This window comes from Triticum urartu, chromosome 7A, assembly GCF_056163025.1.
Source record: "Triticum urartu cultivar PI428250 chromosome 7A, HENAU_Tu73, whole genome shotgun sequence".
In the NCBI taxonomy this organism is placed as follows: domain Eukaryota; kingdom Viridiplantae; phylum Streptophyta; class Magnoliopsida; order Poales; family Poaceae; genus Triticum; species Triticum urartu.
In genome coordinates, this window is record NC_141879.1 from 153,080,568 (window position 1) to 153,152,656 (window position 72,089).

The following is a 72,089-nucleotide window of genomic DNA, read 5'->3' on the forward strand; positions in this document are numbered from 1 at the left end:
AAGTCTTGGAACTATGGCCCTTAGGGCCTGTGTAACCAAATGAATTTGATATATTTTTTTAGAATCCAAACGAGATTAAGCAAAATATTTATAGAAAAAGTTGTTCACCACTATAAATTTAGTACCGTGGTTGACGATAGTGCTAGGCTTCTCGTATTGCTTCACACTGGATGCCAATGAGAACCTCTACGGTTTGTAGGATTCTCAAAACAGGGAATGAGATTTTAATGCCATGAATTTTTAGAAACACAATACAAACACATACATTCATCCCTATGTACGCCTTCGAGAGACTGAGCTGGCGGTTCTTGAGATTGACGAAGTCACCACAGGTGCATCACTCTCGACAGAAAATGTCGCCTCCATTTAAAGTATATGAAGGAAATATGCCCTAGAGGCAATAATAATGTTATTATTTTATTTCCTTATATCATGATAAATGTTTATTATTCATGCTAGAATTGTATTATCCAGAAACATAATACTTGTGTGAATACATAGACAAACTAAACGTCACTAGTATGCCTCTACTTGACTAGCTCGTTAATCAAAGATGGTTATGTTTCCTAACCATAGACATGTGTTGTCATTTGATTAACGGGATCACATTACTAGGAGAATGATGTGATTGACATGACCCATTCCATTAGCTTAGCACCCGATCGTTTAGTATGTTGCTATTGCTTTCTTCATGACTTATACATGTTCCTATGACTATGAGATTATGCAACTCCCGTTTGCCGGAGGAACACTTTGTGTGCTACCAAACGTCACAACGTAACTGGGTGATTATAAAGGAGCTCTACAGGTGTCTCCAAAGGTAAATGTTGGGTTGGCTTATTTCGAGATTAGGATTTGTCACTCCGATTGTCGGAGAGGTATCTCTGGGCCCTCTCGGTAATGCACATCACATAAGCCTTGCAAGCATTGCAACTAATGAGTTAGTTGCGAGATGATGTATTACGAAACGAGTAAACAGACTTGCTGGTAACGAGATTGAACTAGGTATTGAGATACCAACGATCGAATCTCGGGCAAGTAACATACCGATGACAAAGGGAACAACGTATGTTGTTATGCGGTCTGACCGATAAAGATCTTCGTAGAATATGTGGGAGCCAATATGAGCATCCAGGTTCCGCTATTGGTTATTGACCGGAGACATGTCTCGATCATGTCTACATTGTTCTCGAACCCGTAGGGTCCGCACGCTTAAGGTTTCGATGACAGTTATATTATGAGTTTTGATGTACCGAAGTTAGTTCAGAGTCCCGGATGTGATCACGGAGATGACGAGGAATCTCAAAATGGTCGAGACATAAAGATTGATATATTGGACGGCTATATTCAGACACCGGAAGTGTTCCGGATGATTTCGGAGAAAACCGGAGTGCCGGAGGGTTACCGAAACCCCCCCGGGAAAAGTAATGGGCCTTATGGGCCCTAGTGGAGAGAGAGGGGGGGCGGCGCCCCCCTTTCCTTCTCCCTCTCCCCCTTCCTTTCCCCCTCCTAGTAGGAGTAGGAAAGAGGGGAGTCCTACTCCTACTAGGAGGAGGACTCCTCCTCCTTGGCACGCCCTAGGGCCGGCCGGCCTCCTCCCCTTGCTCCTTTATATACGGGGGCAGGTGGCACCCCTAGACACACAAGTTGATCCACGTGATCGTTTTCTTAGCCGTGTGCGGTGCCCCCTTCCACCATACTCCTCGATAATATTGTAGCGGTGCTTAGGCGAAGCCCTGCGACAGTAGAACATCAAGATCGTCACCACGCCGTCGTGCTGAAGGAACTCTTCCCCGACACTTTGCTGGATCGGAGTCCGGGGATCATCATCGAGCTCAACGTGTGCTAAAACTCGGAGGTGCCGTAGTTTTGGTGCTTGATCGGTCGGGCTGTGAAGACGTACGACTACATCAACCACGTTGTCATAACTCTTCCGCTGTCGGTCTACGAGGGTACGTAGATCACACTCTCCCCTCTCGTTGCTATGCATCACCATGATCTTGCGTGTGCGTAGGAATTTTTTTGAAATTACTACGCTCCCCAGCAGTGGCATCCGAGCCTAGGTTTTATGTGTTGATGTTATATGCACGAGTAGAACACAAGTGAGTTGTGGGCGATATAAGTCATACTGCTTACCAGCATGTCATACTTTGGTTCGGCGGTATTGTTGGATGAAGCGGCCCGGACCGACATTACGTGTACGCTTACGCGAGACTGGTTCTACCGACGTGCTTTGCACACAGGTGGCTGGCGGGTGCCAGTTTCTCCATCTTTAGTTGAACCAAGTGTGGCTACACCCGGTCCTTGCGAAGGTTAAAACAACACCAACTTGACAAACTATCGTTGTGGTTTTGATGCGTAGGTAAGATTGGTTCTTGCTAAAGCCCGTAGAAGCCACGTAAAACTTGTAACAACAAAGTAGAAGACGTCTAACTTGTTTTTGCAGGGCATGTTGTGATGTGATATGGTCAAGACATGATGCTAAATTTTATTGTATGAGATGATCATGTTTTGTAACCGAGTTATCGGCAACTGGCAGGAGCCATATGGTTGTCGCTTTATTGTATGCAATGCAATTGCGCTGTAATGCTTTACTTTATCACTAAGCGGCAGCGATAGTCGTGGAAGCATAAGATTGGCAAGATGACAACGATGCTACGATGATGATCAAGGTGTCGCGCCGGTGACAATGGTGATCATGACGGTGCTTCGAAGATGGAGATCACAAGCACAAGATGATGATGGCCATATCATATCACTTATATTGATTGCATGTGATGTTTATCTTTTATGCATCTTATCTTGCTTTGTTTGACGGTAGCATTTTAAGATGATCTCTCACTAATTATCAAGAAGTGTTCTCCCTGAGTATGCACCGTTGCGAAAGTTCTTCGTGCTGAGACACCACGTGATGATCGGGTGTGATAGGCTCTACGTTCAAATACAACGGGTGCAAAATAGTTGCACACGCAGAATACTCAGGTTATACTTGACGAGCCAAGCATATACAGATATGGCCTCGGAACACGGAGACCGAAAGGTCGAGCGTGAATCATATAGTAGATATGATCAACATAGTGATGTTCACCAATGAAACTACTCCATCTCACGTGATGATCGGACATGGTTTAGTTGATTTGGATCACGTAATCACTTAGAGGATTAGATGGATGTCTATCTAAGTGGGAGTTCTTTAGTAATATAATTAATTGAACTTAAATTTATCATGAACTTAGTACCTGATAGTATCTTGCTTGTTTATGTTTGATTGTAGATAGATGGCCCGTGCTGTTGTTCCGTTGAATTTTAATGCGTTCCTTGAGAAAACAAAGATGAAAGATGATGGTAGCAATTACACGGACTGGGTCTGTAACTTGAGGATTATCCTCATTGCTGCACAGAAGAATTATGTCCTGGAAGCACCGCTGGGTGCCAGGCCTGCTGCTGGAGCAACACCAGATGTTATGAACGTCTGGCAGAGTAAAGCTGATGACTACTCGATAGTTCAGTGTGCCATGCTTTACGGCTTAGAATCGGGATTTCAACGACGTTTTGAACGTCATGGAGCGTATGAGATGTTCCAGGAGTTGAAGTTAATATTTCAAGCAAATGCCCGGATTGAGAGATATGAGGTCTCCAATAAGTTCTATAGCTGCAAGATGGAGGAGAACAGTTCTGTCAGTGAGCATATACTCAAAATGTCTGGGTATAATAATCACTTGATTCAATTGGGAGTTAATCTTCCAGATGATTGCGTCATTGACAGAATTCTCCAATCACTGCCACCTAGCTACAAGAGCTTCGTGTTGAACTATAATATGCAAGGGATGAATAAGACTATTCCCGAGCTCTTCGCAATGCTGAAAGCTGCGGAGGTAGAAATCAAAAAGGAGCATCAAGTGTTGATGGTCAACAAGACCACTAGTTTCAAGAAAAAGGGCAAAGGGAAGAAGAAGGGGAACTTCAAAAAGAACAACAAGCAAGTTGCTACTCAAGAGAAGAAACCCAAATCTGGACCTAAGCCTGAAACTGAGTGCTTCTACTGCAAGCAGACTGGTCACTGGAAGCGGAACTGCCCCAAGTATTTGGCGGATAAGAAGGATGGCAAGATGAACAAAGGTATATGCGATATACATGTTATTGATGTGTACCTTACAAATGCTCGCAGTAGCACCTGGGTATTTGATACTGGTTCTGTTGCTAACATTTGCAACTCGAAACAGGGACTACGGATTAAGCGAAGATTGGCTAAGGACGAGGTGACGATGCGCGTGGGAAATGGTTCCAAAGTCGATGTGATCGCGGTCGGCACACTACCTCTACATCTACCTTTAGGATTAGTATTAGACCTAAATAATTGTTATTTGGTGCCAGCGTTGAGCATGAACATTATATCTGGATCTTGTTTGATGCGAGACGGTTATTCATTTAAATCAGAGAATAATGGTTGTTCTATTTATATGAGTAATATCTTTTATGGTCATGCACCCATGAAGAATGGTCTATTCTTATTAAATCTCGATAGTAGTGACACACATATTCATAATGTTGAAGCCAAAATATGCAGAGTTGATAATGATAGTGCAACTTATTTGTGGCACTGCCGTTTAGGTCATATCGGTATAAAGCGCATGAAGAAACTCCATACTGATGGACTTTTGGAACCACTTGATTATGAATCACTTGGTACTTGCGAACCGTGCCTTATGGGTAAGATGACAAAAACACCATTCTCCGGTACTATGGAGAGAGCAACAGATTTGTTGGAAATCATACATACAGATGTATGTGGTCCGATGAATGTTGAGGCTCGTGGGCGGATATCGTTATTTTCTCACTTTCACAGATGACTTAAGCAGATATGGGTATATCTACTTAATGAAACATAAGTCTGAAACATTTGAAAAGTGCAAAGAATTTCAGAGTGAAGTTGAAAATCATCGTAACAAGAAAATAAAATTCCTACGATCTGATCGTGGAGGAGAATATTTGAGTTACGAGTTTGGTGTACATTTGAAACAATGCGGAATAGTTTCGCAACTCACGCCACCCGGAACACCACAGCGTAATGGTGTGTCCGAACGTCGTAATCATACTTTACTTGATATGGTGCGATCTATGATGTCTCTTACTGATTTACCGCTGTCGTTTTGGGGTTATGCTCTAGAGACAGCCGCATTCACGTTAAATAGGGCACCATCAAAATCCGTTGAGACGACACCTTATGAATTGTGGTTTGGCAAGAAACCAAAGTTGTCGTTTCTGAAAGTTTGGGGCTGCGATGCTTATGTGAAAAAGCTTCAACCTGATAAGCTCGAACCCAAATCGGAGAAATGTGTCTTCATAGGATATCCAAAGGAAACTATTGGATACACCTTCTATCACAGATCTGAAGGCAAGACTTTTGTTGCTAAATTCTTAAACTTTCTAGAGAAGGAGTTTCTCTCGAAAGAAGTGAGTGGGAGGAAAGTAGAAATTGATGAGGTAACTGTACCTGCTCCCTTATTGGAAAGTATTACATTACAGAAACCGGTTTCTGTGACACCTACACCAATTAGTGAGGAAGCTAATGATGATGATCATGAAACTTTAGAACAAGATACTACTGAACCTTGTAGATCAACCAGAGTAAGATCCGCACCAGAGTGGTACGGTAATCCTATTCTGGAAGTCATGCTACTAGATCATGATGAACCTACGAACTATGGAGAAGCGATGGTGAGCCCAGATTCCGCAAAATGGCTTGAAGCCATGAAATCTGAGATGGGATCTATGTATGAGAACAAAGTGTGGACTTTGGTTGACTTGCCCAAAGATCGGCAAGCAATTGAGAATAAATGGATCTTCAAGAAGAAGACTGACGCTGACGGTAATGTTATTGTCTACAAAGCTCGACTTGTCGCAGAAGGTTTTCGACAAGTTCAAGGGATTGACTACGATGAGACCTTCTCACCCGTAGCGATGCTTAAGTCTGTCCGAATCATGTTAGCAATTGCCGCATTTTATGATTATGAAATATGGAAAATGGATGTCAAAACTGCATTCTTGAATGGATTTCTGGAAGAAGAGTTGTATATGATGCAGCCGGAAGGTTTTGTCGATCCAAAGGGAGCTAACAAAGTGTACAAGCTCCAGCGATCCATTTATGGACTGGTGCAAGCCTCTCGGAGTTGGAATAAACGCTTTGATAGTGTGATCAAAGCATTTGGTTTTGTACAGACTTTTGGAGAAGCCTATATTTACAAGAAAGTGAGTGGGAGCTCTGTAGCATTTCTGATATTATATGTAGATGACATATTACTAATCGGAAATGATATAGAATTTCTGGATAGCCTAAAGGGATACTTGAATAAGATTTTTTCAATGAAAGACCTCGGTGAAGCTACTTACATATTGGGCATTAAGATCTATAGAGATAGATCAAGACGCTTAATTGGATTTTCACAAAGCACATACCTTGACAAAATTTTGAAGAAGTTCAAAATGGATCAAGCAAAGAAAGGATTCTTGCCCGTGTTACAAGGTGTGAAATTGAGTAAGACTCAATGCCCGACCAATGCAGAAGATAGAGACAAAATGAAAGATGTTCCCTATGCTTCAACCATAGGCTCTATCATGTATGCAATGCTGTGTACCAGACCTGATGTGTGTCTTGCTATAAGTCTAGCAGGGAGGTACCAAAGTAATCCAGGAGTGGATCACTGGACAGCGGTTAAGAACATCCTGAAATACTTGAAAAGGACTAAGGATATGTTTCTCATATATGGAGGTGACAAAGAGCTCATCGTAAAATGTTACGTTGATGCAAGCTTTGACACTGATCCGGACGATTCTAAATCACAAACCGGATACGTGTTTACGTTAAACGGTGGAGCTGTCAGTTGGTGCAGTTCTAAACAGAGCACTGTGGCGGGATCTACATGTGAAGCGGAGTACATAGCTGCTTCGAAATCAGCAAACGAAGGAGTCTGGATGAAGGAGTTCATATCCGATCTAGGTGTCATACCTAGTGCATCGGGTCCAATGAAAATCTTTTGTGACAATACTGGTGCAATTGCCTTGGCAAAGGAATCCAGATTTCACAAGAGAACCAAGCACATCAAGTGACGCTTCAATTCCATCCGGGATCTAGTCCATGTGGGAGACATAGAGATTTGCAAGATACATATGGATCTGAATGTTGCAGACCCGTTGACTAAGCCTCTTCCACGAGCAAAACATGATCAACACCAAAGCTCCATGGGTGTTAGAATCATTACTGTGTAATCTAGATTATTGACTCTAGTGCAAGTGGGAGACTGAAGGAAATATGCCCTAGAGGCAATAATAATGTTATTATTTTATTTCCTTATATCATGATAAATGTTTATTATTCATGCTAGAATTGTATTATCCGGAAACATAAAACCTGTGTGAATACATAGACAAACTAAACGTCACTAGTATGCCTCTACTTGACTAGCTCGTTAATCAAAGATGGTTATGTTTCCTAACCATAGACATGTGTTGTCATTTGATTAACGGGATCACATTATTAGGACAATGATGTGATTGACATGACCCATTCCATTAGCTTAGCACCCGATCGTTTAGTATGTTGCTATTGCTTTCTTCATGACTTATACATGTTCCTATGACTATGAGATTATGCAACTCCCGTTTACCGGAGGAACACTTTGTGTGCTACCAAACGTCACAACGTAACTGGGTGATTATAAAGGAGCTCTACAGGTGTCTCCAAAGGTAAATGTTGGGTTGGCTTATTTCGAGATTAGGATTTGTCACTCCGATTGTCGGAGAGGTATCTCTGGGCCCTCTCGGTAATGCACATCACATAAGCCTTGCAAGCATTGCAACTTATGAGTTAGTTGCGAGATGATGTATTACGAAACGAGTAAAGAGACTTGCCGGTAACGAGATTGAACTAGGTATTGAGATACCGACGATCGAATCTCGGGCAAGTAACATACCGATGACAAAGGGAACAACGTATGTTGTTATGCGGTCTGACCGATAAAGATCTTCGTAGAATATGTGGGAGCCAATATGAGCATCCACGTTCCGCTATTGGTTATTGACCGGAGACATGTCTCGGTCATGTCTACATTGTTCTCGAACCCGCAGGGTCCGCACGCTTAAGGTTTCGATGACAGTTATATTATGAGTTTATGAGTTTTGATGTACCGAAGTTAGTTCGGAGTCCCGGATGTGATCACGGACATGACGAGGAATCTCGAAATGGTCGAGACATAAAGATTGATATATTGGACGGCTATATTCGGACACCGGAAGTGTTCCGGATGATTTCGGAGAAAACCGGAGTGCCGGAGGGTTACCGGAACCCCCCCGGGAAAAGTAATGGGCCTTATGGGCCCTAGTGGAGAGAGAGAGGGGCGGCCAGGGTGGGCCGCGCGCCCCCTCCCCCTCAGGTCCGAATTGGACTAGGAGAGGGGGGCGGCGCTCCCCTTTCCTTCTCCCTCTCCCCCTTCCTTTCCCCCTCCTAGTAGGAGTAGGAAAGAGGGGAGTCCTACTCCTACTAGGAGGAGGACTCCTCCTTGGCACGCCCTAGGGCCGGCCGGCCTCCTCCCCTTGCTCCTTTATATACGGGGGCAGGGGGCACTCCTAGACACACAAGTTGATCCACGTGATCGTTTTCTTAGCCGTGTGCGGTGCCCCCTTCCACCATACTCCTCGATAATATTGTAGCGGTGCTTAGGCGAAGCCCTGCGATGGTAGAACATCAAGATCGTCACCACGCTGTCGTGCTGACGGAACTCTTCCCCGACACTTTGCTGGATCGGAAACCGGGGATCGTCATCGAGCTGAACGTGTGCTAAAACTCAGAGGTGCCGTAGTTTCGGTGCTTGATCGGTCGGGCCGTGAAGACGTACGACTACATCAACCGCGTTGTCATAACGCTTCCGCTGTCGGTCTACGAGGGTACGTAGATCACACTCTCCCCTCTCGTTGCTATGCATCACCATGATCTTGCGTGTGCGTAGGAATTTTTTTGAAATTACTACGTTGCCCAACAGTATATTCCGCCTTTATAAGACACAGAGTGTCAAACCTAGAGTTTGATCCCTGGTGGCCCGGGGGTAACACTGCCCTCCTAAGCATTCAATCACAGGTTGGCTATCATGCCATGACATCTTTTGAATTGGTTAAATGGTGTTTGATTCCTGAAAACATAATATTTTTTTCCAAGAGGTTAGAATCAATGTAAATTTTACCGCGATGCATAGTGCAAGTAAATCATTGGAAAAGGTTCATATGGATTACAATTCTCCACATCAAAAAATCTAATTAGGAAGATATTAATCTCAAGGAGTACAATACTCCTATTCTCTTTGGAAAAACATTTCCTTGAAGACCGAGTGATCAACACATCTATATCTATACACATATAAAATTAACTAACTTATAGAATGTACAAACAAATGGGAGTAGGACATTTTGGAGACACAGCTCTATGGAGGCCTTAATTTTAAATATTTCAAATTCAAACTTTTTAGTTTCAAAAAATTCTGAAAAATACACATGTACTCCCTCCGTCCCATAATATAAGAGCGTTTTTGACAATAGTGTAGTGTTAAAAACACTTTTATATTATGGGACAGAGGGAGTACTATACAAGGAAGTAATGTGTATGTATGTAAAATTTCAGGAGGAAATACCTTGAATTGTGAGCTGCACACAAAAAGATCATGGACTTTGAGGATGAACACTACATATGCCAAAAAGCCCCCGATTTTGTGTGTGTAGATCTTATTTTAACTATTTCAACTTGAAAATTTACATACATGTACATTATGTCCCTAGGTATATGTGTACTTTTTTGGGAATTTTTAGAAACTGAAAAGTTTGAATTTCGAAGTTTTCAAATTAAGTCCCCCATCAGTCTCCATTCGGCATTTTCGAACAAATGGATGCTAATTGGTCAATGCTGTTAAGTAGCCATAAAATGATTATAGGCATGTCTAAGCATTACTTCAGCAGCAAGGCAGCAAGGCAGCGCATGCAAGACGGTGAAGATGCCATGGAAATATGCCAGCAGACCTGCTGCATAGCAGGTGCTCAGAAACGCCAAAGTCCAAACGTCAATTCCGGTAGACAAGACGCGCGGACTCACGTAGGATCCAGCACACTCCCTTGCGGTCCAAGTTATAATCGGCAGTAAACATTGGCCGGCGAGGGCCATCAAACAAGGAATAATCCTATTGTACGAATGAGTAAGAAGTATATTTGGTGAGAAGCTTCCGGGTTTGGATTTTTGCATGCGTACGCGCCACCGGGCTGCGGTGCAACTTCATGGACTGGACGTGCATGGATTAGTGTCGTTGCCATCCAGGCAGGTGACATGTATCCACCTCAGGAGGCAGTGCATATACAAACCCATCGTATGTTTCCAAGGCCAACGGCATTGAAATGTGGACACTCCATCTTGTTTCCCATCGACGTCGACACGTACCGTACGCGTACGCGTACGAGATTTTGGTCAGACTGTCGTGGCTTTGTACGCGTGTGGCTAGCGTGTGATCATTAGTTTTTGTTATCTTCCCCTGGGTGGCGTGCTGCCCTTTCCTTTGTTTCGCTTTGGTAAATCCTAAGTGTTGCACGCTCATGTATAGCTGGATAGTATTGTCTGATCGATCGAATTCATTTCAGGATGATTCGGACTGCCGTGGCTGCTTTTAAAAAAAATATAACTGTGCTGGTTTTGTCAACTAACCGGGTAGAAACAGGCTAGGACTTTTGGAACAGCTAGGCTTTGAATCTCCCGGGCATATACGTGGTAAATAATGCAGTAAGGCACTGTACATTACAACATGCTTACTGGAGTTGCTTTGACAAAATTAAATCAGTGAATCTTTTTAAGCATTGGTGCTTATTTGTGGAGGATAAACGCATCATTAGACACCTATATTGTAGGAATGGACATTGCTGCTTTCAAAAAACATGATTTACTCCCTCCGTCCCAAAATGTAGTGTCAAAAAGCGTCTTACATAATTGAACGGAGGGAGTATTTTTTCAGCATCTTCCTAAGTACCTAGCATTGTACAAGGTCTCAGGGCATCTCCAAGGCCGACCCTCAAACCGCTCGCATACGCCCGGACCGCACGGTCCGGACAAGTTGTGTCATCCAACGCTGGCATCTATCGATCCGCTCGATGGTCCGAATGCACTTTCTCTCGCAAACCGGAGACAAGCTAGAAGGGGGCTTTGCGGGCGTTCGAACAACATCCACGCCCGCGTTTGACCGCCCTGGCCCACCAAAAACCCCATCCCTCGCCCATGCAAGCTTCCCGCTTGGTGCTAACTGCCCGCATTCATGCCGCTGGAGAGCGGGCACTCCGCATTGACGCCGGCGCAGAACGGACGCGACCTCTCACTGGCGTCGACATTGAATGTTGGGAAATGTAGTAGAAAACAAAAAAAATCCCGCACCTACGCACACTCAAGATCAATATGAAGATGCATAACGGGTTGAGATCACGATCGTTACCGTGTTGCAGCAGAAGAAGAACATGTCGGTGTAGATCGTACTTGGAGTCCCTCGGACAGTCGATGAACGAGCCCGCGAACCGCCCACGAACAATCCCTCGATCAAAAGACCGAAAGCCGACCTCTCTACTTGGTTGCAAATGTGCAACCTTCACAATCTGACAACGCTTCACCGTCCAAAGCTAATCGTCACTGGAGAATTAGAGGAAGGAGATTAGAACCACACTAGGCTTCTAATTATGAGGATTAGAGAATTAGTCTAGCTCTAATTAGATCAACTAGAACTAGAGGGACTAGAGGAGGCTCCAAACTTGTGCGTCTCAGTAGAGCAAAAAACCCTAGTATTAAATTAAGGGGAGAGGGAGAGGGTAGCCACCAAGGAGGGAAGGAGCCTCATTGGGGCGCCGGCCAGAGGGAAGGACTCCAACTCCTTCCCCGGTCTAATTCGGCCTCCATAAGGGGGGTGGGGGCCCCTCAGTTGGCCCAAGTTTTCTTCTCCGGTTTGGCCCTTTAAGGCCCGTTTGTATATTTCCAGACCCTTTTATATATAATTTAACAGCCCTAAAGACATTTTCCACCTATATATATTAATTATTGGTAATACCCGGTATTATCTGATACTCTCTGAAACCCGAACGCTTCCAGATCCTCTCGAAACTATTCAAAATATTAATGAAGCAATTCACAAATATGTTCTCATCACTCCTGTTCTACTAACACTCAACAGGTCGTGATTGCCTTAAGCTTGTGACCCCATAGGTTTGGTAACTCATATACATGAACGAAACCCCTTTGTTCAATGACCCACAGCGGAACCGTGGACATCCATATCGATCCCTACGAGCACATGAATGATATTCGAGTGAACCTTTGGTTATCATGTGATATTCCCTTTTCTTCGCGATACTTCACAAAGCCCGGGATGCATCGGTATCCTCTTGAGTCATCACATGCTCACTATACTGTCATCCTCTTACCGGTTTTATTCTTCTTTCTCGTTATTGTGTTCCGGCATCCCCGTGACGAAGTCACCTGCGTCTGTCCAAGGGCGCCGCCCGCTGCACACCCTGCTAAACACACCTCCTCGCCGCATTGATACGACCAGAGGCTACCCGCCTTCCTGATGGAAATATGCCCTAGAGGCAATAATAAAGTTGTTATTATTATATTTTCTTATTCATGATAAAGGTTTATTATTCATGCTAGAATTGTATTGACTGAAAACTTAAAATACATGTGTGGATACATAAACAAATACCGTGTCCCTAGTGAGCCTCTACTAGACTAGCTCGTTGATCAAAGATGGTTAAGGTTTCCTAACCATGGACATGTGTTGTCAGTTGATAACGGGATAACATCATTAGGAGAATGATATGATGGACGAAGACCCATCCGTTAGCTTAGCATATGACGTTCCGTTTATTGCTACTGCTTTCTTGATGTCAAATACATATTCCTTCGACCATGAGATCATACAACTCCCGGATACCAGAGGAATACCTTGTGTGTTATCAAATCACAATGTAACTGGGTGATCATAAAGATGCTCTACAGGTATCTCCGAAGGTGTTTGTTGGGTTGGCGTGAATCGAGAGTGGGATTTGTCACTCCATATAACGGAGAGGTATCTCTGGGCCCTCTTGGTAATACACATCACAAGAAGCTTGCAAGCGAAGTGACTAAGGAGTTAGTTTCAAGATGATGTATTATGGAACAAGTAAAGATACTTGTCGGTGACGAGATTGAACTAGGTATGAAGATACCGACGATCGAATCTCGGGCAAGTAACATACTGACGGACAAAGAGAACTGAAGGAAATATGCCCTAGAGGCAATAATAAAGTTGTTATTTATATTTCCTTATATCATGATAAATGTTTATTATTCATGCTAGAATTGTATTAACCGGAAACTTAGTACATGTGTGAATACATAGACAAAATGAGTGTCACTAGTATGCCTCTACTTGACTAGCTCGTTAATCAAAGATGGTTAAGTTTCCTAGCCATGGACAAGAGTTGTCATTTGATGAATGTGATCACATCATTAGAGAATGATGTGATTGACTTGACCCATCTGTTAGCTTAGCACTATGACCGTTTAGTTTATTGCTATTGCTTTCTCCATGACTTATACATGTTCCTGTGACTATGAGATTATGCAACTCCCGAATACCGGAGGAACACTTATTGTGCTATCAAACGTCACAACGTAACTGGGTGACTATAAAGATGCTCTACAGGTGTCTCTGATGGTGTTTATTGAGTTGTCATAGATCGAGATTAGGATTTGTCACACGTGTATCGGAGAGGTATCTTTGGGACCTCTCGGTAATGCACATCACTATAAGCCTTGCAAGCAATGTGACTAATGAGTTAGTTGCGGGATGATGCATTACAGAACGAGTAAAGAGACTTGTCGGTAACGAGATTGAACTAGGTATTGAGATACCGACGATCGAATCTTGGGCAAGTAACATACCGACGACAAAGGGAACAACATATGTTGTTATTCGGTTTGACCGATAAAGATCTTCATAGAATATGTAGGAACCAATATGAGCATCTATGTTCCGCTATTGGTTATTGACCGTAAGTGAGTCTCGGTCATGTCTACATAGTTCTCAAACCCGTAGGGTCCGCACGCTTAACGTTCAATGACGATCGGTATTATGAGTTTATGTGTTTTGATGTATCGAAGGTAGTTCGGAGTCCCGGATGTGATCACGGACATGACGAGGAGTCTCGAAATGGTTGAGACAGAAAGATCGATATATTGGAAGGCTATGTTTGGACACCGGAACGGTTCCGGATAAGTTCAGGCATTTACCGGAGTACCGGGAGGTTACCGGAACCCCCCGGGGGCTTAATGAGCCTACATGAGCTTTAGTGGAAGAGAGAGGAGAAGGCCAAGAGGAGGGATGTGCCCCCAAGCCCAATCCGAATTGGGAGGGGGGCCGGCCCCCCTTTCCTTCCTCCCCTCTCTCCCTTCCTTCCCCCTCCTAGTAGGACTAGGAAAGGGGGGAACCTAACCAAGGTGGCCTGCCGGCCCCCTCCTCCACCCCTTTATATACGGGGGAGGGGGGCACCCCATAGACACACACGTTGATTGTTTAGCCGTGTGCGGTGCCCCCCTCCATAGATTTCCACCTCGGTTATATCATTGTAGTGCTTAGGCGAAGCCCTGCGTCGGTAACTTCATCATCACGCCGTCGTGCTGACGAAACTCTTCCTCGGCCTCAGCTGGATCAAGGGTATGAGGGACGTCACCAAGCTGAACGTGTGCAAATCGCGGAGGTGCCGCGCGTTCGGTACTTGATTGGTTGGATTGCGAAGATGTTCGACTAGATCAACCGCGTTTCATAACGCTTCCGCTTTCAGTCTACGAGGGTATGTAGACATACTCTCCCCCTCTCGTTGCTATGCATCTCTATCGGGGGGATGGACCCCGGGCAGGCAACGGAACCTGGATCCTCTTCAAAAACAATGGGGTTGGCACCGCCCCTCAATACCGGCACGTGCTTGGCCGGGTCGCTCGACCCGGCCAAGCCCCGCAAGCCGACCAGACTAGCTGACCCGGCAAGACACGTCACCTCGGCCCCAACAACTAGCGCAAGACAGCTGAACCCGGCACGACCAAAGCCTCCTCAACAAGCCAGTGCCACCCATGGCGTGCTACGCAATCCAACCGCGGGTCAACTCCCGTCCCATCTAGGCCGTATGATGGGGAAAAGACTTCAATCAATGATGACCGAGGGAACATTGCCCCGCCTATGCCTCTGGTCAGCGGGTACGTAGCAACAGTGCCCCTCACCTACCCGCTGACCAGGGACGGCGTGGCTACAGTGCCCCCGCCTTCATCGCTGACAACAGCATGCAGCAACCTGATGGAGAGCACTGTACGCGACTCGACTCGGCCACACCCTGACGATCGACAAGACGGTGCACAGTCCCCCTAGGCATGCGGGGCCCGCACCTAGGGGAACCCGGCGAACCACAAGCCCTCAGCGGGACCCATCTCGGGTCCCCAGATACCGACAATACGGACCCACCGACTTGTAACATTACCATTGTACCCCCGGGGGGTTGGACTATAAAACCCCCCGAGAGCCCATGATCATGGACAACAGATCATCATCTCCCCGAAAAGCAAGCATAGGACTAGCCTCAAAACAGCAACACCGGAGAGAAGGAGCATCCCAAGCCTTGGCCAGCTTCCTTCCTCCCACATACAGCCCAGGAGCAACATTGTACTATCAATCATACAACTACACTCGGCAGGACTAGGGGTATTATCTCTCCGGAGAGCCTCAAACCTGGGTATGTCCGGCGTCCCGCGCCCGCTCATGCCAACCTCGCCTCTAGAGTCCACCAGCGCCCTCGAGCCTCCTCCTCTCTTTAGCCATCCCTTGGCATCTGCCGTGCGCCCACCACGACAATTGGCGCCCACCGTGGGGCAGCTCGAGGAGCTGGCCGGGAGCATGCTTCAGACGGGGCCCTTCTCCTACATCGACGAGTCCGTCGCGCTGGTGGACGATGTCGTCGGCGCGCTTGCCGCCTCCTTCGCCGCGCTGCACATCTCCGATGCGATCGCGGCTGATGAGTACCCCAGCGAGGTGCTCAGCTACTCCGACTCTCCCCTCTCCCTCGGCGCTGGAGTTTTCGCCGAGGCAGCGGACGTTCATGTGGAGGTCTTCATCACCGGCGACGGCGCCTCTCCTTGTCGAGCAAGACGAGGAGGGCTGCCGAAGCCAGGGCCACAGCGGATCGGATCGAGCCATCTGATCCGTTGCACGCCGCGATGCAGAGCCTCCGCATCCCCATCGGCACCAACGTAAACACCACCAACATCGCTGAGGCCCGAACCCAGCTCGAGGAAAGGCGCCAACAGATGCTGGACCTGCCCGAGACGCTCGCCGCCACTCAGCGTCACTTGGACTCCGCTCAGCTGGAAGGCGATGCCGCCTACGGATTCACGCCCGCCGTGGCCGGGCCAAGCCGGGTCACCGATGTGCGTGCCCGGGGAGGAGCGATCAGCCGGGCCCTCGGTGCCGTCCCAATCATCTACGAGACCCCAGCGAAGAACATGCGCGCTGCCCAGGCAGCCGCAGCCGGCCTGGACCAGCTCGCGGGTGAAGAGCTGAAAGAGCGCATCGGGCGGATGCATGAAGTCCTCCACGCCACCAATACCCAGCAGGACCGCCTCAACCAGCTCACCAAGCCGGCGGGATCCGGCTTCGCCCGCCTTGGCGTGTCCGGCGAACTTCTGCACACCGCTTCCTCGCCCCCCCGGCGAGGCGCACTCCGGCCGAGCCCGGATTCGACGCGACCCGGCCGCTACAGCCGCCGATGGATTGGGCGACGAGCCCGTCCTAGGGATCCAGCGCGGAACCGACCAGCATGGCCGGCGTCCGGCTCCAACCGACCCGGCCCCCCGTGGCCTGGCCCCAAGTCGACTCGGCCCGCGCGCCATCGACGATGCCGACGCTTGCCACCGCCTCGATCGGCTCGCCCGCTCCTTGGAGATGGAGGAGACCGGCGCTATCGGGCCGGCGTGCTTCGGCATGCGCATCCGGGAGGAGCCTTTCCCCAAAGGTTTCATGTTCCCCCGTGACACCCCCAAGTACAACGAGATGGTGAAGCCAGAAGACTGGCTCACCGACTACACCACGACCATTGGCATCACTGGTGCCAATCGTTGTCTCGCCGTGCGCTACGCACCGCTCATGCTCCAAGCGTCGGCCCGCACATGGTTGAATAGCCTGCCGATGGGCAGCATCAACACGTGGGTGGACTTCGAGGAAGCCTTCATCCGCAACTTCACGAGGACCTACAAGCGACCCGGCCGCCCTAGCCAGCTCGCCATGTGCGTGCAGGGGCCTACGGAGACCGGTCGCGAGTACCTCGCACGCTAGACCGAGCTCCGGAATAGCTGCGAGGGCGTCCATGAAGTCCAGGCGATCCAGTACTTCGTCAATGGGTGCTGAGACAGCACCCTCCTCAAGCACAAGCTCTTACGCTCCGAGCCGGCCACCATGGTCGCGCTCATGGTGACGGCGTACAAGTACGCCAACACCGACTCCGCCATGAAGATCCAGGTGGCGCTGGATGAAGCCGGCAAGGCGAAGCCGGTTCCCCCTCCGAAGCCGGCCGGCGAAAGCAGCCGGTAGCAGCATCACCAGAACAACAAGCGCAAGGCCGACCAGCCAGCGCCGCGTCATGACAACCGGCTCGTCGCGGCCACCGAGCCCGCGGCGGACCCGACGGCTAAGCACCGACAAATCGGCAAGATGGCGTGGCAACCCTCCATGAGCTTCGAGCAGATGCTCGATGCCCCCTGCAAGCACCACAGCAGCGCAAGACCCTCCACGCACACGCTTCGGCAGTGCGCCATCACCAAACGCATCATGAGGGGCGATGCCCCGCCCCCTCTGGCTCCGGCTCTAGGCGCGGGACAGCCGCCTCTGCCTCCACAGCCGCCTCCCGCTGGCGGCGCGATGCGCGACGACGCCTACCCGGACCAGAACGCGGCCTATGTCGTCTTTACCAGCCTCGGCGATGACAAGCGCAGCGAGCGCCTCCTTCGGTAGGAGGTGAACACCATCGTCCCGGCCAAGCCGGAGTTCATGCATTGGTCGGATTGCCCGATCACCTGGACCCGGGAGGATCACCCGGTAGTCATGCCGAGTCCGGGTGGTTACGCCCTCGTCCTCAAGCCCACCATCATCGCGCGACGCACATGCAAGTTCTCCCAAGTCCTCATCGACGGCGGCAGCAGCATCAACATCCTCTACCGCGACACGATGACCAAGCTCGGCCTCAAGGCCGAGGACTTGGAGCCGACCCAAACGATCTTCCACGGCATCGTGCCCGACCTCTCCTGCTCCCCCATTAGCCGGGTCCGGCTAGACGTCCTGTTCGGTGACAGCAGCCACTTCCGGCATGAACCGATCTGGTTCGAGGTGGTGGACCTGTCCAGCGCGTATCACGCGTTGCTGGGCCGGCTCGCGCTCGCCAAGTTCATGGAGGTTCCCCACTACATGTACCTGAAGATGAAGATGCCGGGTCCCAAGGGCCTCATCACCATCACCGGCGATTACCGCAAGTCCCTGGAGTGCGCCCGAGACGGCGCCAAGTTGGCCGAGTCGCTGGTCATTGCCGAGGAGCGGCGCCAGCTCGAACGGATCGTCGCTCTGGCAGGCGAGGCCTCCGCCGGGTCGATCCCGACCCCGGACCCGGCCGACGAGGCCGCCTTCAAGCCCTCCAAGGAGACCAAGAAAGTGAAGCTCAACCCAGAAGACCCCAGCTGCAGCAAGTACGTTGTCGTAGGCGCCCGCCTCGACAGCAAATAGGAAGGCGAGCTCGTCGACTTCCTCCGTGAGAATCGGGATATCTTCGCATGGACCCCCAAGGACATGTCGGGTATCCCGAGGAAGTACGCCGAGCACAAACTTCACGTTTGCAAGGACGCCAAGCCTGTCCGTCAACCCCTACGACGATTTTCCGAAGAAAAGAGAAGAACCATTGGTGAAGAGGTCGCCAAGCTTTTGGCGGCCGACTTCATAATGGAAGTGTTTCACCCCGAGTGGCTGGCCAATCCAGTCCTTGTCCTGAAGAAGAACAAGACCTGGCGCATGTGTATCGACTACACCAGCCTCAACAAGGCCTGTCCCAAGGATCCGTTCGCCCTCCCGCGGATCGACCAAGTCATCGACTCGACCGCCGGGTGTGAGCTCCTATCCTTCCTGGACGCTTACTCCGGCTACCACCAGATCAAGCTGGACCCGGACGACGCCCTGAAGACGTCCTTCATCACGCCCTTTGGGGCGTATTGCTACATCACCATGTTGTTCAGCTTGAAGAACGCCGGCACCACCTTCCAGCGCTGCATGCAGAAATGCCTGCTGCCGCAACCCGGCCGCAATATCCACGCATACGTGGATGACATCGTGGTGAAGACCAAGCAGCACCTCACGCTCCTCGACGATTTTAAGGAAACATTCGCCAACCTCCGCGAATACAAGGTCAAGCTTAACCCGGAAAAATGCGTCTTCGGCGTCCCGGCTGGAAAGCTACTCGGTTTCCTCGTCTCAGAACGCGGCATTGAGGCGAACCCGGAGAAGATCAAGGCCATCGAGCGCATGCGCAAGCCGGCTCGGCTGCGCGATGTCCAGAAGTTCACCGGATGCTTGGCCTCGGTCAGCCGGTTTCTAAGCCGGCTGGGCGAGAGGGCGCTGGCCCTGTACCAGCTGATGAAGAAGATGAGCCCGTTCGAATGGAACGGCAAGGCAAACGAGGCTTTCCAAGACCTCAAGCGCATGCTCTCCACCGCACCAGTCCTGGTCGCGCCGACCGATAAGGAGCCACTGTTGCTCTACATAGCCGCGACCTCGCGGGCGGTCAGCACGGTGCTGGTGGTCGAGCGACTAGAGAAGGGCAAGATCCAAGCCATCCAGCGCCCAGTCTACTACCTGAGCGAGGTGCTCTCCATCTCCAAGCAGAATTACCCGCACTACCAGAAGATGTGTTACGGCATGTACTTCTCCGCCAAGAAGCTGAAGCAGTATTTCCAAGAGCACGTTATCACCGTGGTCAGCACGGTGCCTATCGGAGAAATCATCGGGTGCCGGGATGCCTCTGGCCGGGTTGCCAAGTGGGTGATCCAGCTAGCCGGCCACAGCATCCTCTACGAGCCCCGCACCACGATCAAGTCTCAAGCCCTGGCCGACTTCCTCATCGACTGGACCGAGACCCAGTACTTGCCGCCGCCTCCCGACTCGACGTATTGGCGCATGCACTTCAACGGGTCCAAGATGCGACTCGGCTTGTGGGTTGGCATCATACTGTCGTCCCCGAAGGGCGACTGGCTCCGCTACGCGCTCTAGATCCACTTCGCCGCCTCCAACAATGTCGCCGAGTACGAAGGCCTTGTGCACGGCCTCCGGCTTGCCAAGGAACTCGGCATCCGGCGCATCCTGTGCTATGGCGACTCGGACCTGGTAGTGCAGCAGTGCTCCGGCGAATGGGACGCTCACGACTCTAACATGGCAAGCTACCGCTTCCTCGTCCAGAAGCTGTCCGGATCCTTTGAGGGCTACGAGTTCCTCCACGTCCCGCGCGCGGAGAACGAAGCAGCCGACACGCTCGCCAAGATCGCCTCGTCTTGCCAAGCCATCCCGTCCGGCGTCTCCCTCGAGCACCTGCGCAAGCCGTCCGTCAAGCCATCGCCGGGCTCCGAGTCCATCCATGTTCCAGACGACCCGACCGCACCTCAACCCGGCCCGGGGACTGCTGAACCCGGCCCGGGGACTGCTGAACCCAGCCCAGAGGCTGCTCAGCGCGACTCAGCCACCATCGGCCTGGACCCGACCGTCGCCTTCCCCGACCCGGGGGCTGCCCAACCCGGCTCGGGGGCTGCCGACTCGGAACCCACCCTGGTGGCCGTCTTCGCCGTGGTTACGGCTCCATCTTGGGCCCTCCCAATATCGGAATTTTTGGAGAATGGGGTTCTCCCCATGGACGAGACCGAAGCTCGACAAGTGCAGCGCCGGGCGTCCGCCTACAGCATCATCAACAATGAGCTCGTCAAGCGCAGCTCCACCGGCGTGTTCCAGCGCTGCGTCGAGCAGGAACGGGGCATCGACATCCTCCGCGACATACATCAGGGCGAGTGCGGGCACCACGCTGCATCATGATCCCTGGTGGCCAAGGCGTTCCGCCACGGTTTCTACTGGCCCACGGCCCTCCAAGATGCCGAGTTGCTCGTCCTCAAGTGTGAGGGATGCCAGCGCTTCAGCAAACGCAGCCACCAGCCGGTGTCAGCACTCCGCACCATACCGATCGCCTGGCCCTTTGCGGTCTAGGGACTCGACATGGTGGGACCCTTCAAAACCGCTCGAGGCGGGATGACACACTTGCTGGTGGCAATGGACAAATTCATCAAGTGGATCGAGGCAAGACCAATCAAGAAACTCGACGGGCCAACAACCGTCTGGTTCATCAAGGACATAGCGGTGCGCTACGGCATGCCGAAAAGCATCATCGCCGACAACGACACCAACTTCGCCAAGGGCGCGCTCGAGCAATACTGCTCCGTCTCTGGCATCCGCCTCGACCTGGCCTCCGTTGCGCATCCGCAGTCCAACGGGCAGGTCGAGCGGGCCAATGGACTCATCCTGTCCGGCATCAAGCCGCGACTCGTCGAGCCACGCATCCGCTAACCCGGCAGCTGGCTTGACGAGTTGCCAGCCTTTCTCTAGAGTCTACGCACCACACCGAATCGGTCGACTGGGTTCACCCCGTTCTTCCTCGTCTATGGAGCCGAAGCCGTCACCCTGACCGACGTCGAGTTCAACTCGCCGCGCATCGCGATGTACACCGAAGCCGAAGCCAGAGAAGCCCGCGAAGATGGCGTTGACCTACTCGAAGAAGCACACCTCCTGGCGCTCAGTCGCTCGGCCATCTATCAGCAAGGCCTGAGGCACTACCACAACAAGAAGATCAAGCCCCTCGCGTTCCGCGAGGGCGACCTCGTCCTCCGACTCGTCCAAGAGCAGGCAGGACAACACAAGCTGTCCCCTCCATGGGAGGGCCCATTCATCGTGAGCAAGGCCTTGCGCGACCGCAACGCCTACTACCATCGACGCACGGAAGTCAAGGAAGCGCAAGAAGGACACCGCCGGTGAAGAAACGACCTGGCCATGGAACACGGAACTCCTCCGCCCGTTTTACAGTTAGCCGCACGAGCGTATGTATAGTCGCCTTTTGTAAACGCATGAAACCATGGGGTCCACGAACGAGACTCGAGGGCTGCCTTTTGTCGACCAATTTATTGTGTCCCTATTTTCTTGCATCACTATACCACTGAACCCGGCCACCGGTCCGACTCGCTCGACCCGAGGGCTCGGGGGCTGGCCGACTCGGTCGCCACCCAGCCGCCTTACTTGGTGATTCGTGATAAAGCTAGGATGCCACGGTCCCCCACTTCGCCCTAAAGCCACAGATCCAGCTTTGGCTGTCGGCTGGCAAGCACAACGGGCCAAAACTCCTTTACGCTTCATACACTAAGTCAAAGGCTGCTGGGTCGATCAACCCGGCCCACCATTCATCAAATGAACAGCCGCACGACCGGCTGCTCGCCAACCAGCTTCGCCCGATTGCCGCCAGCCGGCCCAGTGGGTGCTTTGCTCGCGCTCAATGTTTCGAGGGACCCAAGTCCTGCGCGCTCCTCTCAAAGAACCGAGCTCCTTGTCATGGACCGGAGCCTCGGCAGTCTGACTCGCGGGGGGAGGTTTGAGAAAGGAAAAGCGCATGAAATCGGTCCAAAAAATGGAAGGCAAAAAGCAAAAGCACCCACGACATCCACACAAGTATTTAAATAAAGGCCCACGACCCAAGTTCATTACACCCTAAAACCCCCAGTGGGTGGGTGGACCTGCTATTTAACAAATTTTACAAAGTGTCTCAGGCATCTCCAGCGCCACGCCGTGACATCGACGGCTCTCCCCTGGCGGCCTCCGGGTCCAGCATGGCGCCGATGTCCTCCTCAGCACCCGCGTCACAGTAGACGCCCATCTCCTCCGAGCTCCCCTCCGGATCATGGAGGAGCAAGCCGTAGTCATCGCCGTCCACGGCCCTGCCGTCTTCCGTCCGCTCTGGATGGAACTCGTCGTGGAAGGCGAACTTGGTGATGTAGCTGGCCCGGGAGGCGATCCGGCCGGCTTGCTCGTGCAAGAGCTGCTCCGAGCCGGCCCGCTGGCCCATCAACGCATCCAGCTGCAGGTCCGGAAGCCAGGACAGCGCGAACCAGAGCGCCATCTCAGCACCAGCACGAGCGGCGGAGACGCGCCACTCGCCAAGCCGGTCTGGACCCACCTCCAACCAACGCGCCAGGCGCGAGAAGCTGCTCGGTTGGACGGAGTCCGGCCATGGGGCCGCCATCATTGCGGTGCCGGCATGGGACAGCCGCCCCAACTGCGTTCCCAGGATCTGCAGGCGGGCCTCAGCGGCGGCAATGATCTCCGGGAAGGTCCAGGCCACCCGCGGATCCGTCCCGGACCCAACGACGTCGGTCGGGTCGCGTTGATAGCATACGGCTTCCTCCGCCAGCCGCTGCGTCTTCGGGAAGGCCCCTGCCGCAAAGGAAGAAGCGAGTTAGAAGAAGAATAACAAGGAAGAAAGGCCGGTCCCGACCCGGCAAACGGCAAGAAAAAGCACTTACTAGAGAAGGACTCTTCCAGGTGCTGCGCCTCAAGCAACGTACCACGCCGTTCCCGCTCGATGGCGCGGTCGCGCTCGTTGAGCGCCTTCTCCAGATCGGCCGCCTTGGCAAGGGCCGCCTTCATCTCGGCGTCCTTGTCTTCGGCTGCCTTCTCGGCCGCCTCGCGGTGGCGGGCCTCGTCCTGACGGGCCCCCTCAGCCGTGGTGACCCGCCCTCGCAGGCGGTCCACCTCGGCCTGGAGCCGGCCCTTGTCGTGGGCCAGCTGGCCGCGCTGCTGGTCCGCTTCCACCAGGGCCTGCTGCGCCTCTGCTACCTTGGCGGCTTCCGCCTTAAGGTGCTCCACCTAGGCCTCGAGGCGGCTCTTGTGACCTACCAGCTGCTCATGCAGTCAGTTGGCCTCGTCGAGAGACCGCCGAGCCGCGACCGCCTCCGCCCTCGCCTGCGCCGCCAAGACGGCTGGTGTCGGCAACAAGCCGGTCATAGTGATGACTGGCCCGGAGTAGACGAGTCCGCCAGGACAACATCTCGGCTGCGAAAAAGAAGGACTCAGCAGAAGAAAAAAGCAAGACTTAATATTTGGCCCAACTATTACACAGTTGGCCCGAATCTCGGGGCCTACACCCAGTGGGTGCGCTAGCGCGCCCCCCACTACAAAAGAGCACAAGAATACCCGCGGCGACACGGAGGTCCTCCTCCTTGGCGGCAAGCTGCTCCACGAGCTCCCGGTGCTTGCCCAGGAGACGATTGTAGGCGGCGACCCTGAAAGCGTCAAGATGCTGAAGAAAGCAGAAATTAGAACAAGGCCAACACTCTAAAGATTCGACCCAACTACTACGTAGTTGGCCCGAACCTCGGGGGCTACACCCAGTGGGTGCGTTGGCGCCCCCCCACAAAGAAGAGATTACAAGAAGACTTACCAGAACGACGCACTCCAGGTTGCGTGTCCGCTCCACCTCGGCCTGGGCGAAGGCCTCGAGCCATTCCGTCCGGCCTCGCAGGCGGCGACTGACGGCGTCCAGAGCCGCCTCCTCTTGGGTCTGAGGCCCGAAGACAACGGTGCCCTGCTCCGCGCTGGCTGTGGCACGACAGCTCGGCGTCCTCCCTGCCGGGGCACCAAGGTGTACTCCCCGCTGGCCGCTCGCGAGGCGGCCAGCACCTCCTCCGACGCCCCTCCCGGCGCCGACGACGACCCGGATGCCGGGACGCGCTGCGTCGCCGTCTCCGGCCCAGCTGTCGGGGCGGCCTCCGACACTGCTGCCCGTGGTGCCTCCTTCGAAGCCGGCGGCGCCTCCGACACCGCCGTCCGCAGTGTCTCTTCCAAAACGCCGCCGCCTCCACCACCATCAGTCCCCGCTCGCTCGACCACGTCAGCCCGCGGCAGGGTGTCATCCGCCACCTCCACGACCACCCGGTCGGGGATCACCACCTCAGCCCGGCCTCCATGGCCGCGCTCCCTCACCAATGACGGCTCAAAGACTGTCACCGCCACCACCGTGCCCTCTGGCATCTCGCGCCAGGCCGGCTCCGTGCCGGCTCGTGCCCATGCCGCCGCCGCGTCGGTCCAAGCCCGGACCGATGACGCCTTCAGCTCCACCTCGGACCGGTTCCTGTCCCTCCAGGCCAAGGCTTCGTCCTCGTTCGGATCCAGGCCGAGGTCCGAGTTGGCTCGTCCCTCCACCTCAGCCTGGTCGACGAGTTCGGACTGGCTCCTGCGGAACTCGACCCCTTCGGCGGACGCGGCTTCCGCCGCCGCCCTCGCCAGCGCGATTGGCGACCTGAAGAAGAAGACAAAATGAGCGGAAAAGAAACAAGACTAGCTCAAGAAAACAAAAGCTGAGCACAAACGAGAGATGAAGCTTACCCCGCCAAGACCGGGACCGGGGTTGGCCCCCCCCCCGTGCCCGCCACCACACTTCCTCTTGGCTGGCCTCCCGGCCCCGGCCGGGTCCGCCATGCGCTTCGGGGCCTGGGGTCACGGCGCGACACTGTCTTTCCCATGCGGGCGGCTCGGCGCCACCCCATGCGAGGACCTGGCTCCGCCTGCGTCGCCGCCTCCCCCGCCCAACGCCGCTACACCGACAACTGGCGTCAGCACCGACCGTCCCGTGCCACGGTCAGCAATTCAAGACACATGAAGAAAAACACGAGACTTGCCCGCGCGACGCCCAGCGCCGGCGTCGGACTCGGCCTCCTCCTCCCCGCCATGAGCCGCGGGCTCCCCTGGCGCCACCTGCGACGAGGCCAAGGAGTAAGGATGCCGAATCGCATTCAGAAGTACCACCCGCGTCACGTCAGGGCGGATGAGAAGGTGCGCGGCGGCAAAGTAAGAAGACCGGACACTCACCTGCGGCGCCGGGTTCGACTGGCTGTACGGCACCTTGCCGAACCGCCAGTCCTCCCGAAGGTTGGCCTTGGAGATGTCATTCACGCCGCGCGCGATCTTCTCCACGGACAGCCACGTCGACCCCATGCGGTTGGGGTGTTGAAGGCCGACCATTTCGCCGACGAGGCAGGAGCGCCCCTGAAGCGGAAGGACCCGACACCTGACAAACGCGGCGAGAAGGTCGGTGCTGGTGAGCCCCTCCTGCGTCCTCATCACCGTCACCCGCTCGCGGAGATTGACGATCTCCTGCAACGGGCGCCTGGGCGAGTAGCCCCAGTTCGTCTTCGCCCGCGGTGGTGCGATGGCGAAGGCCGGAAGGTTGATGCGATCCGAACCAAGGTTGCGGACGTAGAAGAAGGAGTTTTGCCACTTCTTGGCAGAATCCTCCAGCAGGATCTTGGGGAAATCCGCCCCCGACCACTTCGAGATGACGGCAGCGCCGCAATCGGCGAACTCCCCGGCCGACGGGCCCTGCTGCTTCAAGGAGAAGAAGCGCGCCCAGAGGTTGATCGTAGGCTCGACCCCCAGGTACTCCTCGCAAAGGGTGACGAAGCCGGAGAGCTGGACGATGGCTCCGGCGCCAAGATGATGCGGCTGGAGCCCGAAGAACTCCAAGAATGTGCAGAATAAGGCACTCGCCGGCAGCCCGAATCCGCGCTCGAAGTGCATGAGGAAGACCACGCACTCCTGCCCCTCGGGTCGAGGCCTCTGCTCGCCGCGCGGCAGGCGGACGCCGACGCCCGTCTCCCGCGGCAGGCGCCGCGTCGCCTGGAGTTGGGTGATGTCCTTAGAGGTGACGTTCGAGCCCATCCAGGAGCCCGATGGCAGCGACATGATCAAAGGAAGGAGAAGAAGAAGGAAGATGGACGGCGAAGGAGTTCTGCTCGGAGCAGCGGGCGCCGCAGTGCGTCTGTTGCAAAGAGCGGAGCGAGAGCAAAGGGACAGGAGGGCGCGAGCGAGAATAATGTCCGCCGCCCCTGCCCCCCAATTTATAACCCTCGGTTTGAATGTGGGGAAGTGGGATCGTCTGCACGCACCCATTCCACTACCCTGCAATAAGTGCGCACGTACACGTGCAGTAACTGCCCGGGGAAGAGCAACCGGCCCCCGGACGCCGCAATAAATCCGCGCGCTTGGGCCGAAGGCGCGCGGTGGCAGGCCCCAGCCCGTCGCCCGGTCCCGTCACGCGTGTGGCCCGTCAGGCCCCTCCGACTTCCGGGCACCACGTGGCGCCCGCGCGAAGCCCGAGGGATTGCCCAAGATTCGGTGGACTTCTCGGTCCCCGCCACGGCCGGAATGCCATGATCCGGTTTCCGAGAAAACCGACACACAATGGGTGTTGCTGGACCCGGCGCTCGCATAATCCACCTTGCTTAAGGGGGAAACTGCGAAGGCCCACTCATCCGAAGACGGCGGACCTTCACAGCTTTGGGGACTACTGTCGGGGGGATGGACCCCGGGCAGGCAACGGAACCCGGCTCCTCTTCAAAAACAACGGGGTTGGTACCGCCCTCAATACCGGCACGTGCTTGGCCGTGTCGCTCAACCCGACCAAGCCCCACAAGCCGGCCAGACTAGTCGACCCGGCAAGACACGTTGACTCGGCCCCAACAACTAGCGCAAGACAGCCGAACCCGGCACGACCAAAGCCTCCTCAATAAGCCAGTGCCACCCGTGGCGTGCTACACAATCCAACTGTGGGTCAACTCCCGTCCCATCCAGGCCGTATGATGGGGACAAGATGATGTCTACTACACAACCTTCTTCTTGTAGACGTTGTTGGGCCTCCAAGTGCAGAGGTTTGTAGGACAGTAGCAAATTTCCCTCAAGTGGATGACCTAAGGTTTATCAATCCGTGGGAGGCGTAGGATGAAGATGGTCTCTCTCAAGCAACCCTGCAACCAAATAACAAAGAGTCTCTTGTGTCCCCAACACACCCAATACAATGGTAAATTGTATAGGTGCACTAGTTCGGCGAAGAGATGGTGATACAAGTGGTATATGGATGGTAGATATAGGTTTTTGTAATCTGAAAATATAAAACCAGCAAGGTAACTATTGATAAAAGTGAGCGTAAACGGTATTGCAATGCGTTGAAACAAGGCCTAGGGTTTATACTTTCGCTAGTGAAAGTTCCCTCAACAATAATAGCATAATTGGATCACATAACTATCCCTCAACATGCAACAAAGAGTCACTCCAAAGTCACTAATAGCGGAGAACAAACGAAGAGATTATGGTAGGGTACGAAACCACCTCAAAGTTATTCTTTCCAATCAATCCGTTGGGCTATTCCTATAAGTGTCATAAACAGCCCTAGAGTTCGTACTAGAATAACACCTTAAGACACAAATCAACCAAAACCCTAATGTCACCTAGATACTCCAATGTCACCTCAAGTATCCGTGGGTATGATTATACGATATGCATCACACAATCTCAGATTCATCTATTCAACCAACACATAGAACCTCAAAGAGTGCCCCAAAGTTTCTACTGGAGAATCACGACGAAAATGTGTGCCAACCCCTATGCATAAGTTCATGGGTGGAACCAGCAAGTTGGTCACCAAAACATACATCAAGTGAATCACGTGATATCCCATTGTCACCACAGATATGCACGACAAGACATACATCAAGTGTTCTCAAATCTTTAAAGACTCAATACGATAAGATAACTTCAAAGGGGAAACTCAATCCATTACAAGAGAGTAGAGGGGGAGGAGAAACATAAGATCCAACTATAATAGCAAAGCTCGCGATACATCAAGATCGTGCCAAATCAAGAACACGAGAGAGAGAGAGAGATCAAACACATAGCTACTGGTACATATCCTCAGCCCCAAGGGAGAGCTACTCCCTCCTCGTCATGGAGAGCATTGGGATGATGAAGATAGCCACCGGAGAGGGATTCCCCCTCCGGCAGGGTGCCGGAACGGGTCTAGATTGGCTTTCGGTGGCTATGGAGGCTTCTGGCGGCGGAACTCTCAATCTATTGTGCTCTTCGGTAATTTTAGGGTATATGGAGATATATAGGTGGAAGAAGTACATCAGGGGGGCCACGAGGGGCCCACGAGGGTGGAGGGCGCGCCCCCCTGCCTCGTGGCCTCCTCGTTGCTTCCCTTATGTGGACTCCAAGTCTCCCGGGTTGCTTTCCTTCCAAAAATAAGTTCCGTGAAGTTTCAGGTCAATTGGACTCCGTTTGATTTTCCTTTTCTGCGATACTCTTAAACATGGAAAAAACAGAAACTGGCACTCGACTCTAGGTTAATAGGTTAGTCCCAAAAATAATATAAAAGTGTATAATAAAGCCCATAAACATCCAAAGTTGATAATATAATAGCATGGAACAATCAAAAATTATAGATACGTTGGAGACGTATCAGCATCCCCAAGCTTAATTCCTGCTCGTCCTTGAGTAGGTAAATGATAAAAACAGATTTTTTGATGTGGAATGCTACCTAGCATATTTCTCTAAGTAATTCTTATTTATTGTGGCAATAATATTCAGATCCATAAGATTCAAGACAAAAGTTTAATATTGACATAAAAATAACAATACTTCAAGCATACTAACTAAGCAATCATGTCTTCTCAAAATAACATGGCCAAAGAAAGCTATCCCTACAAAATCATATAGTCTGGCTATGCTCCATCTTCACCACACAAAGTATTTAAATCATGCACAACCCCGATGACAAGCCAAGCCATTGTTTCATACTTTTGATGTTCTCAAACTTATTTAATCTTCACGCAATACATGAGCGTGAGCCATGGATATAGCACTATAGGTGGAATAGAAGGGTGGTTGTGGAGAAGACAAAAAGGGAGAAGATAGTCTCACATCAACTAGGCGTATCAACGGGCTATGGAGATGCCCATCAATAGATATCAATGTGAGTGAGTAGGGATTGACATGCAACGGATGCACTAGAGCTATAAGTATACGAAAGCACAACAAAAGAAACTAGTGGGTGTGCATCCAACTCACTTGCTCACGAAGACCTACGGCATTTTGAGGAAGCCCATCATTGGAATATACAAGCCAAGTTCTATAATGAAAATTTCCCACTAGTATATGAAAGTGACAACATAGGAGACTCTCTATCATGAAGATCATGGTGCTACTTTGAAGCACAAGTGTGGTAAAAGGATAGTAGCATTGCCCCTTCTCTCTTTTTCTCTCATTTTTTTATTTTTTATTTGGGCCTTCTCTTTTTTATGGCCTCTTTTCTCTTTTTTTATTTGGGCTTCTTTGGCCTCTTCTATTTATTTATTTTCGTCCGGAGTCTTGCTACGTCTTGAGCTTGTGTTGGTTTTCCTCGAAGAGGAAGGGATGATGCAGCAGAGTAGCGTAAGTATTTCCCTCAGTTTTTGAGAACCAAGGTATCAATCCAGTAGGAGCCCACACTCAAGTCCCTCGTACCTGCACAAAGCGATAGCTACTCGCAACCAACGCGATTAGGGGTTGTCAAGCCCTTCACGGTCACTTACGAGAGTGAGATCTGATAGATAGAATATTTTTGGTATTTTTGATATAAAGATGCAAAGTAAAAAGTAAAGGCAAAGTAAATAGCAAAACAATATAAAAGTGATGGAGATTGATATGATGAGAATAGACCCGGGGGCCATAGGTTTCAACAGTGGCTTCTCTCAAGAGCATAAGTATTCTACGGTGGGTGAACAAATTACTATTAAGCAATTGATAGAATTGTGCATAATTATGAGAATATCTAGGCATGATCATGTGTATAGGCATCACGTCCGTGACAAGTAGATCGAAACGATTCTGCATCTACTACTATTACTCCACTCATCAACCACTATCCAGCATTGTAGGATCGAAAGTATGTCTAGAGGGGGGGTGATTAGACTACTTGACCAAATAAAAGCTTAACCTTTTCCCAATTTTAGTTCTTAGCAGATTTTAGCTAATTTAGGACAAGTCAAGCAATCATCACATAATTCAAGCAAGCATGCAAAGAGTATATAGGCAGCGGAAAGTGAAGCATGCAACTTGCAAGAATGTAAAGGGAAGGGTTTGGAAAATTCAAACGCTATTGGAGACACGGATGTTTTTCCCGTGGTTCGGATAGGTGGTGCTATCCTACATCCACGTTGATGGAGACTTCAACCCACGAAGGGTAACGGTTGCGCGAGTCCACACAGGGCTCCACCCAAGGGGAACGGTTGCGCGAGTCCACACAGGGCTCCACCCACGAAGGGTCCACGAAGAAGCAACCACCCACAAAGGGTCCACGAAGAAGCAACCTTGTCTATCCCACCATGGCCAATGCCCACACAGGACTTGCCTCACTAGCGGTAGATCTTCACGAAGTAGGCGATCTCCTTGCCCTTACAAACTCCTTGGTTCAACTCCACAATCTTGTCGGAGGCTCCCAAGTGACACCTAGCCAATCTAGGAGACACCACTCTCCAAGAAGTAACAAATGGTGTGTAGGTAATGAACTCCTTGCTCTTGTGCTTCAAATGATAGTCTCCCCAACACTCAACTCTCTCTCATAGGATTTGGATTTGGTGGAAAGAGGGTTTGAGTGGAAAGCAACTTGGGAAGGCTAGAGATCAAGATTCATATGGTAGGAATGGAATGTCTTGGTCTCAACACATGAGTAGGTGGTTCTTTCTCAGAACATATGAGTTGGAATGGTGTGTGTGTTCTGATGGCTCTCTCACTGAATGAGAAGAAGGTGGAGGGGTATATATAGCCTCCACACAAAATCCAACCGTTACACAGTTTTCCAATCTCGGTGGGACCGAATCAATAAGCTCGGTCGGACCGAAAATGTAAACCTAGTGACCGTTAGTGATTTTCGGTGGGACTGATATGCAACTCGGTAGGACCGATACGGTTAGGGTTTGGGCATAACGTAATCTCGGTGAGACCGATTACACAAACTCGGTGAGACCGACTTTGGTAATTAGCTAACCAGAGAGTTGGTCAGGCAAACTCGGTGGGACCGATTTGCTCTTTCGGTGAGACCGAGTGGAACTCGGTGAGACTGAAAAGTTACAAAGGGGAAACACTGAGTTTACATTGCAATCTCGATGGGACCGATTCGCTCTTTCGGTGGGACCGAAAAGTTACGAAAGGGAAACAGAGAGTTTGCAACCCCATCTCGGTGAGACCGAGATCCCTATCGGTAGGACCGAATTGCTAGGGTTTGGCAGTGGCTAATGACAAGTGAAACTCGGTGGCGCCGGATAGGAAGAATCGGTAGGACCGAGTTTGGCTTAGGGTTTAGGTCATATGTGGATATGGGAAAGTAGTTGAGGGTTTTGGTGCATATCACTAAGCACATGAAGCAAGAGGCTCATTAAGCAACACCTCATCCCTCCTTAATAGTATTGGCTTTTCCTAAAGACTCAATGTGATCTTGGATCACTAAAATATAAAATGAAGAGTCTTGAGCTTTTGAGCTTTGGCCAATCCTTTGTCCTTAGCATTTTGAGGGTTCCACTTTCACATCCATGCCATGCCAATCATTGAGCTTTCCTGAAATAATCATGTTGGAATAGTATTAGCTCAATGAGCTATATGTTGTTATGAATTACCAAAACCACCTAGGGATAGTTGCACTTTCAAGCATGCATCTAGAGTATTAAGTTAAAAACAGAGTAACGCCTTAAGCAAGATGACATGATGCAACATGAAATAAACCCCATCTTGTTATCCTCGATGGCAACGATACAATACGTGCCTTGCTGCCCCTTCTGTCACTGGGTAAGGACACCGCAAGATCGAACCCAAAGCTAAGCACTTCTCCCATGGCAAGAACTACCAATCTAGTTGGCCAAACCAAACAGATAATTCGAAGAGACTTGCAAAGATAACCAATCATGCATAAAAGAATTCAGAGAAGATTCAAATATTATTCATAGATAGACTTGATCATAAACCCACAATTCATCGGTCTTAACAAACACACCGCAAAAAGAAGATTACATCGAATAGATCTCCACAAGAGAGGGGGAGAACTTTGTATTGAGATTCAAAGAGAGAGCAGAAGCCATCTAGCTACTAAATATGGACCCGAAGGTCTGAGGTAAACTACTCACACTTCATCGGAGGGGCTAGGATGATGTAGAAGCCCTTCGTGATGATGGCCCTCTTCCGGCGGAGCTCCGGAACAGGCCCCAAGATGGGATCTCGTGGATACAGAAAGTTGCGGCGGTGGAATTAGGTTTTTGGCTCCTCTTCTGATCGTTTGGGGGTACGTGTGTATATATAGGAGGAAGGAGTACATCGGTGGAGCACCGAGGGGCCCACGAGGCAGGGGGCGCGCCCTAGGGGGGCGCCCCCACCCTCGTGACCACCTCTTTGATCCCTTGCAGTAGGGTCCAAGTCTCTTGGATCATGTTCGGTGAGAAAATCACGTTTCCGAAGATTTTATTCCGTTTGGACTCCGTTTGATATTCTGTTTATCCGAAACACTGAAATAGGCAAAAAATAGCAATTCTGGGCTGGGCCTCCGGTCAATAGGTTAGTCCCAAAAATAATATAAAAGTGGAAAATAAAGCCCAATATAGTCCAAAACAGTAGATAATATAGCATGGAGCAATAAAAAATTATAGATATGTTGGAGACGTATCAGGCATCCCCAAGCTTAATTCCTACTCGTCCTCGAGTAGGTAAATGATAAAAAGAGAATTTTTGATGCGGAGTGCTACTTGGCATAATTTCAATGCAAATCTTCTTAATTGTGGTATGGATATTCAGATTAGAAAGATTCAAGACAAAAGTTTATATTGACATAGAAAATAATAATACTTCAAGCACACTAACAAAGAAATTATGTCTTCTCAAAATAACATGGCCAAAGAAAGTTATCCCTACAAAATCATATAGTTTGGCTATGCTCCATCTTCCCCACACAAAGTATTTAAATCATGCACAACCCCGATGACAAGCCAAGCAATTGTTTCATACTCTAACTTCTTCAAAACTTTTTCAATCTTCACGCAATACATGAGCTTGAGCCATGGATATAGCACTATAGGTGGAATAGAATGGTGGTTGTGGAGAAGACAAAAAGGAGAAGATAGTCTCACATCAACTAGGCGTATCAACGGGCTATGGAGATGCCCATCAATGGATATCAATGTGAGTGAGTAGGGATTGCCATGCAACGGATGCACTAGAGCTATAAATGTATGAAAGCTCAACAAAAGAAACTAGTGGGTGTGCATCCAACTTGCTTGCTCACGAAGACCTAGGGCAATTTGAGGAAGCCCATCATTGGAATATACAAGCCAAGTTCTATAACGTAAAATTCCCACTAGTAAATGAAAGTGAAAAAATATGAGACTCTCTATATGAAGAATATGGTGCTACTTTGAAGCACAATATATGAGACTTGCTATATCATGGTGCTACTTTGAAGCACAAGTGTGGAAAAAAGGATAGTAGCATTGCCCCTTTTTTTGGTCCTTCTTTTTTTTCTTTGGCCTTTCCCCTTTTTTTGGGACAATGCTCTATTGAATGATGATCATCACACTTCTATTTATTTCCAACTCAATGATTACAACTCGATACTAAAACAAAGTATGACTCTATATGAATGCCTTCGGCGGTGTACCCGGATATGCAATGAATCACGAGTGACAAGTATGAAAGAATTATGAACGGTGGCTTTGCCACAAATACTGTGTCAACTACATGATCATGCTAAGCAATATGACAATGATGGATATGTCATGATGAACTAGATGGTGGAAAGTTGCATGGAAATATATCTCGGAATGACTATGGAAATGCCATAATAGGTAGGTATGGTGGTTGTTTAGAGGAAGGTACATGGTAGGTGTATGATACCGGCGAAAGTTGCGCGGTATTAGAGAGGCTAGCAAGGGTTGAAGGGTGGGAGTGCGTATCATCCATGGACTCAACATTAGTCATAAAGAACTCATATACTTATTGCAAAAATTTAGAAGTTACCAAAGTAAAGTATTACACGCATGCTCCTAGGGGGATAGATTGGTAGGAAAAGACCATCGCTCGTCCCTGACCGCCACTCATAAGGAAGACAATCAATAAATAAATCATGCTCCGACTTCATCACATAACAGTTCACCATACGTGCATGCTACGGGAATCACAAACTTCAACACAAGTATTCTTTAAATTCATAACTACTCAACTAGCATGACTTTAATATTATCACCTCCATATCTCAAAACAATTATCATGCTTCAATCTTTTCTTAGTATTCGACACACTCAAAAGAAAGTTTCACAAATCTTGAATACCAAGCATATTATTATTAGGCAAATTACCATGCTATTAAGAGACTCTCAAAATAATTTAAGTGAAGCATGAGAGATCAATAGTTTCTTTAAAATGAATCCACCACCGTGCTCTAAAAGATCTACGTGAAGCACATAGAGCAAAATTATCTAGCTCAAAAGATATAAGTGAAGCACATAGAGCAAAATTATCTAGCTTAAAAGATATAAGTGAAGCACATAGAACAAAATTATCTAGCTCAAAATATATAAGTGAAGCACATAGAGCAAAACTATCTAGCTCAAAAGATATAAGTGAAGCACATAGAGTATTCTATCAAATTTTAATTCATGTATGGCTCTCTCAAAAAGGTGTGTACAGCAAGGATGATTGTGTCATACTAACAAACAAAGACACAAATAATACAAGACGCTCCAAGCAAAACACATATCATGTTGGTGAATAAAAATATAGCTCCAAGTAAATTACCGATGGAAGTGGACGAAAGAGGGGATGCCTTCCAGGGGCATCCCCAAGCTTTGAATTTTTGGTGTACTTGGATTATATTGGGGGTGCCATGGGCATCCCAAATCTTAGGCACTTGCAACTCCTTGTTCCATGATCCATCAAAAGAATTCACCCAAAACTTGAAAACTTCACAACACAAAACTCAAAATAGAAAACTCGTGAGCTCCGTTAGCGAAAGAAAACAAAAGACCACTTCAAGGTACTGTAATGAACTCATTATTTATTTATGTTGGTGTTAAACCTACTGTATTCCAACTTCTCTATGGATTATAAACTATTTTACTAGCCATAGATTCATCAAAATAAGCAAACAACACACAAAAACAGAATCTATCAAAAACAGAACAGTCTGTAGTAATCTGTAGCTTGCGCAAGATCTGGAACCCCAAAAATTATAAAATAAATTTATGGACGTGAGGAATTTATCTATTAATAATATGAAAAAATAATTAACTAAATATCACTCTTAAAATAAAAATGACAGCAGTTCTCGTGAGCGCTAAAGTTTCTGTTTTTTACAGCAAGTTCAACAAGACTTTCCCCAAGTCTTCCCAACGGTTTTACTTGGCACAAACACTAATTAAACACAAAAAACACAACCAAAACAGAGGCTAAATAATTTATTTATTACTAAACAGGAGCAAAAAGCAAGGAATAAAAATAAAATTGGGTTGCCTCCCAACAAGCGCTATCGTTTAACGCCCCTAGCTAGGCATAACGAGCAAGAATAGATCTAGGTATTGCCATCTTTGGTAGGCAATCCATAAGTGGCTCTCATGATAGTTTAATATGGTAATTTTATTTTATTTCTTGGAAAGTGTTCCATGCCATTTTCTAATGGAAATTGAAATCTAACATTCCCTTCCTTCATATCAATAACCGCACCAACCGTTCTAAGGAAATGTCTACCAAGAATAATAGGGCAAGAAGGATTGCAATCTATATCAAGAACAATGAAATCTACGGGTACATAATTCCTATTTGCAACAATAAGAACATCATTAATTCTTCCCATAGGTTTCTTAATAGTGGAATCCGCAAGATGCAAGTTTAGAGAGCAATCATCAAAATTACGAAAATCTAGTAAATCACACAAAGTCTTAGGAATAGTAGAGACACTAGCACCCAAATCACACAAAGAATAAAACTCATGATATTTAATTTTAATTTTAATAGTTGGTTCCCACTCATCATAGAGTTTTCTAGGGATAGAAACTTTCAACTCAAGTTTTTCTTCATAATATTGCATCAAGGCATCAACAATATGTTCGGTGAAGGCTTTATTTCGACTATAAGCATGTGGAGAATTTAGCACAGATTGCAACAAGGAAATACAATCAATAAAAGAGAAATTTTCATAATTAAATTCCTTGAAATCCAATATAGTGGGTTTAGCAACATCTAGATTTTTATTTCTTTCTATCCCACTTTCATCAATTTCATCATTAAGATCTAAACACTCCGAATTTGTAAAACGCCTTCTAGGTAAAGGAAGATCATATTCAGTTTCATAAAGATTCATATTGCAAAATAAAGATTTAATTGGAGACACATCAATAACTTTTAGATGTTCATCTTGATTTTCATAGGAATTGGAAGAACACGCTTTAATAAAGGCATCTTCGGAAGCACGCATCCTAGCGGTTCTTTCCTTGCACTCATCAATGGAAATTCTCATGGCTTTTAGAGACTCATTAATATCATGCTTAGGTGGAATAGATCTAAGTTTCAAAGCATCAAAATCAAGAGCAATTCTATCAACGTTCCTAGCCAAATCATCAATCTTAAGCAATTTTTCTTCAATCATAGCATTAAAATTCTTTTGCGAAGAAATAAATTCTTTAATATTAGATTGAAAATCAGAGGGCATCTTATTATAATTTCCATAAGAGTTGTTGTAGGAATTCCCATAATTATTAGAAGGATTACTAGGATATGGCCTAGGATTAAAATTCCCTCTATAAGCGTTGTTACCAAAATTATTCCTACCAATAAAATTCACATCCATAGATTCATATTCTCAATCAAAGTAGACAAAGGCATATCATTAGGATCAGAAGAAACACTCTTAGTAGCAAATAATTTCATAAGTTCATCCATCTTTTCACTCAACACATTAATTTCTTCTATCGCATGCACCTTTTTATTAGAAGTTCTTTCAGTATGCCATTGAGAATAATTAACCATAATATTATCTAGGAGTTTAGTAGCATCTCCTAAAGTGATTTCCATAAAAGTGGCTCCCGCAGCCGAATCTAAAAGATTTCTAGAAGCAAAATTCAATCTGGCATAAAATTTTTGTATAATCATCCACAAATTCAAACCATGAGTAGGGCAATTACGTATCATTAGTTTCATTCTCTACCAAGCTTGTGGAACATGTTCATGATCAAGTTGTTTAAAGTTCATTATATCGTTTCTAAGAGAGATGGTCTTAGCGGGAGGAAAATACTTAGAGATAAAAGCATCTATGCATTTGTTCCATGAATCAATACTATTCTTAGGTAAAGACGAAAACCAAGCTTTAGCACGATCTCTAAGCGAAAAAGGAAATAGCTTCAATTTAACGACATCATTATTGACATATTTTTTCTTTTGCATATCACATAAATCGACGAAGCTATTCAGATGAGTAGCGGCATCTTCACTAGGAAGGCTGGCAAATTGATCTTTCATAACAAGATTCAACAAAGCAGTATTAATTTCACAAGATTCAGCATCGGTAAGAGGAGAAATCGGAGTGCTAAGGAAATCATTATTATTGGTATTGGTGAAGTCACACAATTTGGTAGTATCTTGAGCCATCGCGACAAACAAGCAATCTAACACACGGGCAAACAAAAAGCAAGCGGACAAAAAGAGGCAAATAGAGAGGGGGGATAGAGAGAGATGGCGAATAAAACGGCAAGGGTGAATTGGGGGGGAGAGGAAAACGAGAGGCAAATGGCAAATAATGTAATGCGAGAGATAGGGATTGTGATGGGTACTTGGTATATTGACTTTTTGCGTAGGCTCCCCGGCAACGGCGCCAGAAATCCTTCTTGCTACGTCTTGAGCTTGCGTTGGTTTTCCCTGAAGAGGAAGGGATGATGCAGCAGAGTAGCGTAAGTATTTCCCTCAGTTTTTGAGAACCAAGGTATCAATCCAGTAGGAGCCCACACTCAAGTCCCTCGTACCTGCACAAAGCGATAGCTACTCACAACCAACGCGATTAGGGGTTGTCAAGCCCTTCACGGTCACTTACAAGAGTGAGATCTGATAGATAGAATATTTTTGGTATTTTTGATATAAAGATGCAAAGTAAAAAGTAAAGGCAAAGTAAATAGCAAAAAAATATAAAAGTGATGGAGATTGATATGATGAGAATAGACCCGGGGGCCATAGGTTTCACCAGTGGCTTCTCTCAAGAGCATAAGTATACTACGGTGGGTGAACAAATTACTGTTGAGCAATTGATAGAATTGTGCATAATTATGAGAATATCTAGGCATGATCATGTATATAGGCATCACGTCCGTGACAAGTAGATCGAAACAATTCTGCATCTACTACTACTCCACTCATCGACCGCTATCCAGCATGCATCTAGAGTATTAAGTTAAAAACAGAGTAACGCCTTAAGCAAGATGACATGATGTAGAGAGATAAATTCATGCAATATGAAATAAACCCCATCTTGTTATCCTCGATGGCAACAATACAATACGTGCCTTGCTGCCCCTTCTGTCACTGGGTAAGGACACCGCAAGATCAAACCCAAAGCTAAGCACTTCTCCCATGGCAAGAACTACCAATCTAGTTGGCCAAACCAAACGGATAATTCGAAGAGACTTGCAAAGATAACCAATCATGCATAAAAGAATTCAGAGAAGATTCAAATATTATTCATAGATAGACTTGATCATAAACCCACAATTCATCGGTCTCAACAAACACACCGCAAAAAGAAGATTACACCGAATAGATCTCCACAAGAGAGGGGGAGAACTTTGTATTGAGATTCAAAGATCGAGAAGAAGCCATCTAGCTACTAACTATGGACCCGAAGGTCTGAGGTAAACTACTCACACTTCATCGGAGGGGCTAGGATGATGTAGAAGCCCTCCGTGATGACGGCCCTCTTTCGGCGGAGCTCCGAAACATGCCTCAAGATGGTTTCTCGTGGATACAAAAAGTTGAGGCGGTGGAATTAGGTTTTTGGCTCATCTTCTGATTGGGGGGGGGTACGTGTGTATATATAGGAGGAAGGAGTACGTCGGTGGAGCACCGAGGGGCCCACGAGGCAGGGGGAACGCCCTGGGGGGGGGGCCCACTCTCGTGACCACCTCTTTGATCCCTTGCAGTAGGGTCCAAGTCTCCTGGATCACGTTCGGTGAGAAAATCATGTTTCCAAAGATTTTATTCCGTTTGGACTCCGTTTGATATTCTGTTTATCCGAAACACTGAAATAGGCAAAAAAACAACAATTCTGGGTTGGGCCTCCGGTTAATAGGTTAGTCCCAAAAATAATATAAAAGTGGAAAATAAAGCCCAATATAGTCCAAAACAGTAGATAATATAGCATGGAGCAATCAAAAATTATAGATATGTTGGAGACGTATCAAGTCTCATCCCGACTTGTGGGGGAATCATAGTCTCCATCATCCTTTCCTCACTGGGACAATGCTCTAATAATGATGATCATCACACTTTTATTTTCTTACAACTCAAGAATTACAACTCGATACTTAGGACAAGATATGACTCTATATGAATGCCTCCGGCGGTGTACCGGGATGTGCAATGATGCATGAGTGACATGTATGAAAGAATTATGAACGGTGGCTTTGTCACAAATACAATGTCAACTACATGATCATGCAAAGCAATATGACAATGATGGAGCGTGTCATAATAAACGGAATGGTGGAAAGTTGCATGGCAATATATCTCGGAATGTCTATGGAAATGCCATAATAGGTAGGTATGGTGGCTGTTTTGAGGAAGATATATGGTGGGTTTATGGTACTGGCGAAAGTTGCGTGGTACTAGAGAGGCTAGCAATGGTGGAAGGGTGAGAGTGTGTATAATCCATGGACTCAACATTAGTCATAAAGAACTCACATACTAATTGCAAAAATCTATTAGTTATCGAAACAAAGTACTACGCGCATGCTCCTAGGGTGATAGATTGGTAGGAAAAGACCATCGCTCGTCCCCGACCGCCACTCATAAGGAAGACAATAAATAAATAAATCATGCTCCGACTTCATCACATAACGGTTCACCATACGTGCATGCTAAGGGAATCACAAACTTTAACCCAAGTATCTCTCAAATTCACAACTACTCACTAGCATGACTCTAATATTACCGTCCTCATATCTCAAAACAATCATCAAGTATCAAACTTCTCATAGTATTCAATGCACTTTATATGAAAGTTTTTATTATATCCCTCTTGGATGCCCATCATATTACGACTAGTTTCATAACCAAAGCAAACTACCATGCTGTTCTAAAGGACTCTCAAAATAATATAAGTGAAGCATGAGAGTTCATCTATTTCTATAAAATAAAACCACCACCGTGCTCTAAAAAGATATAAGTGAAGCACTAGAGCAAATGACAAACTACTCCGGAAGATATAAGTGAAGATCAATGAGTAGTCGAATAATTATGCAACTATGTGAAGACTCTCTAACATTTAATAATTTCAGATCTTGATACTTTATTTAAACAGCAAGCAAAGCAAAATAAAATAGCATTCTAAGAATGGCAAACATCATGTGAAGAAGCAAAAACTTAGGATCAACCGAAACTAACCGATAGTTGTTGAACAAGAAAGGTGGGATGCCAACCGGGGCACCCCAAGATTAGACGCTTGAGACTTCTTGAAATATTATCTTGGGATGCCTTGGGAATCCCCAAGCTTGAGCTTTTGTGTCTCCTTAATTCCTCTCATATCACGGTCTCCCTAAATCTCAAAAGCTTTCATCCAGACAAAACTCAACAAGGACTCGTGAGATAAGTTAGTATAAACCATTGCCAAAACCTTATCATACTCTACTGTAGAAAATCACTAAAATTATTATTCAACATTTCATACTAAATTCCTCTGCATATTTAATAGTCCTATCCTCAAATAGAATCATTAAAGAAGCAAACATATGCAAACAATGCAAACATAACAGCAATCTGCCTAAACAGGACAGTCTGTAAAGAGTGTAGCAAGATCCATACTTCCCTAACTCCAAAAATCATGAAAGAAAATTCCAACTGTATTAAATTTATCAGATCTTAATATGCAAAAGGTTTCAACATTTTATCACATTCTTACTTTTCTAGGGAATTATTGCAACAGCGGTAAACTTTCTGTTTTCAAATAGCAACACGAAGACTTGTAAAATAGGCATAGTAAATGCTATCAGTGCCACTTTTATTGAAATAAAAGATGCAAAACATTGTTCTAAATAACAGTAAGCAAATCCTAGCAAAATAAATTGATACTCCAAGCAAAACACATATCATGTGGTGAATAAAAATATAGCTCCAAGTAAAGTTACCGATGAACGAATGACGAAAGAGGGGGTGCCTTCTGGGGCATCCCCAAGCTTAGGCTCTTGGTTGTCCTTGAATATTACCTTGGGGTGCCTTGGTCATCCCCAAGCTTAGGCTCTTGCCACTCCTTATTCCATAATCTATCAAATCTTTACCCAAAACTTGAAAACTTCACAACACAAAACTTAAAATAGAAAACTCGTGAGCTCCGTTAGCGAAAGAAAACAAAAGACCACTTCAAGGTACTGTAATGAACTCATTATTTATTTATATTTTTGTTAAACCTACTGTATTCCAACTTCTCTATGGTTTACAAACTATTTTACTAGCCATAGATTCATCAAAATAAGCAAACAACACACGAAAAACAGAATCTGTCAAAAACAGAACAGTCTGTAGTAATCTGGATCAAACGTATACTTATGGAACTCATAAAATTTTCAAATAAATTGCTGGACGTGAGAAATTTATCTATTAATCATCTTCAAGAAGAATTAACTAAATAGCACTCCCCAATAAAAAATGGCATCAATTCTCGTGAGCGCTAAAGTTTCTGTTTTTTTACAGCTAGATCAACAAGACTTTCCCCAAGTCTTCGCAACGGTTCTACTTGGCAACAACACTAATTAAAAGAATAAAACCACATCTAAACAGAGGCTAGATGAGTTATTTATTATTAAACATGAACAAAAATCAAGTAATAAAAATAAAATTGGGTTGCCTCCCAACAAGCGCTATCGTTTTAACGCCCCTAGCTAGGCATGATGATTTCATTGATGCTCACATAAGACATAAGAATTGAAACATAAAGAGAGCATCATGAAGCATATGACAAGCACATTTAAGTCTAACCCTCTTCCTATGCATAGGGATTTTGTGAGCAAACAACTTATGGGAACAATAATCAACTTGCATAGGAAAGCAAAACAAGCATAACTTCAAAATTTTAAGCACATAGAGAGGAAACTTGATATTATTGCAATTCCTACAAGCATATATTCCTCCCTCATAATAAATTTCAGTAGCATCATGAATGAATTCAACAATATAGCTATCACATAAAGCATTCTTTTCATGATCTACAAGCATAGAAATTTTATTACTCTCCACACATGCAAGATTCTTCTCATTCGGAATAGTGGGAGTATCAAATACTATAAATTGTTTAAACATTAAAAGAGTAATGTTCAGAAAAAGGGTAATCATAATCATGACAAGTTTTATAAATATAATCATCACTACTTTTTATAGCATATGTATCATCACAATAATCATCATAGGTAGGAGGCATGCTATCATCATTATAAATTTGCATATCAAAACTTGGGAGACTAAAAATATCATCTTCATTAAATGTAGCATCCCCAAGCTTGGGACAAACATTAATTGCAGCAAATATATTCTCAAAAACATCATCTTCTTCAAACATAGGATCCCCAAGCTTGGGCCTTTTCATATCATAAGAATAATCACTCTCATCATTAATAGTATGGATAACACAAATAGTATAGCAATTATCATATTCTTCCAAGCAAGTGCCAAAAAGGTTTTCAAGATCATAAGAAGTATCATTATCTTCCACAATTATATTTTCACGAGGCACAATAGTAATAGGAGCAACATTATTTGGGGGAGATATCTTTTTACCTCTCTTCCTTTTTCTTTTCTTCTTCTTCACCACATCATGTGTGGGTTCAATCCTCTTTTTGGAGCTCCTTATTAATGAGATTGGTTGAATAGGAGGCTCCTCCTTGTTACCCGATTCATCATAAGAAATAATAGTAGGATATTGGGAAGTCTCTTCCCTTTCGTTAGTATTCTCTTCATCCTCTATTTGTTTTATTTTCTTTATGTAATTGGCAATATAAGGATTTTCAATGCAATTCACCACACAATACATATAAATTTCCTCTAGATCAAAGCCAAGCAGTTTATAACGGGCAAATTCTGGAAGATCCCCAGTTATATGTTTCATTTCTTCGCAACCCATAAGCAAGCTAAGTTCATTATAATGTGCAAGGGAAATCAACTCATCAAAATTTTTGGACACGATTAGATCATGAAACAATTTTCATCGGATGGTTACATGACGACGTTCATTGCAAAGCTCACAAGTATGGCCAAGAAAATTTAAATTTTTAGCACAATCATCTAGCCTTTCTTGCAACAATTTAGTTTCTAAATACTTATGCCTCTTGCAATATCTATCTTCCCTATTTGGTGTGTACTTACAAACCCAATGCACTCCAAAAAAATTGACATGTTTATAGGAGACATTCTTATCATAACTAGTGCAATCATCATTACTACCATGGATATTCAAGGAGTTCATACTAACAACATTGCAATCATGCTCATCATTCAAAGATTTAGTGCCAAACATTTTAATGCATTCTTATTCTAACACTTTGGCACAATTTTCCTTTCCATCATACTTACAAAAGATATTAAAAAGATGAAGCGTATGAGGCAAACTTAATTCCATTTTTTTATAATTTTATTTTGTAAACTAAACTAGTGATAAAACAAGAAACTAAAAGACTCGATTGCAAGATCTAAAGATATACCTTCAAGCACTCACCTCCCCGGCAATGGCGCCAGAAAAGAGCTTGATGTCTACTACACAACCTTCTTCTTGTAGACGTTGTTGGGCCTCCAAGTGCAGAGGTTTGCACGACAGTCGCAAATTTCCCTCAAGTGGATAACCTAAGGTTTATCAATCCATGGGAGGCGTAGGATGAAGATGGTCTCTCTCAAGCAACCCTGCAACCAAATAACAAAGAGTCTCTTGTGTCCCCAACACACCCAATACAACGGTAAATTGTATAGCTGCACTAGTTCGGCGAAGGGATGGTGATACAAGTGGTATATGGATGGTAGATATAGGTTTTTGTAATATGAAAATATAAAAACAGTAAGGTAACTAATGATAAAAGTGAGCGTAAACGGTATTGCAATGCGTTGAAACAAGGCCTAGGGTTCATACTTTCGCTAGTGCAAGTTCCCTCAACAATAATAGCATAATTGGATCACATAACTATCCCTCAACATGCAACAAAGTGTCACTCCAAAGTCACTAATAGCGAAGAACAAACGAAGAGATTATGGTAGGGTACGAAACCACCTCAAAGTTATTCTTTCCAATCAATCCGTTGGGCTATTCCTATAAGTGTCACAAACAACCCTAGAGTTTGTACTAGAATAGCACCTTAAGACACAAATCAACCAAAACCCTAATGTCACCTAGATACTCCAATGTCACCTCAAGTATCCGTGGGTATGATTATACGATATGCATCATACAATCTCAGATTCATCTATTCAACCAACACATAGAACCTCAAAGAGTGCCCCAAAGTTTCTACCGGAGAATCACGACGAAAATGTGTGCCAACCCCTATGCATAAGTTCATGGGCGGAACCCGCAAGTTGGTCACCAAAACATACATCAAGTGAATCTCGTGATATCCCATTGTCACCACAGATATGCACGGCAAGACATACATCAAGTGTTCTCAAATCTTTAAAGACTCAATCTGATAAGATAACTTCAAAGGGGAAACTCAATCCATTACAAGAGAGTAGACGGGGAGGAGAAACATAAGATCCAACTATAATAGCAAAGCTCGTGATACATCAAGATCGTGCCAAATCAAGAACACGAGAGAGAGAGAGATCAAACACATATCTACTGGTACATACCCTCAGCCCCGAGGGAGAACTACTCCCTCCTCGTCATGGAGAGCACCGGGATGATGAAGATAGCCACTGGAGAGGGATTTCCCCTCCGGCAGGGTGTCGAAACGGGTCTAGATTGGCTTTCGGTGGCTACGGAGGCTTCTGGCAGCGGAACTCCCGATCTATTGTGCTCTTCGGTAGTTTTAGGGTATATGGAGATATACAGGCGGAAGAAGTACGCCAGGGGGGCCACGAGGGGCCCACGAGGGTGGAGGGCGCGCCCAGGGGGGTGGGCGCGCCCCCCCTGCCTCGTGGCCTCCTCGTTGCTTCCCTTACGTGGACTCCAAGTCTCCCGGGTTGCTTTCCTTCCAAAAATAAGTTCCGTGAAGTTTCAGGTCAATTGGACTCCATTTGATTTTCCTTTTCTGCGATACTCTAAAACAAGGAAAAAACAGAAACTGGCACTGGGCTCTAGGTTAATAGGTTAGTCCCAAAAATAATATAAAAGTGTATAATAAAGCCCAGAAACATCCAAAGTTGATAATATAATAGCATGGAACAACCAAATATTATAGATACGTTGGAGACGTATCACAAGACTTCAATCAATGATGGCCGTGGCAACAGTGCCCCGCCCATGCCTCTGGTCAGCGGGTACGTAGCAACAGTGCCCCTCACCTACCCGCTGACCAGGGCCGGCATGGCTACAGTGCCCCCGCCTTCACCGCTGACAACAGCAAGCGGCGACATAACGGAGAGCACTGTACGCGACTCGACTCGGCCACACCCTGACGATCGACAAGACGGCGCACAGTCCCCCTACGCATGCGGGGCCCGCACCTAGGGGAACTCGGTGAACCACAAGCTCTCAGCGGGACCCAGCCCGGGTCCCCGGACACCGACAATACAGACCCACCGACTTGTAACATTACCATTGTACCCCCGGGGGGTTGGACTATAAAACCCCCCGAGAGCCCACGATCATGGACAACAGATCATCATCTCCCCGAAAATCAAGCATAAGACTAGCCACAAAACAGCAACACCGGAGAGAAGGAGCAGCCCAAGCCTTGGCCAGCTTCCTTCCGGCCCCATACAGCTCCAGGAGCAACATTGTACTATCAATCATACAACTACACTCGACAGGACTAGGGGTATTATCTATCCGGAGAGGCCCGAACCTTGGTATGTCCGGCGTCCCGCGCCCGCTCATGCCAACCTCGCCTCTGGAGTCCACCAGCGCCGTCGAGCCTCCTCCTCTCTTTAGCCATCCCTTGGCATCTGCCGTGCGCCCACCACGACAATGTCCTAGATAGATCTTGCGTGATTGTAGGAATTTTTTTGAAATACTGCATTCCCCAACAGTGGCATCCGAGCCAGGTCTATGCATAGATGTTATATGCACGAGTAGAACACAAAGGAGTTGTGGGCGTGGGTATATACATATTGCTTGTCGTCACTAGTTGTTTATTTTTCGGCGGTATTGTTGGATGAAGCGGCCCAGACCGACAATACATGACCGCGTTCATGAGACTGGTTCTACCGACGTGCTTTGCACACAGGTGGCTGGCGGGTGTCTGTTTCTCCAACTTTAGTTGAATCGGATTCAATGAACAGGGTTCTTTCTGAAGATCAAAAAGCAATCACTATACCACATTGTGGTTTTCATGTCATAGGTAAGAACGGTTCTTGCTAAGCCTGTAGCAGCCAGGTAAAACTTGCAACAACAAAGTAGAGGACGTCTAACTTGTTTTGCAGGGCATGTTGTGATGTGATATGGTCAAGACGTATTGAGATATAAATTGTTGTATAAGATGATCATGTTTTGTTAAAGTTATCGGCAACTGGCAGGAGCCTTATGGTTGTCTCTTTATTGCATAAGATGCAAGTGCCATATAATTGCTTTACTTTATCGCTATGCAATAGCAATAGTTGCAAAAGCAATAGTTGGTGAGACGACCATGTGACGACACGTTGATAAAGATCAAGATGATGGAGATCATGGTGTCATGCCGGTGACGATGGAGATCATGACAGTACTTTGGAGATGGAGATCAAAGGCACAAGATGATGATGGCCATATCATGTCACATATTTTGATTGCACGTGATGTTTATCTTTTATGCATCCTATTTTGCTTAGTACGACGACAGCATTATGAGATGACCCCTTACTAAAATTTCAAGGTATAAGTGTTCTCCCTGAGTATGCACCGTTGCGACAGTTCGTCGTGCCGAGACACCACGTGATGATCGGGTGTGATAAGCTCTACGTTCACATACAACGGGTGCAAGCCAGTTTTGCACACGCAGAATACTCGGGTTAAACTTGACGAGCCTAGCATATGCAGATATGGCCTCGGAACACTGAGACCGAAATGTCGAGCGTGAGTCATATAGTAGATATGATCAACATAGTGATATTCACCATGGAAAGCTACTCCATCTCACGTGATGATCGGACATGGTTTAGTTGATATGGATCACGTGATCACTTAGATGATTAGAGGGATGTCTATCTAAGTGGGAGTTCTTAAGTAGTATGATTAATTGAACTTAAATTTATCATGAACTTAGTCCTGATAGTATTTTCATATCTATGTTGTAGATCAATTGCTCGCATATAGCTTCCCCGTTTATTTTTGATATGTTCCTAGAGAAAATTAAGTTGAAAGATGATAGTAGTAATGATGCGGACTAGGTCCATGATCTGAGGATTATCCTCATGGCTGCACAGAAGAATTATGTCCTTGATGCACCGCTAGGTGATGGACCTATTACAGGAGCAGATGTAGACGTAATGAACGTTTGGCAAAGCTCAGTATGATGACTAATTGATATTTTAGTGCACCATGCTTTACGGCTTAGAACTAGAAATTCAAAAACGTTTTGAACGCCACGGAGCATATAAGATGTTCTAAGAGCTGAAATTTATATTTCAGACTCATGCCCGAGTCGAGAGGTATGAGACGTCTGAAAAGTATTTTGCCTACAAGATGGAGGAGAATAGATCAACCAGTGAGCATGTGCTCAATGTCTGAGTACTACAATCACTTGAATCAAGTGGGAGTTTATCTTCCAAATAAGATAGTGGTTGGCAAAGTTCTCTAGTCACTATCACCAAGTTACTAGAACTTCGTGATGAACTATAATACGCAAGGGATGACGAAAATGATTCCCTGAGCTCTTTGCAATGCTAAAATCGGTGAAGGTAAAAATCAAGAAAAGCATCAAGTGTAGATGGTTGAAAATATCACTAGTTTCAAGTAAAAGGGCAAGGGAAAGAAAGGGAACTTCAAGAAGAATAGCAAGCAAGTTGCCACTCCCATGAAGATTCCCAAAGCTAGGCCCAAGCCTGAAACTGAGTGCTTCTATTGCAAAGGAAATGGTCACTGGAAGTGGAACTGCCCTAGATACTTGGCGATAAGAAGGATGGCAAAGTGAACACAAGTATATTTGATATACATGTTATTGATGTGTACTTTACTAGTGTTTATAGCAACCCCTCAGTATTTGATACTGGTTCAGTTGCTAAGAGTAGTAACTCGAAACAGGAGTTGCAAAAATAAACAGAGACTAGTTAAGGGCGAGGTGATGATGTGAGTTGGAAGTGATTCCAAGGTTGATAAGATCACCATCGCACACTCCCTTTACCTTCGGGACTAGTGTTGAACCTAAAATAAATGTTATTTGGTATTTGTGTTGAGCATAAATATGATTGGATCATGTTTATTGGAATATTGTTATTCATTTAAGTCAAAGAATAATTGTTGTTCTATTTACATGAATAAAACCTTCTATGGTCATACACTCAATATGAATGGTTTATTGAATCTCGATCGTAGTGATACACATATCCATAATATTGAAGCCAAAATATGCAAAGTTCATAATGATAGTGCAACTTATATGTGGCACTGCCGTTTAGGTCATAATTGTGTAAAGCGCATGAAGAAACTCCATGCTGATGGACTTTTGGAATCACTTGATGCATGCGAACCATGCCTCATGGGCAAGATGACTAAGACTCCGTTCATCGGAACAATGGAGCGAGCGACACACTTGTTGGAAATAATACATACTGATGTGTGGGGTCCAATGAGTGTTGAGGCTCGCGGCGGGTATCGTTATTTTCTGACCTTCACAGATGATTTGAGCAGATATGGGTATATCTACTTGATGAAACATAAGTCTGAAACATTTGAAAAGTTCAAATAATTTTAGAGTGAAGTGGAAAATCATTGTATCAAGAAAAAAAGTTTCTACAATCTAATAGCAGAAACAAATATTTGAGTTACGAGTTTGGTCTTCATTTGAAAGAATGTGGAATAGTTTCACAACTCACGCCACCTGGAACACAACAATGTAATGGTATGTCCAACCGTCATAACCGTACTTTATTAGATATGGTGCAATCTATGATGTCTCTTACCGAATTACCACTATCATTTTGGGGTTATGCATTAGAGACAGTTGCATTCATGTTAAATAGGGCACCGTCTAAAAATCCGTTGAGACGACACCGTATGAACTGTGGTTTAGCAAGAAACCTAAGCTGTCGTTTCTTAAAGTTCGGGGTTGTGATGCTTATGTGAAAAAGTTTGAACCTGATAAGTGATAACCCACAAGTATAGGGGATCGCAACAGCTTTCGAGGGTAGAGTATTCAACCCAAATTTATTGATTCGACACAAGGGGAGCCAAAGAATATTCTCAAGTATTAGCAGCTGAGTTGTCAATTCAACCACACCTGGAAACTTAGTATCTGCAGCAAAGTGTTTAGTAGCAAATAAATATGATAGTGGCGGTAGCGGCAACAAAAGTAAAGACAGCAAAAGTAATGTTTTTGGTATTTTGTAGTGATTGTAACAGTGGCAGCGGGAAAGTAAATAGCGTAAACCAGTATATGGAAAACTCGTAGGCACCGGATCAGTGATGGATAATTATGCCGGATGCGGTTCATCATGTAACAGTCATAACATAGGGTGACACAGAACTAGCTCCAATTCATCAATGTAATGTAGGCATGTATTCCATATAGTCATACATGCTTATGGAAAAGAACTTGCATGACATCTTTTGTCCTACCCTCCCGTGGTATCGAGGTCCTATTGGAAGCTAAGGGATATTAAGGCCTCCTTTTAATAGAGAACCAGAACAAAGCATTAGCACATAGTGAATACATGAACTCCTCAAACTATGGTCATCACCGGGAGTGGTCCCGATTATTGTCACTTCGGGGTTGCCGAATCATAACACATAGTTGGTGACTATAGACTTGCAAGATAGGATCAAGAACTCACATATATTCATGAAAACATAATAGGTTCAGATCTGAAATCATGGCACTCGGGCCCTAGTGAAAAGCATTAAGCATAGCAAAGTCATAGAAACATCAATCTCAGAACATAATGGATACTAGGGATCAAACCCTAACAAAACTAACTCGATTACATGAAAATCACATCCAACCCATCACCGTCCACCAAGCCTATGATGGAATTACTCACGCACAGCGGTGAGCATCATGAAATTGGTGATGGAGGATGGTTGATGATGACGACGGCGACGAGTCACCCTCTCCGGAGCCCCGAACGGACTCCAGATCAGCCCTCCCGAGAGGTTTTAGGGCTTGGCGGCGGCTCCGTATCGTAAAACGCGATGATTTCTTCTCTCTGATTTTTTCCTCTCCGAAAGCAAATATATAGAGTTGGAGTTGGCATCGGAGGGTTTCCAGGGGGCCCAGGAGGTAGGGGGCGCGCACTAGGGGGAGGCGCGCCCCCACCCTTGTGAGAAGGGTGTGGGCCCCCTGTTCTTCATCTTTGGCGAGGATTTTTTATTTTTTTTTCTAAGATGTTCCGAGGAGTTTCAGGTCATTCCGAGAATATTTGTTTTCTGCACATAAAACAACACCATGGTAATTCTGCTGAAAACAGCGTCAGTCCGGGTTAGTTCCATTCAAATCATACAAGTTAGAGTCCGAAACAAGGGCAAAAGTGTTTGGAAAAGTAGATACGACGGAGATGTATCAACTCCCCCAAGCTTAAACCCTTGCTTGTCCTCAAGCAATTCAGTTGACAAACTGAAAGAAAGAAAGAAAAACTTTTACAAACTCTGTTTGCTCTTGTTGTTGTAACTATGTCAAGCCAACATTCAAATTTTCAGCATAGATCATAACTAACCACATTTGCAATAATTCTCAGGTCTCATAATTACTCATATCAATAGCATAATCAACTCGCAAGTCATAATAATAAATCTCGGATGACAACACTTTCTCAAAACAATCATAATATGATATAACAAGATGGTATCTCGCTAGCCCTTTCTGAGACCGCAAAACATAAATGCAGAGCACCTTTAAAGATCAAGGACTGACTAGACATTGTAATTCATGGTAAAAGAGATCCAATCATAGTCATACCCAATATAAATTAACAGTGATGAATGCAAATGACGACTGTGCTCTCCAGCTAGTGCTTTTTAATAAGAGGGTGATGACTCAACATAAAAGTAAATGGATAGGCCCTTCGCAAAGGGAAGCATGGATTTGTAGAGGTGCTAGAGCTCGGTTTTGAAATAGAGATAAATTGTATTTTGAGCGGTATACTTTCATTGTCAACGTAACAACTAAGAGATGGCGATATCTTCCATGCTAAACACATTATAGGCGGTTCCCAAACAGAATGGTAAAGTTTATACTCCCCCTCCACCAACAAGCATCAATCCATGGCTTGGTCGAAACAACGAGTGCCTCCAACATACATCAGGTCCCAGGGGGAGTTTTGTTTGCAATTAATTTTGATTTAGTTTGCATAAAGCATGGGACTGGGCATCCCGGTGACCAGTCATTTTCTTGTGAGTGAGGAGCGGAGTCCACTCCCCTTGAGAATAACCCGCCTAACACGGAAGATAAGGACAACCTTTGTTGATACATGAGCTATTCGATCATATAAAACAGAATGTTTATTTGAAGGTTTAGAGTTTGGCACATACAAATTTACTTGGAACGGCAGGTAGATACCGCATATAGGAAGGTATGGTGGACTCATCTGGAATAACTTTGGGGTTTAAGGGATTGGATGCACAAGCAGTATTCCCGCTTAGTACAGGTGAAGGCTAGCAAAAGACTGGGAAGCGACCAACTAGAGAGCCACAACAGCCATGTACATGCATTAAAATTAATAAACATTGGATGCAAGCATGAGTAGGATATAATCCACCATGAACATAAATATCGTGAAGGCTATGTTGATTTTGTTTCAACTACATGCGTGAACATGTGCCAAGTCAAGTCACTTAAATCATTCAAAGGAGGATACCACCCCATCATACCACATCATAATCATCTCAATAGCATGTTGGCACACAAGGTAAATCATTATAACTCATAGCTAATCAAGCATGGCACAAGCAACTATGATCTATAATTGTCATTGCAAACATGTTTATTCATAATAAGCTGAATCAAGAACGAGGGACTCATCATATTTACAAAAACAAAAGAGGCCGAGTTCATACCAGCTTTTCTCATCTCAGTCAGTCCATCATATATCATCATAATTGCCTTTCACTTGCACGACCGAATGGTGTGAATAATAATAAGAGTGCACGTGCATTGGACTAAGCTGGAATCTGCGAGCATTCAATAAACAGGAGAAGACAAGGCAATATGGGCTCTTGGTTAAATCAACAATAATGCATATAAGAGCCACTTCAACAATTTAATTATGGTCTTCTCCTATGGACCCCCCAAGAAAAGAAAAGAAATAAAACTATTTACACAGGAAAGCTCCCAACAAGCAAAAGAAGAACGGGAAATATTTTTGGGTTTTCTTTTTAATTATTACTACTACAGCAGAAAAATAAACTACTGCTAATTTTTTTGGTTTTTCTTAAGGTTTAACAAACACACAAGAAGAAAACAGGAAAAAAAAATAAACTAGCATGGATATTACAGTGAAAGAGTATGAGCACCGACATTTAGCAATGAGTGTGTGTGAACATAAATGTAATGTCGGTGAGAAATACGAACTCCCCCAAGCTTAGGCTTTTGGCCTAAGTTGGTCTATGGCCACGGCTGGCCTGGCGGATATCCATAATTATAGTTGTTGGGGTCGTACTGTGATGAGGAGGAATAGTTGGGATCATACTGATGTGCAGCGGTTATCGCCTGCTGAGCTGCAGCATGGAGTCAAGCTGCCTCCGCTCTCCTCTTGTACTCTTCTGCCTCCTCTCTGGTAATAACATATCTTCCTTTTGTCTGTGAATCAAAGAAGGCAGGAGCAGGGAGAGTAATACGGAAAACACGTCGTTTATCAAAAATTAAACGATATAAGAGAGGTGATTCAGGCCTCTCGACAAACTGGTGCGAAGCCATAAAGTCATAATCTAAATATGCAGGAGGCAACTCCATATCACCCTCACGAATGTCTATCTCAAGAAAATGAGCTAAGCGGGTTGCATAAATTCCTCCAAAGAAATCTCCATTATGTCTATTATGATGCAACCTACGAGCTACAATGGCTCCCATATGATAAGATTGGTCTCCTAACACAGCACTCCTAAGAATGCTAAGATCAAGGACACACCTGTGACATGCTTCATCCTTCGCATTTATGCATCTACCGATGAAGAGAGCAAAATAATGTATAGCAGGAAAGTGAATGCTCCCTATGGTAGCCTGCGTTATATCTCTAGATTCCCCCACAGTTATACTAGCAAGAAAGTTTCTAAATTCAGATTTAGGGGGATCCCTAACACTACCCCATGATGGAAGTTTGCATGCAAGAGTGAAATCCTCTAGGTCCATGGTATAAGATTTGTCATAAAGATCAAACATGGCTGAAGGAGAATTACGCGAAGATGAATACTCAAACCTCCTCACAAATGAACTTGTGAGATCATGATACTGGGGGCATTTGTTAGCCTCAAAATCCTCAAGACCGGCATTGCACAAATATGCTTTGAATTCTTCTTTAATTCCCGCACGGTCCATAAAATTTTCCGACAGCCATTCGCAAGGCCGTACTGGAGCGTCTCTTGGTGGATCCTCTTCAGCATCGCGCATAGCAATCCTGGGTCCTTGCTTCTTAGAGGAACCACCTTGGAACATCTTCCTAAGCATATTGTTTTTCTCTGAAAAATTCTGAAATTTTTAGTAACTTCAAACAAAAGTGAACCAACTTAAATAATATTGATAGCAACTAATCCTACAAGTGCCTAGAGCCTATATCAAGCATTAGAACTACTTGGAACCATAAAAATTTGACATGCAAGCTCAAGAACATGGTCACCTATGCAGCACAAATTTGCAAAGAATAAAGCACTAGAACAAAAACTAATTGGACCAATGGAGGAGTCACATACCAAGGAACAATCTCCTCAAGCAGTTTTGCGAGAGGTGCTTTGAGCAAGGAGATCGAAAATCACAGCAAAAGTGGCTGGAACTCGTGCTTGAGTTGGTTTTTCTGGTTTGTGTGAGACAGAGGAAGAAGATGGGTGCTGGGATAAGTGGAGGAGGGCCACTGTGGGCCCACAAGGCAGGGGGCGCACCCTAGGGGGGGGGCGCCCACCACCCTCGTGGCCAGGTGGCAGCTCCTCCCATGGTAATTTTTGCACAGTAAATCCTCAAATATTCCCGAAAAAATCATATTAAATTGGCATGTCATTCTGAGGACTTCTATTTTCGGGATATTTTTATATTGCACGGATAAGTCAGGAAACAGACAGAAAAATACTATTTTCACTTTATTTCTACTAATTAATAGAAAGTATAAGTGGGGTACAGAAGTTTGTGCTTCTAGTTTCATCCATCTCATGCTCATCAAAAAGAATCCACTAACAAGGTTGATCAAGTCCTGTTAACAAACTAATTCCGATAATCATGAAACCGGAGAAATTTCAAATAACACTAAGTTACCTCAACGGGGATATGCACATCCCCTATAATAAGTATATCATATTTCTTCTTGACACTTGGTAGAGGAAATTCAAAACCTCCAAATATAATCGATGGAATTTTTCCAATAGAGTTGATACTATGAACTTGAGGTTGTTTCCTCAGAAAGTGTACCGTATGCTCATTACCATTAACATGAAAAGTGACATTGCCTTTGTTGCAATCAATAACAGCCCCTGCAGTATTAAGAAAAGGTCTTCCAAGAATAATAGACATACTATCATCCTCGTGAATATCAAGTATAACAAAGTCCGTTAAAATAGTAACGTTTGCAACCACAATAGGAACATCCTCACAAATACCGATAGGTATAGCAGTTGATTTATCAGCCATTTGCAAAGATATTTCGGTAGGTGTCAGCTTATTCAAGTCAAGTCTACGATATAAAGAGAGAGGCATAACACTAACACCGGCTCCAAGATCACATAAAGCAGTTTTAATATAATTTCTTTTAATGGAGCAAGGTATAGTAGGTACTCCGGGGTCTCCAAGTTTCTTTGGTATTCCACCCTTAAAAGTATAATTAGCAAGCATGGTGGAAATCTCAGCTTCCGGTTTCTTTCTTTTATTAGTAATGATATCCTTCATATATTTAGCATAAGGATTTGTTTTGAGCACATCAGTTAATCGCATACGCAAGAAGATAGGCCTAATCATTTCAACAAAGTGCTCAAAATCCTCATCATCCTTTTTCTTGGATGGTTACGGAGGAAAAGGCATGGGTTTCTGAACCCAAGGTTCCCTTTCTTTACCATGTTTCCTAGCAACAAAGTCTCTTTTATCATAACATTGATTCTTTGATTGTGGGTTATCAAGATCAACATCAGGTTCAATTTCTACATCATTATCATTACTAGGTTGAGCATCGTCGTGAACATCATCATTAATATTTTTACTTGGTTCATGTTCATTACAGATTGTGTTTCAACATCAGACATAGAAATATCATTTGGATTATCAGGTGGTTCAGCAATAGGTTCACTAGAAGTTTGCACAGTTCTATCATTTTTCTTCTTCTTTTTAGAAGAACTAGGAGCATCAATATTATTTCTTTGAGAATCTTGCTGGATTCTCTTAGGGTGGCCTTCAGGATACAAAGGTTCCTGAGTCATTCTACCAGTTCTAGTAGCCACTCTAACAGCATAATCATTTTTCTTACTATTCATTTCATCAAGCACTTCTTTTTGAGCCTTAAGTACTTGTTCTACTTGAGTGGTAACCATAGAAGCATGTTTGCTAACAAGTTTAAGTTCACCTTTAATATTAGCCATATAATCACCCAAGTATTTAAGCATATCGGAATCATATTTCAATTGTCTACCAAAATAAGCATTGAAGTCGTCTTGCTTAAACATAAAGTTATCAAACTCATCCAAGCACTGACTAGCAATTTTAGTAGGAGGGACTTCAGCTTTATCATATCTATAGAGAGAATGTACCTTTACTACCTGTGTCGGGATATCAGGATCAGGAGGTTCTTCAGTAAATAAAGAATTAAGATCATATGTTTCTTCAACAGGTGGTATATTAAGACCATGTATTTCTTCAATAGGAGGTAAATTCTTAACATCTTCAACTTTAATACCTTTTTCTTTCATATATTTCTTTGCCTCTTGCATATCTTCGGGACTGAGAAATAGAACACCTCTCTTCTTCGGAGTTGGTTTAGGAATAGGCTCAGTAATTGGAGCAGGAGTTGGCTCAGGAGCTGGCTCAGGAGGTGGCTCAGGAGGTGCCCAATTATTTTCATTTGTCAACATATTATTCAATAGAATTTCAGCTTCATCCGGTGTTCTTTCCCTGAAAAGAGAACCAGCACAACTATCCAGGTAATCTCTGGAAGCATCGGTTAGTCCATTATAAAAGATATCAAGTATTTCAGGTTTCTTAAGAGGATGATCAGGCAAAGCATTAAGTAACTTGAGAAGCCTCCCCCAAGCTTGTGGGAGACTCTCTTCTTTAATTTGCACGAAGTTGTATATTTCCCTCAAAGCAGCTTGTTTCTTATGAGCAAGGAAATATTTAGCATGGAAGTAATAAATCATATCTTGGGGACTACGCACACAACCAGGATCAAGAGAATTAAACCATATCTTAGCATCACCCTTTAATGAGAACGGAAATATTTTAAGTATAAAAAAGTAACGCGATCTCTCATCATTAGTAAACGAAGCAGCTATATCATTTAACTTAGTAAGATGTGCCACAACAGTTTCAGATTCATAGCCATCAAAACGGATCAGATTCAACCAAAGTAATTATATCAGGATCAACAGAGAATTCATAATCCTTATCAGGAACACAAATAGGTGAAGTAGCAAAAGCAGGGCCGGGTTTCATATTATCTCTAAGTGATTCTTTGTTCCATTTAATTAATAACCTCTTAAGCTCATATCTATCTTTGCAAGATAAAATAGCGGCAGAAGATTCCATATCAAAAAGATAACCCTCAGGAATAACGGGCATATTTTCATCATCACTATCATCATCGTATTCAGATTCAATAATTTCTTTTTCTCTAGCCCTAGTAATTTGTTCATCAAGAAATTCACCAAGGGGCACAGTAGTATCAGGCATAGAAGCAGTTTCATCATAAGTATCATGTATAGCAGAAGTGGCATCATCAATAACATGCGACATATCAGAACGAATAGCAGAAGCAGGTGTAGGTGTCGCAAACTTACTCATAACAGAAGGTGAATCAAGTGCAGAGCTAGATGGCAGTTCCTTACCTCCCCTCGTAGTTAAGGGATAGATCTTGGTTTTTGGATCTGTCAAGTTATTCATAGTGTCCAGCAGATATAAATTCCAAGTGACTCAAAGAATAGAGCTATGCTCCCCGGCAACGGCGCCAGAAATTGGTCTTGATAACCCACAAGTATAGGGGATCGCAACATCTTTCGAGGGTAGAGTATTCAACCCAAATTTATTGATTCGACACAAGGGGAGCCAAAGAATATTCTCAAGTATTAGCAGCTGAGTTGTCAATTCAACCACACCTGGAAACTTAGTATCTGCAGCAAAGTGTTTAGTAGCAAAGTAATATGATAGTGGCGGTAGCGGCAAAAAAAGTAAAGACAGCAAAAGTAATGATTTTGGTATTTTGTAGTGATTGTAACAGTGGCAGCGGGAAAGTAAATAGCGTAAACCAGTATATGGAAAACTAGTAGGCACCAGATCAGTGATGGATAATTATGCCGGATGCGGTTCATCCTGTAACAGTCATAACATAGGGTAACATAGAACTAGCTCCAATTCATCAATGTAATGTAGGCATGTATTCCATATATAGTCATACATGCTTATGGAAAAGAACTTGCATGACATCTTTTGTCCTACCCTCCCGTGGTATCGAGGTCCTATTGGAAGCTAAGGGATATTAAGGCCTCCTTTTAATAGAGAACCAGAACAAAGCATTAGCACATAGTGAATACATGAACTCCTCAAACTATGGTCATCACCGGGAGTGGTCCCGATTATTGTCACTTCGGGGTTGCAGGATCATAACACATAGTAGGTGACTATAGACTTGCAAGATAGGATCAAGAACTCACATATATTCATGAAAACATAATAGGTTCAGATCTGAAATCATGGCACTCGGGCCCTAGTGAAAAGCATTAAGCATGGCAAAGTCATAGCAACATCAATCTCAGAACATAATGGATACTAGGGATCAAACCCTAACAAAACTAACTCGATTACATGAAAATCCCATCCAACCCATCACCGTCCAGCAAGCCTACGATGGAATTACTCACGCACAGCGGTGAGCATCATGAAATTGGTGATGGAGGATGGTTCATGATGACGACGGCGACGAATCCCCCTCTCCGGAGCCCCGAACGGACTCCAGATCAGCCCTCCCGAGAGGTTTTAGGGCTTGGCGGTGGCTCTCTATCGTAAAACGCGATGATTTCTTCTCTCTGATTTCCTCTCTCCGAAAGCAAATATATAGAGTTGAAGTTGGCGTCAAAGGGTTTCCAGGGGGCCCACGAGGTAGGGGGCGCGCCCTAGGGGGGGCACCCCCCACCCTCGTGAGAAGGGTGTGGGCCCCCTGGTCTTCATCTTTGGCGAGGATTTTTTATTGTTTTTTCTAAGATGTTCCGTGGAGTTTCAGGTCATTCCGAGAATATTTGTTTTCTGCACATAAAACAACACCATGGCAATTCTGCTGAAAACAGCGTTAGTCCGGGTTAGTTCCATTCAAATCATACAAGTTAGAGTTCAAAACAAGTGCAAAAGTGTTTGGAGAAGTAGATACGACGGAGACGTATTGATAAGCTTAAACCCAAATCGGAGAAGTGCGTCTTCATAGGATACCCAAAACAAACTGCTGTGTACACCTTCTATCACAGATCCGAAGGCAATATCTTTGTTGCTAAGAGTGGATCCTTTCTAGAGAAGGAGTTTCTCTCGAAAGAAGTGAGTGGGAGGAAAGTAGAACTTGATGAGGTAATTGTACCTGCTCCCTTATTGGAAAGTAGTTCATCACATAAATTAGTTCCAGTGATTCCTACACCAATTAGTGAGGAAGCTAATGATGATGATCATGAATACTTCTGATCAAGTTACTACCGAACCTCGTAGGTCAACCAGAGTAAGATCTGCACCAGAGTGGTTTCTAGAGGTCATGTTACTTGACCATGATGAACCTACGGACTATGAGGAAGCGATGATGAGCCCAGATTCCGCAAAATGGCTTGAGGCCATGAAATCTGAGATAGAATCCATGTATGAGAACAAAGTGTGGACTTTGGTGGACTTGCCCGTTGATCGACAAGCCATTGAGAATAAATGGATCTTCAAGAGAAAGACGGACGCTGATAGTAGTGTTACTATCTACAAAGCTCGAATTGTCGCAAAAAGTTTTCGACTAGTTCAAGATGTTGGCTACGATGAGATTTTCTTACTCGTAGCGATGCTTAAGTCTGTCCGAATCATGTTAGCAATTGCCACATTTTATGAAATCTAGCAAATGGATGTCAAAACTGCATTCCTTAATGGATTTCTTAAAGAAGAGTTATATATGATACAACAAGAAAGTCTTGTCAATCCTAAAGGTGCTAACAAAGTGTGCAAGCTCCAGTGATCCATCTAAGGACTGGTGCAAACATCTCGGAGTTGGAATATATGCTTTGATGAGTTGATCAAAGCATATAGTTTTATACAGACTTGTGGTGAAGCCTGTATTTACAAGAAAGTGAGTGGGAGCACTACAACATTTCTAATAAGTATATGTGAATGACATATTGTTGATCGGAAATAATGTAGAATTTTCTGGAAAGCATAAAGGAGTGTTTGAAAGGATTTTTTCAAAGAAAGACCTTGGTGAAGCTGCTTACATATTGAGCATCAAGATCTATAGAGATAGAACAAGACGCCTGATAAATTTTTTCAATGAGTACATACCTTGACAAGTTTTTGAAGTAGTTCAAAATGGAACAATCAAAGAAGGAGTTCTTGCCTGTGTTGCAAGGTGTGAAGTTGAGTAAAGACTCAAAACCCGACCACGGCAGAAAATAGAAAGAGAATGAAAAGTCATTCCCTATGCCTCAGTCATAGGTTCTATAAAGTATACTATGCTGTGTACCAGACCTATTGTATACCTTAGCATGATTTTGGCAAGGGAGTATAATAGTGATCTAGGAGTAGATCACTGGAGAGTGATACGTCTCCAACGTATCTACTTTTCCAAACACTTTTGCCCTTGTTTTGGACTCTAACTTGCATGATTTGAATAGAACTAACCCGGACTGACGTTGTTTTCAGCAGAATTGCCATGGTGTTATTTTTGTGCAGAAATAGAAGTTCTCAGAATGACCTGAAAATCAACGGAGAATATTTTTGGAATATATAATAAATACTGGCGAAAGAATCAAGGCCAGGGGCCCACACACTGTCCACGAGGGTGGGGGTGCGCCTACCCCTGGGTGTGCCCCTGCCTCGTGGGCCCCCTGGTGCTCCACCGACCTCAACTCCAACTCCATATATTCACGTCGGAGAGAAAAAAATCAGAGAGAAGGATTCATCGCGTTTTACGATACGGAGCCGCCACCAAGCCCTAATCTCTCTCGGGAGGGCTGATCCGGAGAGGGGAATCCGTCGCCGTCGACATCATCAACCTTCCTCCATCACCAATTTCATGATGCTCATCACCGTGTGTGAGTAATTCCATTGTAGGCTTGCTGGACGGTGATGGGTTGGATGAGATTTATCATGTAATCGGGTTAGTTTTGTTAGGGTTTGATCCCTAGTATCCACTATGTTCTGAGATTGTTGTTGCTATGACTTTGCTCTGCATAATGCTTGTCACTAGGGCCCGAGTGCCATGATTTCATATCTGAACCTATTATATTTTCATGAATATATGTGAGTTCTTGATCCTATCTTGCAAGTCTATAGTCACCTATTATGTGTTATGATCCGTTAACCCCGAAGTGACAATAATCGGGATACTTATCAGTGATGACTGTAGTTTGAGGAGTTCATGTATTCACTAAGTGTTAATGCTTTGGTCTGGTACTCTATTAAAAGGAGGCCTTAATATCCCTTAGTTTCCAATAGGACCCCACTGCCATGGGAGGGTAGGACAAAAGATGTCATGCAAGTTCTTTTCCATAAGCACGTATGACTATATTCGGAATACATGCCTACATTACATTGATGAACTGGAGCTAGTTCTGTGTCACCCTATGTTATAACTGTTGCATGATTGATCACATCCGGCATAATTATCCATCACTAATACATTGCCTACGAGCTTTTCATATATTGTTCTTCGCTTATTTACTTTTCTGTTGCTACTGTTACAATCACTATAAAACCAAAACTATTACTTTTGCTACCATTACTTCTACTATCATATTACTTTGCTATGCTTAATGCTTTTCACTAGGGCCCGAGTGCCATGATTTCAGATCTGAACCTATTATGTTTTCATGAATATATGTGAGTTCTTGATCCTATCTTGCAAGTCTATAGTCACCTACTATGTGTTATGATTCGGCAACCCCGAAGTGACAATAATCGGGATCACTCCCGGTGATGACCATAGTTTGAGGAGTTCATGTATTCACTATGTGCTAATGCTTTGTTCCGGTTCTCTATTAAAAGGAGGCCTTAATATCCCTTAGTTTCCAATAGGACCCCGATGCCACGGGAGGGTAGGACAAAAGATGTCATGCAAGTTCTTTTCCATAAGCACGTATGACTATATTCGGAATACATGCCTACATTACATTGATGAACTGGAGCTAGTTCTGTGTCACCATATGTTATAAATATTGCATGAGGAATCGCATCCGACATATTTATCCATCACTGATCCATTGCCTACGAGCTTTTCACATATTGATCTTCGCTTATTTACTTTTCTATTGCTACTGTTACAATCACTATAAAACCAAAACTATTACTTTTGCTACCGTTACCACTAATATCATATTACTTTGCTACTAAATACTTTGATGCAGATATTAAGTTTCTAGGCGTGGTTGAATTGACAACTCAGCTGTTAATACTTGAGAATATTCTTTGGCCCCCCTTGTGTCGAATCAATAAATTTGGGTTGAATACTCTACCCTCGAAAACTGTTGCGATCCCCTATACTTGTGGGTTATGAAGACTATTTTCAGGCACCGTTGCTGGGGATCATAGCTCTATTCTTTGAGTCACTTGGGATTTATATCTGCTGATCACTATGAAGAACTTGAAAGATAAAAGAACCAAGATTTTCCCCTCAACTACGAGGGGAGGTAAGGAACTGCCATCTAGCTCTTTCACTTGATTCACCTTCTGTTTTGAGTAAACTTGTGACACCTACTCCTGCTATTCATTTTGATATGTCGCATGTTTTTGAAGATGCCACTTCTGCTTTGCATGATACTTATGATGAAACTACTTCTATGTTTGATAATACTGTGCCACTAGGTGAATTTCTTAATGAACAACTTGGTAGGGTTAGAGAGAATTAAATTATTGAAACTGATAATATTGATGAAAGTGATGATGAAGATTCTCCCCCTAGATATGAATTGCCTATTGTGCCTGAGGGTTATGTTATGGATGAAGAAACTACTAGAGACTTTTTAGCTTGCAATGATATATCTGATCTTAAGAAATTATTAGTTAAGCTTAAAGAAAAATCTTTGAATGCTAGAATGAAATATGACCCCGGTTTTGCTACTTCACCTATCTTTATTTCCGATAAGGATTATGATTTCTGTGTCAATCCTGAGTTAATTACTTTGGTTGAATCTGATCCTTTTTATGGCTATGAATCTGAAACTGTTGTGGCACATCTTACTAAATTAAATGATATAAGCACCCTGTTCACTAATGATGAGAAAACTCGCTATTACTTTATCCTTAAGTTGTTTCCGTTCTCATTAAAGGATGATGCTAAAACATGGTTTAATTCTCTTGATCCTGGTTGTGTGCATAGTCCCCAGGATATGCTTTATTACTTCTCTGCTAAATATTTCCCTGCTCATAAATAAACAAGCTGCCTTAAGGGAAATATATAATTGTGTGCAAATTGAAAAGGAGAGTCTCCCACAAGCTTGGGGGAGGCTTCTCCAATTACTTAATGCTTGGCCTGATCACTCTCAAGAAAAATGAAATACTTGATATCTTTTATAATGGACTAACCGATGCTTCCAAAGACCACGTGGATAGTTGTGCTGGTTGTGTTTTCAGGGAAAGAACTGTTGATCAAGCTGAATTGCTATTGAATAATATGTTGAGTAATGAAAATGATTGGACACTTCCTGAACCAGCTCCTGAGCCAACTCTGAAGAAAAGGGGCATTCTATGTCTCAGTCCTGAAGATATGCAAGAGGCAAAGAAATCTATGAAAGAAAAAGGTATTAAAGCGGAAGATGTTAAGAATTTACCACCTATTGAGGAGATACATGGTCTTGATAACCCGACACATGTAGTAAAGGTGAATTCTCTCTATAGATTTGATGGAGGTGATATTCCTCGTAATAAGTCTGCTAGCCAATGCTTAGATGAGTTTGATAATTTTATTATTAAACAAGAAAACTTCAATGATTATGTTGGTGGACAATTGAAAAGCAATGCTGATATGCTTGAACACTTGAGTGATTATATGTATAGAGTTAAAGGTGAACTTAAACTTATTAGTAAACATGCTTCTATGGTTACCACTCATGTAGAACAAGTGCTTAAGGCTTAGAATGATTTGCTCAATGAATTAAATGATAAGAAAAATGATAATGCTGTTAGAGTTACGACTAGAGGGGGTAAAATGACTCAGGAACCTTTGTATCCTGAGAGCCACCCCAAGAGAATTGAGCAAGATTCTCAGAGGACTAATGCTGATGCACCTAGTTCTTCTAAGAAGAAGAAAAAGAAAAATGATAGGACTTTGCATGCTTCTAGTGAACCTGTTGTTGACACATCTGAGAATCTCAATGATATTTCTATTTCTGATGCTGAAACACAATCTGGTAATGAACATGGACCTAGTGATAATGTTAATGACGATGTTTATGTTGATGCTCAACCTAGTAATAACGATGATGTAGAGATTGAACCTGCTATTGATCTTGATAACCCACAATCAAAGAATCAATGTTATGATAAGAGAGACTTCATTGCTAGGAAGCACGGTAAAGAAAGAGAACCATGGGTTCAGAACCCATGTCTTTTCCTCCTAAACCATCCAAGACAAAGGATGATGAGGATTTTGAGCGCTTTGCTGAAATGATTAGACCTATCTTTTTGCGTATGCGGTTGACTGGTATGCTTAAAATGAATCCTTAAGCTGAAATTTCCACCATGCTTGCTAATTATAATTTTAAAGGTGGAATACCTAAGAAACTAGGAGATCCTGGAATACCAACTATACCATGCTCCATTAAAAGAAACTATGTCAAAACTGCTTTATGTGATCTTGGAGCCGGTGTTAGTGTTATGCCTCTCTCTTTATATCATAGACTTGATTTGAATAAGTTGACACCTACTGAAATATCTTTGCAAATGGCTGATAAATCAATTGCTATACCTGTCGGTATTTGTGAGGATGTGCCTGTTGTGGTTCCAAACGTGACTATCTTAACGGACTTTGTTATTCTTGATATTCCCCAGGACGATAGTATGCCTATTATTCTTGGAACACCCTTCTTGAATACTGTAGGGGCTGTTATTGATTGCAACAAAGGCAATGTCACTTTTCATGTTAATGGTAATGAGCATATGGTACACTTTTCGAGGAAACTACCTCAAGTCCACAGTATTAACTCTATTGGAAAAATTTCAACGATTACTATTGGAGGTTTTGAATTTCCTCTTCCTACTGCCAAGAAGAAATATGATATTCTTATTGTTGGAGATGTGTATATCCCAGTTGAGGTAACCTAGTGTTATTCGAAATTTCTCTGGTTTCATGCAATTCAGAATGAGTTTGTTAACAAGACTTGATCAACCTTGTTAGTGGATTCCTTTTGATGAGCATGAGATGGATGAAGTTAGAAAACACAACTCTCTGTACCCTCTTTTTATTTTCTGTTATTTATATTAATAAAGTAAAAATAGTATTTTCTGTCTGTTTTCTGAATTATCCTTGCAATAAAAAAATACCCCGAAATAAAAGTTCTCCAAATGCCCTGAAAATTTAATATGATTTTTTCCAGAATATTTGAGAATTATTGGCACTGAGAACACACCAGGGGGAACCACCATGTGCCCATGAGGGTGGAGGGCGTGCCCACCCCTTAGGCACGCCCCTACCTCGTGGACCCCACATGGGTCCCCTCCACTTATTCTTGCACCCACACACTTCGTCTTCCTGCAGAAAAAAAATCATCCACCAGCTTAAACCCGAGTTCTAGCTCATCTTGCTGCCATTTTCGATCTCCTTGCTCAAAGCTCCATTCACAAAACTGCTTTGGGGGATTATTCTTCGGTGTGTGACTCTTCCAATAGTCCAATTAGTTTTTGTTCTAGTGCTTTATTTATTGCAAATCTTTGCTGCTTAGGTGACCCTGTTCTTGAGCTTGCATGTCAAGTTTATGTGGTCAAAAGTAGTTTTAATGCATGATATAGCCTCTAGGCACTTGTAAGAGTAGTTGCTATCAATTTTGTTGAGTCTGGTTCACTTTTATTTTAAGTTACTAAAAATTTCAGAAATTTTCAGAAAAAGATGAAGATATTTTTGAGGGGCTCATCGAGCCGAAGCTCGAAGGATAAGCAAAGTGAAGAGAATAAGAAGCCCAAGTGTAATCTCCCTCGTACTACGCAGGTTTGGCCGTGTGAATGGCCTTGTGATGAGTTCTTGAGAGAAGCCGGGATTTATGAAGATTTTTATTATTTGGCTGAGAATGCAGGCCTCACCGACTTCCTCCACGACCAGCGTGAACAATATCTTTTACTCACCAATATTTTTGTGCAAAATTTTCATTTCCATGCTAGGAGATCGCCACCTTCGGTGAAATTTTATTTATATGATGAGCATAAGGAGATGTCACTTTATGATTTTTGCCGGGTTTGTAGGATACCCTTTGAGGGCAGCATAGAGGAACCACATCGTAATGATGTGGAAGGATTCATTGATATGATTGCTGTAGGGGAAACGAGGAAGGTTTCCGATGCAAGAATTACTAGCATATATTTTCCTGTCCTATGTTACTTCGCAATATTTGCTAGTAGATTCTTAATTGGTCACGGGAACTGTGGAAATCTTAGTGCCCTGGATATTGTTATTTTGCGCCATGCTTTGTTTCGTCATACCACTTTTAGTTTAGGCGCTATTATTGCTAAACGGTTAAATCTGAACCGTACAAAGGGTCTCGTATTAGGAGGCACCTTCGCCTCGCGCCTTGCTGCACACTTTAACATACCTATTATGCATTATGAGAAAGAGGAAAAGTTGATGCCTCATATTTTTCTAGATGATAAGAGTATGGTAGCACATGATTTTATTGTTAAGAATAAGAAGAAGCTGCTTAACTATAGACTAATATTTGATAAGAATTACTTTGAGACCATTGCCTTGCCTGCTCCCTCCTTGTTCAACATATTTTCAGGCACGTACCTTGTTTTGTTGGAAGCCATTCAGGCATACCAGAGCCTGACATCAGCTCCAGAGCCAGAACCACTATCTGATCCTCACTGTCGGTCTGCTTATCAGTGAGATCCGGAGGAGATCGCCAACCAGTGGCCACCCGAGGACCCTCCTCAGTACACCGAAGAGGGCAACTTTAATCCGTGGCCATAGACCAACTTAGGCCAAAAGCCTAAGCTTGGGGGAGTACGTATCTCTCACCGACATTACATTCATGTTCACACACTCATGCCAGTTGTCGGTGATCATACTTTTTCATTGTATCATCCATGCTAGTTTAATTTCCTTTTTAGCCTTCTTCTTGTGTGTTTGAAAAACATTAAGAAAAACAAAAAAAATTAGTTGTAGCTTTTATCTAGTTTATTTTCCATGCCTATAGTAGTAGTAATTAAAAAGAAAACCCAAAAAGATTTCTCGTTCTTCTTTTGCTTGTTGGGAGCTTTCCCGTGTAAATAGTTTTGTTTCTTTTCTTTCCTTTGGGGGTCAAGAGGAGAAGACCATGATGAAAATGTTGAGTGGCTCTCATATGCATTATTGTTGATCTAACAAAGAACCCATATTACCTTGTCTTCTCCCTTGAATTGAATGCTTGCAGATTCCAGCTTAGTGAAAGGCAATAATGACGATATATGATGGACTGATTGAGATGAGAGAAGCTGGTATGAACTCGACCTCTCTTGTTTTTGTAAATATGATTAGTTCATCGTTCCCGATTCAGCCTATTATGAATGGAACATGTTTGCAATGACAATTAGAGATTATAGTTTCTCATGGCATGATTAATTTGCTAGGTGTTTATAATGGTTTACCTTGCATGCCAACATGCTATTAAAATGGTTGTGATGTGGTATGATAGGGTGGTATCCTCCTTTGAACAATTCAAGTGGCTTGACTTGGCACATGTTCATGCATGTAGTTGAAACAAAATCAACATAGCCTCCACGATATTTATGTTCATGGTGAATTATATCCTACTCATGCTTGCATTCAATGTTGATTAATTTTAATGCATGTTCATGACTGTTGTCGCTCTCTAGCTGGTCGCTTCCCAGTCTCTTTCTAGTCTTCACTTGTACTAAGCGGGAATACTGCTTGTGCATTAAACTCCATAAACCCCAAAAGTTATTCCATATGAGTCCACCATACCTTCCTATATGCGGTATCTACCTGCCGTTCGAAGTAAATTTGTATGTACCAAACTCTAAACCTTCAATTGAAATTCTTTTTTGTATGCTCGAATAGCTCATGTATCAACTAGGGTTGTCTGTATCTTCCATGCTAGGCGGATTATTATCAAGAGGAGTGGACTCCGCTCCTCACTCACGAGAAAATGGTGTTGGAAATATGCCCTAGAGGCAATAATAAAATGGTTATTATTATATTTCTTTGTTCATGATAATTGTCTATTGTTCATGCTATAATTGTGTTATCCGGAAATCGTAATACATGTGTGAATACATAGACCACAACATGTCCCTAGTGAGCCTCTAGTTGACTAGCTCGTTGATCAAAAGATAGTCATGGTTTCCTCACGATGGACATTGGATGTTATTGATAACGGGATCACATCATTAGGAGAATGATGTGATGGACAAGACCCAATCCTAAGCATAGCTCAAAGATCGTGTAGTTCGTTTGCTATAGCTTTTCCGAGTGTCAAGTATCATTTCCTTAGACCATGAGATTGTGCAACTCCCGGATACTGTAAGAGTGCTTTGGGTGTGCCAAACGTCACAACGTAACTGGGTGACTATAAAGGTACACTACAGGTATCTCCGAAAGTGTCTGTTGGGTTAGCACGAATCGAGACTAGGATTTGTCACTCCGTATGACGGAGAGGTATCTCTGGGCCCACTCGGTAATGCATCATCATAATGAGCTCAATGTGACCAAGTGGTTGATCACGGGATCATGCATTACGGTACACGTAAAGTGACTTGCCGGTAACGAGATTGAATGAGGTATTGGGATACCGACGATCGAGTCTCGGGCAAGTAACGTACCGATTGACAAAGGGAATTGTATACGGGATTGATTGAATCCTTGACATCGTGGTTCATCCGATGAGATCATCGAGGAGCATGTGGGAGCCAACATGGGTATCCAGATCCCGCTGTTGGTTATTGACTGGAGAGTCGTCTCGGTCATGTCTGCGTGTCTCCTGAACCCGTAGGGTCTACACACTTAAGGTTCGGTGACGCTAGGGTTGTTGAGATATTAGTATACGGTAACCCGAAAGTTGTTCGGAGTCCCGGATTAGATCCCGGACGTCACGAGGAGTTTCGGAATGGTCCGGAGGTGAAGATTTATATATAGGAAGTCAAGTTTCAGCCATCGGGAAGGTTTCGGGGGTAATCGGTATTGTACCAGGACCACCGGAAGGGTCCTGGGGGTCCACCGGGTGGGGCCACCTATCCCGGAGGGCCCCATGGGCTAAAGTGGGTGGGGAACCAGCCCCTAGTGGGCTGGTGTGCCCCCCATGGGCCTCCCCCTGCGCCTAGGGTTGGAAACCCTAGGGGTGGGGGGCGCCCCACTTGGCTTGGGGGGCACTCCACCCCCCTTGGCCGCCGCCCCCCTTGGAGATTCAATCTCCTAGGGCCGGCCCCCCTAGGGGTCCTATATATAGTGGGGGGGGGGGAGGGAGGGCAGCCGGACACTAGCCCCTGGCGCCTCCCTCTCCCTCCCGTGACACTCCTCCCTCTCCCTGAGCTTGGCGAAGCCCTGCCAAGAACACCGTTGCTTCCACCACCACGCCGTCGTGCTGCTAGATCTTCATCAACCTCTCCTTCCCCCTTGCTGGATCAAGTTGGAGGAGACGTCTTCCCAACCGTACGTGTGTTGAATGCGGAGGTGCCGTCCGTTCGGCGCTAGGTCATCGGTGATTTGGATCACGACGAGTACGACCCCATCAACCCCGTTGTCTTGAACGCTTCCACACGCGATCTACAAGGGTATGTAGATGCACTCCTATCTCCCTCGTTGCTAGATGACTCCATAGATTGATCTTGGTGATGCGTAGAAAATTTTAAAATTCTGATACGTTCCCCAACAGTGGTATCAGAGCTAGGTCTATGCGTAGTTTCTATGCACGAGTAGAACACAAAGCAGTTGTGGGCGTCGATATTGTCAATTTGCTTGCCGTTACTAGTCTTATCTTGATCCAGCGGCATCGTGGGATGAAGCGGCCCGGACCGACCTTACACGTACACTTACGTGAGACTGGTTCCACCGATTGACATGCACTAGTTGCATAAGGTGGCTGGCGGGTGTCTGTCTCTCCCACTTTAGTTGGATCGGATTCGATGAAAAGGGTCCGTATGAAGGGTAAATAGAAATTGGCATATCACGCTGTGGTTTTGGCGTATGTAAGAAACGTTCTTGCTAGAAACCTATAGCAGCCACGTAAAAAACTTACAACAACAATTAGAGGACATCTAACTTGTTTTTGCAGCATGTGCCGTGTGATGTGATATGGCCAAAAGGACGTGATGAATGATATATGTGATGTATGAGATTGATCATGTTCTTGTAATAGGAATCACGACTTGCATGTCGATGAGTATGACAACCGGCAGGAGCCATAGGAGTTGTATTTATTTATTTATGACCTGCGTGTCAGCATAAACGTCATGTAATTACTTTACTTTATTGCTAAAGCATTAGCCATAGTAGTAGAAGTAATAGATGACGAGACAACTTCAAGAAGACACGATGATGGAGATCATGGTGTCATGCCGGTGACAACGATGATCATGAAGCCCTGATGATGGAGATCAAAAGGAGCAAATGATATTGGCCATATAATGTCACTATTTGATTGCATGTGATGTTTATCATGTTTTACATCTTATTTGCTTAGAACGACGGTAGCTTAAATAAGATGATCCCTCGTAATAATATCAAGAAAGTGTTCCCCCTAACTGTGCACCGTTGCGAAGG

General features: G+C 45.1%; 2 protein-coding genes across 2 annotated transcripts; both read left to right on the top strand.

Moving 5' to 3' along the window:
- Window positions 1–18,185: 18,185 nt before the first annotated feature.
- Window positions 18,186–18,857, top strand: LOC147958696 (uncharacterized). The gene has a single exon (XM_087532253.1). It carries the CDS (start codon window positions 18,186–18,188, stop codon window positions 18,855–18,857), a length of 672 nt encoding a protein of 223 aa, XP_087388379.1.
- Window positions 18,858–20,549: 1,692 nt separating this feature from the next.
- Window positions 20,550–21,200, top strand: LOC147958697 (uncharacterized). Its single transcript, XM_087532254.1, has one exon. The coding sequence runs from the start codon at window positions 20,550–20,552 to the stop codon at window positions 21,198–21,200; it is 651 nt and encodes a 216-aa protein (XP_087388380.1).
- The last annotated feature ends 50,889 nt before the right edge of the window (window positions 21,201–72,089 follow it).

Bases quoted from the DNA above. Each gene is read 5' to 3' on its own strand.
- LOC147958696 (XM_087532253.1), top strand. From the start codon at position 18,186: ATGCCGAGTCCGGGTGGTTACGCCCTCGTCCTCAAGCCCACCATCATC.
- LOC147958697 (XM_087532254.1), top strand. From the start codon at position 20,550: ATGGCAAGCTACCGCTTCCTCGTCCAGAAGCTGTCCGGATCCTTTGAG.